Source organism: Ovis aries, chromosome 1 (genome assembly GCF_016772045.2).
Source record: "Ovis aries strain OAR_USU_Benz2616 breed Rambouillet chromosome 1, ARS-UI_Ramb_v3.0, whole genome shotgun sequence".
Classification (NCBI taxonomy): domain Eukaryota; kingdom Metazoa; phylum Chordata; class Mammalia; order Artiodactyla; family Bovidae; genus Ovis; species Ovis aries.
The window spans coordinates 236,919,614-236,991,702 of NC_056054.1; the positions used below are offsets into that span (position 1 = coordinate 236,919,614).

Sequence of the window (72,089 nt, forward strand, 5' to 3'; positions counted from 1 at the left end):
GGTCTGTTAAATAGTCATGATTCCTAGTGCTTGACTCTCCTAACAAGAATCATGGTATAAAACTACATAATATGTTTGGCTACAAAATTCCTTCTCTTTCTTTAACTTCAGTGGTTTTCTATCCTCATTCAGCCTCAACATAGTTAAAGGATATAGGATTCTATTATCAGTAATGATTCACAGTGGGGATTATATTTAACTGAGAAGTTCAAGTTATCTCTTGAGTAGGGCATCAAATTTTAATGGTGAAGGCAAGAGGGTAGGGATGGGAGGACCATAAAGATTTTTTTACTTCAATTTCTTAACTAGTTCTGACACAGTCCCTTCTCTCATGTTAAGAATAACTACTTTATACTGACTTGCCTCTGTGGAAACACCCTTACTTAAATAGGTCTAACTTAGACCTATCAGGAGGCAAAAATCTTGATAAGTGATCAAAAATGAGAAGTGGTATAAAGGTATCAGTCAAATGTTTTTCAGTTCAGTTCAGTTCAGTTGCTCAGTTGTGTCTGACTCTTTGCAACCCCATGAACCGCAGCACACCAGGCCTCCCTGTCCATCACCAATTCCTGGAGTTCACTCAAACTCATGTCCATCGAGTCGGTGATGCCATCCAGCCATCTCATCCTCTGTCGTCCCCTTCTCCTCCTGCCTTCAATCTTTCCCAGCATCAGGGTCTTTTCAAATGAGTCAGCTGTTCACATCAAGTGGCCAAAATATTGGAGTTTCAGCTTCAACATCCTTCCAATGAACACCCAGGACTGATCTCCTTTAGGATGGACTGGTTGGATCTCCTTGCAGTCCAAGGGACTCACAAGACTCCTCCAACACCACAGTTCAAAAGCATCAATTCTTCAGCACTCAGCTTTCTTTGTAGTCCAACTCTCACATCCATACATGACCACTGGAAAACCATAGCCTTGACTAGATGGACCTTTGTTGGCAAAGTAATGTCTCTGCTTTTTAATATGCTGTCTAGGTTGGTCATAACTTTCCTTCTAAGGAGTAAAATGTTTTTAAGAACATGTTATTGCACAAATAAAGTTTTGAAAGTCTTCCCTAAGTTTGTCAAAGGAAGTTTGGACAACAAGAAAAAAAGACATCCTTAAGCTTGGGCAATCTTTTGTTTCCTAACCACATAAAGTAGCATGAGTGTCCCTTAATTTGTTTCTAAGTGTTTTTCTAGAAGATCCTATTGTTAAAAAAAAAAAGAAGAAGAAGAAGAAGAACATAATTTTGGAAGAAACAAATTTAAAATTTCTTAAATATAAAATGCTTAAAAGGGTCTATTCAGATTCTTTGCCCATTTTAAAATCAGATTGCTTGTGTTTTTTTGTTATTGAGTTGTGTGGGTTCTCAATATACTTTGTATATTAATCCCTTATCAAATATTTTATTTCTATCCTCTTATATTCAATGGTTTCCTTCAATATACAGAATTTTAGTTTGATGCAGTTTCATTTGTAGATTTTTGCTTTTGTTTCCCTTGCAGTTATAAAATAAATAAGTTATGGAATGCAGTGAAGCATGGGAAATACTGCCAATAATACTGCATTAACTTTGCAAGGTGACAGACCCAAACTGAAACTAGTGGTGATCATTTCACAATGATCATCAATGATCACCACTGTATACAAGTATTAAATCACAATTTTGTGCAACTGAGACTAATATTAATATGATACTTTAAGTATTATATTATAATTAATATAATATTTTAAGCAAACAAAAACCTCTTTTTGACTTGTTTTGAGTATATTGTGAACAAATTTTAATTTAAAAAATCAGAATAAAACATCTGTAATATTTCACAGTTAACAGAAATTCATAGTTAGCTATAAGTTTAATGCTATTTAATCCTGTTCAGTGAAAAGAGATATATGAAAATTTAATTCTTCATCTGTAAGTTCTATTTTTAATATAATATTCAAATTCGGAAATGAGTGTTTTAATGTAAATCTGTGCAGATGAATTCAGAAGCAATATGATGAAAGAATATTAACATCAGCAACCAGAAAGAATCATTTCCAGAAAGATGAGCTCCTTACAAACATCACCTTGTGACCTGCCCAACTGTGTTAGGAAAATAGGGAACTTGAGTTCTAAGGAAAATCAGGACCCAAGACCTAGAGAACCAAATAAAACCTTCATTACCTGTTATTCCACTAAAGAATGTGTTTGGTGTCTGAAACAAAAGCCTTTCATTATAATTTTATTTTGAGTATTTTACTGATGAGTTATGTAATTACTAGCTATATGACCATAATAAAGATTCTTGACATAATTACTTCATCAAAAGTACAGCTGTGCTAATACTTCTCTTTCATGGTATTGTTTGAGTTAAATTAGGTAATGAACTTAGAAAGCTTAGCATACATCATCAAAAAGTCTACAGATAATAAATGCTACAAGGTGTGTGGAGAAAAAGAAATTCTTCTACACTGTTTGGGTGGGAATGTAAATTGGTGCAACCACTATGGAAAATAGTATGGAGGTTCCTTTGTTGTTGCTGTTGTTTTAATAGCTAAGTAGTAGCTGACTCTCTTGCAACCCCATGAACTGTAGCCTTCCAGGCTTCTCTGCCCATGGGATTTCTCAGGCAGAAATACTGGAGTGGGTTGCCATTACCTTCTCCAGAGTATCTTCCTTACCCAGGCATTGGCAGGCAGATTCTTTACCACTGGGCCATCGGGAAGCCCCATGGAGGTTCCTTAAAAAACTAAAAATAGAGATACCATATGATCCAGAAATCCCACTCCTGGGAATACATCTGGAAAAGAAAAAAACTCTAATTCAAAAAGACAGATGGTCCTAAGATGGCAGAGGAATAGGACGGGGAGATCACTTTCTCCCCCACAAAAGAACATTTGAACACTGAGTAAATTCCATAAAACAATTTCTGAATGCCAGCAGAGGACATCAGGCAACCATAAAAGCAGCCCATTGTCTTCAAAAGGAGGTAGGAAAAAATTTAAAAGACAAAAAGAGAGACAAAAGATGTAGGGACAGAGCTCTATCCCGGGAAGGGAGTCTTAAAAAAGAGAGAAGTTTCCAAACACCAGGAAACACTCTCACTTCCTAGTCTGTGGTGAGCCTTGGAACCACAGAGGGCAATGTAATCAGGAGGAAAAATAAATAATTAAAACCCTCAGATTATGTGCCCAACAGTAACTCCCCCAGTGGAGAAGCAGTGCAGATGCCTGCATCCACCCCTAGCAAGTGGGGGCTGGGCAGGGAGGAGCAGGCTGCGTTGCTTAGAGTAAGGACTGGGCCTGAATGCCCCAAGGGCAATATGAGGGAACTAACTTGGGCTAGCAAACCAGACTGTGGGATAGCTACCACACGAAAAGCCCTAAACTAAGACACCGCCAGGCTGACTCACAGAACAAAGGACTGACTAGAGCTACACAAAAAGCCCTAACCTAAGTAACCATCACTGACTCGATGGACATGAGTCTGAGTGAACTCTGGGACTTGGTGATGGACAGGGAAGCCTGGCGTGCTGCGATTCATGGAGTCGCAAAGAGTCGGACATGACTGAGCGACTGAACTGAACTGAAGTAACCATCAGGCCCACTCACAAAACAAAGGACTGAGCAGAGCTAGCTGGCTGGAGACCATCCCCCTTTGGTGACAGGCAGCCAGAGCTGGAAGGGGACAATCACGGCCCCAGAGAGGCATTATCTACCAAACTGCAAGCAGGCTTCATTGCTAACTAAGACTCCTTGGGATTCTGGACGGTCAACATCCGCCTGAGAAAGTGCGCCAGGTGTACACACAGAAAACCGAGCAGCAGGGATGGGGGAGGCAATAAGTCACAGTGACTGGGCTCGCCAAACACCTGGTCACTGAGCTGCTTGGACCTGGCAAGGGCACAAAACATAGGCCCAACCGAATCTGTGCCTCTGAGGACTACCCAAGGACCTGAACCTGAGCGGCTTAGACCTGGAAAGTGCATACAACCCAGGGCCAGCCTCAGACAGTTCCCAGCAGAGCAACCTACAGCCTAAGCAGTGTAGACAGGGAAAGCCCACACACCGTGAGCAGATGCAAACCCCGTGTGGCCAAGACACTGCGAACAGACGCCAGTGTTATTCGTTTGCAGTGTCCCCTTCCTCCCCACAGCTCAACTGAACAAGTGAGCATAAAAAAGTGTCCACCACCGCCCCCTTGTATCAGGGAGGAAATTAGACCGTGAAGAGACCAGCAAACAGAAGAAGCTACAACAGAGGGAACCTCCTTGGAAGTGACAGGTGCAGTAGATTAAAACCCTGCAGTTAGTACTGAATACATAGGAAGGGGCCTATAGATCTTGAGAAATATAAGCCAGATCAAGGAACTATCCAAAAATGAACTGACCCCACATTGCCTATAATAACACCAGAGAAAGTCCTAGATATATTTTTACTATTTTTACTATCATTCTTTATTTTTTTTAATTAAAAAAATTTAAGTCCTCTATTACTCCTTTAATTTTAATTTTTATAACCTGCTATTAATTTGCAAAAAAAAGAGACCCTATTTTTTAAAGCAAACTTCATATATATATATTTTATAATTTTTGTGACTTTTTTCCTTTAATATTGTATTTTTGAAAATCCAACCTCTACTCTAGATTTTTAATCTTTGCCTTTTGGTATTTGTCATCAATTTTGTACCTTTAAGAACCCAATCTTCAGTATCCATTTTTACTTGGGAGCAAGATTACTGGCTTGACTGCTCTCTCCCCCTTTGGGCTCTTGTTTTTCTCCACCAGGTTGCTTCTATCTCCTCCCTCCCCCTTCTCTTCTCTACCTAACTCTGTGAATCTCTTTGTGTGTTCCAGACGGTGGAGAACACTTAGGGAACTGATTACTGGCTGGATCTGTCTCTCTTCTTTTGATTCCCCCCTTTATCCTCCTGGCCACCTCTGTCTCCTTCCTCCCTCTTCTCTTCTCTGTATAACTCTGTGAACATCTCTGAGCAGTCCAGACTGTGGAGTTGCACATAAGGAAGTGATTACTGGCTAGCTTGCTCCCTCCTCTTTTGATTCCACCTCATCTCAGCTGGGTCACCTTTATCTCCCTCCTCCTTCTTCTCTTCTCCATGTAACTCTGTGAACCTCTCTGGGTGTCCCTCACTGTGGAGAAACTTTTCATCTTTAACCTAGATGTTTTATCAATGGCACTGTATAGATGGAGAAGTCTTGAGGCTACTGTAAAAATAAGACTGAAAACCAGAAGCAGGAGGCTTAAGTCCAAATCCTGAGAACACCAGAGAACTCCTGACTACAGGGAACATTAATTGACAGGAGCTCATCAAACGCCTCCATACCTACACTGAAACCAAGCACCACCCAAGGGCCAACAAGTTCCAGAGAAAGACATACCATGCAAATTCTCCAGCAACACAGGAACACAGGCCTGAGCTTCAATATGCAGGCTGCCCAAAGTCACTCCAAGCCTACTGACATCTCATAACTCATTACTGGACACTTCATTGCACTCCAGAGAGAGGAAATCAGCTCCACCCACCAGAACACCAACACAAGCTTCCCTAACCAGAAAACCTTGACAAGCCACACATACAACCCCACCCACAGTGAGGAAACTCCATAAACTGCCAGAATACAGAAAGGCCACCCCAAACACAGCAATATAAACAAGATGAAGAGACAGAGGAATATCCAGCAGGTAAAGGAACAGGATCAATGCCTACCAAACCAAACAAAAGAGGAAGAGATAGGGAATCTACCTGATAAAGAATTCTGAATAATGATAGTGAAAATGATCCAAAATCTCAAAAACAAAATGGAATCACAGATAAATAACCTAGAGACAAGGATTGAGAAGATGCAATAAAGGTTTAACAAGGACCTAGAAGAAATAAAAAAGAGTCAATCAATAATGAATCATGCAATAAATGAGATCAAAAACACTCTGGAGGAAACAAATAGTAGAATAACGGAGGCAGAAAATAGGATTAGTGAGATAAAAGAGAATGGTAGAAATAGATGAATCAGAGAGGAAACAAGAAAAATGAATTAAAAGAAATGAGGACAATCTCAGAGATCTCTGGGACAATGTTAAATCCCCCAACATTCGAATCATAGGAGTCCCAGAAGAAGTCAAAAAGAGACCATGAGAAAATACTTGAGGAGATAATATTTGAAAACTTCCTTAAAGTGGGGAAGGAAATAATCACCCAAGTCCAAGAAACCCAGAGAGTCCCAAATAAGATAAACCCAAGGCAAAACACCCCAAGACACATACTAATCAAATTAACAAAGATCAAACACAAAGAACAAATATTAAAAGCAGCAAGGGGAAAACAACAAATAACACACAAGGGGATTCCCATAAGGATAACAGCTGATCTTTCAATAGCAACTCTTCAGGCCAAGAGGGAAAGGCAGGACATACTTAAAGTAATGAAAGAAAATAACCTACAGCCCAGATTACTATACCCAGCAAGGATCTCATTCAAATATGAAGAAGAAAACAAAAGCTTTACAGACAAGCAAAAGCTAAGAGAATTCAGCACCACCAAACCAGCTCTCCAACAGATGCTAAAGGATATTCTCTAGACAGGAAACATGAAAAGGGTTGTCGTGTTTTCATTTTCATTTGTTTCTATGCATATTTTTATTTTTTTTATTTCTTCTGTGATTTGTTGGTTATTCAGAAGCATGTTGTTTAGCCTCCATATGTTTGTATTTTTAATAGTTTTTTCCTGTAGTTGACATCTAACCTTACTGCATTTTGATCAGAAAAGATGCTTGAAATGATTTCTATTTTTTTAAATTTACCAAGGCTACATTTATGGCCCAGGATGTGATCTATCCTGGAGAATGTTCCGTGTGAGAGAAAGGTGAAATTCATTGTTTGGGGATAAAATGTCCTATAGATATTAATTGGGTCTAACTGGTCCATTGCATCATTTAAAGTTTGTGTTTCCTTGTTAATTTTCTGTTTATTTGATCTATCCATAGGAGTGAGTTAGGTATTATAATAATCCCACTATTATTGTGTTACTGTTAATTTCCCCTATCATACTTGTCAGCATTTGCCTTACATATTGTGGTGCTCCTATATTGGGTGCATATGTATTTATAATTGTTATATCTTCTTCTTGGATTGATCCTTTGATCATTATGTAGTGTCCTTCTTTGTCTCTTTTCACGACCTTTATTTCAAAATCTATTTTATCTGATATGAGTATTGCTGCTCTTGCTTTCTTCTGGTCTCCATTTGCATGAAATATCTTTTTCCAGCCCTTGACTTTCAGTCTGTATGTGTCCCTTGTTTTTGAGGTGGGTCTCTTGTAGACAGCATATATAGGGGTCCCGTTTTTGTATTCATTCAGCCAGTCTTTGTCTTTTGGTTGGGGCATTCAACCCATTTACATTTAAGGTAATTATTGATAAGTATGATTCTGTTGCCATTTACTTTGTTGTATTGGGTTTGAATTTATAAACCCTTCCTGTGTTTCCTGTCTAGAGAAGATCCTTTAGCATTTGTTGGAGAGCTGGTTTGGTAGTGCTGAATTCTCTCAGCTTTTGCTTGTCTGTAAAGCTTTTGATTTCTCCTTCATATTCAAATGAGATCCTTGCTGGGTATAGTAATTAGGGTTGTAGGTTTTTCTGTTTCATTGCCTTAAGTATGTCCTGCCATTTCCTTCTGGCCTGAAGAGTTTCTATTGAAAGATCAGCTGTTATCTTTATGGGAATCCCCTTATGTGTTATTTGTTGCTTTTCTCTTGCTGCTTTTAATGTTTGCTGTTTGTGCTTGAGCTTTGTTAGCTTGATTAATATGTGTTTTAGGGTGTTTTGCCTTGGGTTTATCCTGTTTGGGACCTTCTGGGTTTCTTGGACTTGGGTGATTATTTCCTTCCCCATTTTAGGGAAGTTTTCAACTATTATTTCCTCAAGAATTTTCTCATGGCCTTTCTTTCTGTCTTCTTCTTCTGGGACTCCTATGATTCAAATGTTGGCGCATTTAACATTGTCCCAGAGATCTCTGAGATTGTCCTCATTTCTTTTAATTTTTTTTTCTTTTTCCTCTCTGCTTTATTTATTTCCACCATTCTATCTTCCACCTCACTTATCCTGTCTTCTGCCTCTGTTATTCTACTGTTGATTCCTTCCAGTGCTTTTGATCTCAGTTATTGCATTATTCATTATTGATTGACTCTTTTTTATTTCTTCTAGGTCCTTGTTAAACATTTCTTGCATCTTCTCAATCCTTGTCTCTAGGCTATTTATCTGTGATTCCATTTTGTTTTCCAGATTTTGGATCATCTTTACTAACATTATTTTGAATTCTTTTTCAGGTAGACTCCCTATCTCCTCCTCTTTGGTTTGGTTTGGTGGGCATTTATCATGTTCCTTTACCTGCTGAATATTTCTTTGCCTTTTCATTTTGTTTCTATTGCTCTGTTTGGGGTGGCCTTTCTGTGTGCTAGAAGTTTGTGGTTCCTCTTTATTGTGGAGGTTGCTCCATGTCGGTGGAGTTGGACTAGTGGCTTGTCAGGGTTTCTTGGTTAGGGAAGCTTGTGTCAGTGTTCTGGTGAGTGGGTCTGGATCTCTTTTCTCTGGAGTGCAATGAAGTGTCCAGTGGTGAGTTCTGAGGTGTCTGTGGGTTTGGTTTCACTTTGGATAGCCTGTACTTTGATGCTCAGGGCTATGTTCTTGCATTGCTAGAGAATTAGCATGGTATGTCTTGCTCTGGAACTTGTTGACTCTTGGGTGGAGCTTGGTTTCAGGGTAGGTATGGAGGCTTTGGATGAACTCTTGTCAATTAATGTCGCTTAGAGTCAGGAGTTCTCTGGTGTTCTCAAGTTTTGGATTTAAGCCTCCTGCCTCTGGCTTTCAGTCTTATTCTTACAGTAGCCTCAAGACATCTCCATACATACAGCATCAATGATAAAACATCTAGGTTAATGGTGAAAAGATTCTCCACAGTGAGGAACACCCAGAGGTTCACAGAGTTACATGGAGAAGAGAAGAGGAGGGAGACAGAGGTGACTAGGAGGAGAAGGGGGTCAGTCAAAGGGGAGAGACCGATCTAGCCAGTAATTACTTCCCTAACTGTTCTCCACAGCCTGGAACACCCAGAGAGATTCACAAAGTTAAGCAGAGAAGATAAGGGGGGAGGGAGGAGATAGAGGTGACCTAGGAGAGAAAAGGGAGAGTCAAAAGGGGAGACAGCAATCAAGCCAGTAATCACACCCCTATGTAAAAATGGGCACTGAAGATTAGATTCTCAAAGGTGCAAAATTGATAACAAATACAAAAAAGCAAAGATTAAAAATCTACAGTAGAGGTTAGACTGTAAAAAATACAATATTAAAAATACAAAACAAAATCAATCACAAAAATTATAAGAAATATATATGTGAAATTTGCTTTAAAAAGTGGCTTTTTTTGCAAGGTAATAGTAGGTTATAAAAATGAAAATTTGAGGAGTAATAAAGAACTTAAAAAATTAAAAAATGATAATAGTCAAAATGTATCTAGGAATTTCTCTGGAGCTGTTGAGGGCACTGTGGAGTTAGTTCAGTTTCAGATAGTTCCTTGTTCCAGCTTATACTTTTTCTCAAGGTCTATCGGCCCCTTCCAATGCTTAGTTAACGGTAACTACAGGGTTTTAATCTGTTGCACCTGTCACTTTCAGCGTGGTTCCCTCTTCTTTATTTTGGCTTCTTCTGCTTGCAAGTCTCTTCAGTGTCTAATTTCCACCCTGACACAAGGGGACAGAGGAACACTGCAAACAAATATCACTGGTGTGTGTAGGGAGTGCTCACAGTATATAGCACACTGGGTTTGCCCCAGCTCAGGGCGTGTGTGCTTTCCCAGTCTACACTGCTCAGGCTCCAGGTTGCTCTGAAGGGGAAGTGTCCAAAGTGGGCCCTGGGTTGCATGCACTTTCCATGTCTAAGATGCTCAGGTTCAGGGTCTTGGGTACTCCACAAAGGCACAGACACGGTTGGGCCTGCATTTTGTGCCCTTCCCAGGTCTGAGGAGCTCAGGCAACCAGGTGCTTGGCGAGCTCACTGTCCCAGGTGGGCAGTGAGTCTTAATCACCTACCCGGTCCCAGCCACTCGGTTTCCTGGGTGCACCACAAGAGTGCTGTCTCAGGTGTGCCGTGTGTCTCCTCTGGGGAGCTGATCTCAGGCTGCCACCCTCCTGGCAGATGTCAACCGTCCAGGATCCCAGGAAGACTTGGTTAGCAGCTGGAGCCTGCTCACGGTTTGGTGGAGGATTCCGTCTCTGGGGCCGAGACTGCCTCTTGCCTTCCAGCTCCCGGTGTGGCCCTTCTGCCTCTCAGCCTCCGGTGGGGGGAGGGGCCGGTCAACAGCCAGCTAGCTCTCCTTTGGTGTTCACTCAATCCTTTGCTCGGTGAGCCGGCCAAGCAATGTCTTAGGATAGAGCTTTTCAGGAGAAAGTTCTCTCTCTCATTTTTTCCCCCTCTCTCTCTCTGGCTATCCCATGGTTTGGGTTGCTATTTCATCTTAGCCCCTTCAGATTGTCCTCAGGGCATTCAGGCCCAGTCCTTACCCTAAGCATGCAACCTGTGCCTCCCCCACTCACTGGTAATTGTAGCAAGTGTCTGGGCTATTTCTCTCCAGGGAGTTGTGGTTAAGGCACATATACTGTGGGGTTTCTTTCTTTTTACTTTTCCCCTCCTGGTTTTGTTGCCCTCTGAGATTCCAAAACTCCCCATAAACCTGCTGGTGAAAGGGTTTCCTGATGTTTGGAAACTTCTCCTCCTTCACGACTCCCTCCACAGGATGGGTCCCCATCCCTAACTCTTTTGTCTCTCTTTTTGTCTTTTATATTTTGGCTGCCTTTCTGGGTGCCTGGTGTCCTCTGCCAGCATTCAGAAGTTGTGTGGAAGTTGCTCAGCATTCAAATGATTTTTTGATGAATTTTTGTGGGATAGAGTGGTTCCCCATCCTATTCCTCCACCATCTTAGGACCACCTGTCTCTGCTTTTTAATATGCTGTCTAGTTTGGTCACCGATTTTTGCCCAAGGAGCAAGCATATTTTAATTTCATGGCTGCAGTCAGTCACATCTGCAGTGATTTTGGAGCCCCCTCAAAATAAAGTCTGTCACTGTTTCCGCTGTTTCCCATCTACTTGCCATGAAGTAATGGGACCGGATGCCACAATCTTAGGCTACAGTCCATGGGGCTACGAAGAGTTGGACACGACTGAGCGACTAGGCACACACATCCTGGATCTAAATACTGATTATTTATCAGACCAAGGACACATTCCAGGAGCTTGGAACACAGGGTATAGCTTTAGGCTAATGGAGTGAGATGTTTATTGAGAACAAGACGGTGGTCTCAGAGTTCTACACTGACTGCCTAGTAATTTATACCTCTAGTCCATAACACTGGAAACTACAAAACACTGTCAAGAGAAATTGGAAAATATTTAAATCAATTGAGAGATATACGTTTATGGATTGGAAAATGCACTATTTTCTACTTATTAATTCTCCTAAAATTAATGCATAGACTCAATGAAATCTGATTTTTAAAATCTCAAAAAATTTGGGAGAGGGTTGGCAAATAGATTTTAATTTCTTTTTAATTACAAAGAACATAGAATAGCCAAGACAATTTAAAGAGGGACAAAGTTAGAGTATTTATCAAATCAGATTTCAAACAGTATAAAGATAAGTGAACTTGAATAGCAATAGAAGTATTCAAAATGAAGTACACAGGGGGCAGAGGAATGGACAAATGAAATCTCAGTGACCTCTGGGAAACTATAAAGCAACTTAATTTGTGTAATTGGAGTTCTAGAAAGAGGTAGCAGATAAATTATTGGAGGGGGAAGATAATTTATTTGAAGTTAAAAAAGTCAAAAATTTTCCAAATCTGAAGAAAGCTATAAACTCAAGGACCCAATAAGCTCAACAAATCCTCCCAGATTAATAAAAATATAAACCACAACAAGTCATGTCACAGTGACATTACTGAAAAACAATGATGAAAAAGGAAGTTTTTCAAATGAACCAGACATTAAAAGAAAGAAAATTACATACAAAAGGCTATAGATAAGAATGAAAATTTCCAAAAATAATCATTAGGGTCAATAGAAAAGATGTATCTTCTTCATTTTAAAAATGCTTGAAAAGGTAAAATATTTAAAACAAAAATATTAATACAACGTTGGGTTGATAACACATGTAGAATGAAATATATGGTAACAGTAGCCAAAAAATAGGATGAAAGAAAAGGGAGTATACTGTTGTAAATTTTTGACATTTACATGTAGTAAGTATATTATTTGAACTTATACATGATAACATAAAGATGCACATTGCTACTATGAAATAATAAAACCAAGACATGTATTTTAAAACCCAATAATTAGAAATGATTAAATTATAAATAATTAATCCAAAAAGCAACAAAAATGATGAAAAATGAGCAAATATGACAAAGAGGAAACAAGTCCCGAGATGATTTAATACCATCCATATACTTCTCCAGACATATCCTAAATAAATAATTTCCATATTATCCAAGAGCTCTGCTGTGATGTCCTATATTTATTAGGATATCTCTCTGACATTACCTATGACACAAACGGTATTTTAGCTTCTACAATTATCTATTGGACTTCTGGGTATAAAGAACTCATCTGTCAATGCAGGAGAGATAAGAGAGGTGGCTTCGATCCCTGGGTGGGAAGATTCCTGGAGAAGGAAACGGCACCTCATTCCAGTATTCTTGACTGGAGAATCCCATGGACTGAGAAGTCTGGTGGGCTACAGCCCATGGGGTTGCAAAGAGTCGGACACGACTGAAAGTGTCTTAGCACAGCACACAGCACACTGGACATCTGTAATGGAAGCTGTTTGCACCTGAGCTCAATAACAGATCAACAGTTGTCATTCAAAAACAGCAATGCTTTGCTACTGCATCAAGTTGATTTTGAATCTTGAATTCCAAAGTCACCCTTGGGTGGCAGTTTTGATTTTATCTGCAAGTGTCTGAACTATTTTAATATATAGTAGCTAGCAGGGTTTCTGTATTGGTATCTACATCTACCAGTATCTATCCAGTCGGCAGTGAATGTGCTTCTTTCTTACTGTTCATCAAACAGAGACACTCTTTTGTCCATACATTCATAGAATGTATCTCAATAGTCTGTATCAAGTTATTCTTGGGAAATACAGGCTGCTTCCTGAATTTTAGGTAGTTTGATTAACTATCCTCAGCCAATCAACTGCACTTTGGTTTTGTCCTCAGAGAGAAATTATCTTCATATTACTGAAACAATGAATTACATTCCTCTTAACACTCCTCAGATCAAAATTGCCCCTAACATGCTGCTGCTGCTGCTGCTAAGTCGCTTCAGTCATGTCCGACTCTGTGCGACCCCATAGACGGCAGCCACCCAGGCTCCCCTGTCCCTGGCATTCTCCAGGCAAGAACACTGGAGTGGGTTGCCATTTCCTTCTCCAGTGCATGAGAGTGAAAAGTGAAAGTAAAGTCGCTCAGTCGTGTCAGACCCTCAGCGACCCCATGGACTGTAGCCCACCAGGCTCCTCCATCCATGAGATTTTCCAGGCAAGAGTAGTGGAGTGGGGTGCCATTGCCTTCTCCAGCCCCTAACATAGTGGTGGCAATATTTGAGAAGGCTCAGATATCGTGGGGATAGACAATAAACATATACCGAAGTCCTGTTCAAATGAAGACATATTGTGTTTCAATTTTTTCTGAAGTTGGGGTAAAAAAGAAAGCACTGACTAAATCTGTAAGAGCATATTGCACGCGTGTGTGCTAAGCTGCTTCAGTAGTGTCCAACTCATTGTGACCCTGTGAGCTGCAGCCCACCAGGCTCCTTTGTCCCTGGAATTCTCCAGGCAAGAATACTAGAATGGGTTCCTCTATGCTTCTCCAGGGGATCTTCCTGACCCAGGGATCAAACTTGCATCTCCTGCATTGCAGGCAGATTCTTTACTACTGAGCTACCAGGGAAGCCCATAAAAACATAATAGACACTTTTATTTTGATGTTCTTCTCAAAGACTTTTATCATGTTTGACTGAGCAGAGGTTATTGGTAGGACTACTTTATTAGTCCATAGCACATACTTAATCTTCATTTTTCATACAGATCACTTAATTGATGGGATTGCTACCCCTACTTTTTTTTTTCTTTACCCCTATTTTATCATCTCTTTTTATCTCCTGTTGTCCTCCTGGTATATGGAATTACTTAACATTCACCACAGAGAGAGAGTTTGGACAATTCTAGGTTCTCACAGTAATTCTCTTGGGTTCCAGATTGTTTTGGGGTTATAAATCTGTTCTGTGCCTCACTGTAGAGAAATTTACAGGATGGTATGCATTTGTCAAAACACATTGGATCAAACACCAAATCTAGTGAATTTTATAGTATTATCAATGTAAAATGTGAATGCTAAAAAGAGATAATGAACTAGATTAAAATTATATTTGAAAGCCAATAAATAACGAACACAGGGAAAGAACATTCAATAATAGATATGATGATATAAAGAAAAACCAAAGCAGGAGAATGGAACAATAACTAGAAGCTATAATTCAAGATACCCCTAAAATTAAATATATATATATATATATATATATATACACATATATTTATAAAAGTAGATATTGATAAGGCAAATGACATACCTGGGAAATATCAAACCAGAATAACAACTATTCAGATATAGTTTAGCAAAAATTTTAGACTTAAAAGACAAAAAGAAAAATCTCTTGTACAATGAGCAAAAACGACCAAATAACTAACTTATAAGGGGAAGAAAAAGAAAAATTGTGTGTATATATATAAGTGATTTTCTATCCAGTATAAATTAATATTTTTTAAAAAAAGGTGTGAAAAGACAGCCTTCTGAATGGGAGAAAATAATAGCAAATGAAGCAACTGACAAACAACTAATCTCAAAAATATACAAGCGACTTATGCAGCTCAATTCCAGAAAAATAAATGGCCCAATCAAAAAATGGGCCAAAGAACTAAATAGACATTTCTCCAAAGAAGACATACGGATGGCTAACAAACACATGAAAAGATGCTCAACATCACTCATTATTAGAAATGCAAATCAAAACCACAATGAGGTACCACTTCACACCAGTCAGAATGGCTGCGATCCAAAAATCTGCAAGCAATAAATGCTGGAGGGTGTGGAGAAAAGGGAACCCTCCTACACTGTTGGTGGGAATGCAAACTAGTACAGCCACTATGGAGAACAGTGTGGAAATTCCTTAAAAATTGCAAATAGAACTGCCTGATGACCCAGCAATCCCACTTCTGGGCATACACACCAAGGAAACCAGAATGGAAAGAGACACATGTACCCCAATGTTCATCGCAGCACTGTTTATAATAGCCAGGACATGGAAACAACCTAGATGTCCATCAGCAGATGACTGGATAAGAAAGCTGTGGTACATATACACAATGGAGTATTACTCAGCCGTTAAAAAGAATTCATTTGAATCAGTTCTGATGAGATGGATGAAACTGGAGCCGATTATACAGAGTGAAGTAAGCCAGAAAGAAAAACACCAATACAGTATACTAACACATATATATGGAATTTAGGAAGATGGCAATGACGACCCTGTATGCAAGACAGGAAAGAGACACAGATGTGTATAACGGACTTTTGGACTCAGAGGGAGAGGGAGAGGGTGGGATGATTTGGGAGAATGGCATTCTAACATGTATGCTGTCATGTAAGAATTGAATCGCCAGTCTATGTCTGACACAGGATGCAGCATGCTTGGGGCTGGTGCATGGGGATGACCCAGAGAGATGTTATGGGGAGGGAGGTGGCAGGGGGGTTCATGTTTGGGAACGCATGTAAGAATTAAAGATTTTAAAATTTAAAAAATAAAAAACTAAAATAAAATAAAATAAAATAAATAAAAGCAGAGACATTACTTTGCCAACAAAGATCCGTCTAGTCAAGACTATAGTTTTTCCACTGGTCATGTATGGATGTGAGAGTTGGACTGTGAAGAACGCTGAATGCCAACGAATTGATGCTTTTGAACTGTGGTGTTGGAGAAGACTCTTGAGAGTCCCTTGGACTGCAAAGAGATCCAATCAGTCCATTCTGAAGAAGATCAGCCCTGGGATTTCTTTGGAGGGAATGATGCTGAAGCTGAAACTCCAGTACTTTGGCCACCTCATGCGAAGAGTTGACTCACTGGAAAAGACTCTGATTCTGGGAGGGATTGGGGGCAGGAGGAGAAGGGGACGACCGAGGATGAGATGGCTGGATGGCATCACTGACTTGATGGACGTGAGTCTGAGTGAACTCCGGGAGTTGGTGATGGACAGGGAGGCCTGGCGTGCTGCGATTCATGGGGTTGTGACACACACACGACTGAGTGACTGAACTTAACTGAACTGAAGGGGAAGAAAAAGAAAAATTGTGTTTATATATATAAATGATTTTCTATCCAGTAGAAATTAATATGAAATATTAATGGCTAACAAGAAACTACCATCAGTATAAAAGAATTCAAGAAATATCTCTGTGAGTTATTCCTTTGGAGTGTTAATGTGAAGGCATCAGACAACACTGAGAAAGGATCAAACAGCCAAATTACTGGAGTGACACAAAAATGAACACTGGTGGTGAGCATTAAGTATATATTATGTGCAACTATAAACAAATTAAGGCATGAGAAAGCATAGCCTACAATGTCTACATGCTCTGAAAATGTAGCTAGAGTACAACTGCTTGTTTTTAAAAAGTACCAGTTAACATACCCAGATGTTTGTTTCTAAATATATTATCTAATAAAATAAACCAAGACTCCTTAAATAAATGGCTTATTTTTGGACTGGAGTAGGATAAATATAAGCTTGGAACTTCTTAAAGTGCCAGAAATAAGGAAGTGCTCAAAAATCAGAAGTGGGGGATATATTAAAGGCATTCATTCATGAGTCAACCTGAAGGAGGAACTGCCAATGACCAAAGCTGGAACAATTCGAGTGTCCAAAAAATAACATAGTACTATGCTATAACCCCCAATACAAAACAAATACTTATGAGCCCCTACTGTCACAAGTAAATGATTAAATAAACAAATGTGAAAGAAGATATTAACTTTCCCCACAGAAGAATTTCAAATAAATGATACCCTGCAGGAGGCAGAGTTTAATTCTTCCTACTTCTTGAGTGTGGCTGAAATTAATGATTTGCTTATTAAGAATAGAGTATGGAAAAATGGAGGAAAACATAACTTTACCATGGAGACACTTAACAAAAACTACTTTGGCCAAACGAATAAGATTAACATCACCAGTTATGAGTTATGTGGATAGTACTGTATCCCCTGATATGATGACACATGAAGGACATTTCACCTGTAGCATTTCTTCCCCAAGCCCTTCACGCAGACTAATTATGAGAAAACAAAAGGTAAATTCAAATTGAAGGACATTCTATAAAATACTTAACTAGGATTTCTCAAAACTGCCAAGGTCATGAAAAACAAAGACTAAAAAACTGTCTTTTGGAGGAGGTTATCAAGATGTAACAAATGGTTTCACCTGCAAGCTGGGTCCTGACTATTGACCAGGAGGCTTCTCACCCTGTCACTGTCCTTGGAATATTCTTTCCAGTTGCCTTCTGTGTTCCCAGAAGCTTCCACAAGGATATAGTCTTAAAGCCTTTTAAGATTCTGGCTGGCAGATGCAGAAATCTACTTGTCTTGAAGCCAAAAACAAGGCTCAAAAATTAAGTTTCCTTGTTTATTAAACCTGCTACCTACCAATATGGAGTGGTGAGCCTATTTCTTTGATCTCTCCCTGTCCTCCAGTTAAGGGGCAGGTTCCAGATTACAAGACGTTCCTGAGGTTTTGAACACTACGAAAGACCAGAGGAGACCAAGGAACCATGGCAATTAAACACAATATGATATCCTGGATTAGATCTTGGAATGGAAAAAGGACATTATTGGAAAAAACAGTGAAAGCTGAATAAAATCTGGTTTACTTAATAGTAATATAATAATGTTGGTTTCTTAGTTTTTAAAAATGTATCATGGTTCTATAAAATCAACAACAAGAGAAAATGGGGGAGAGATATATAGGATTTCTCTGTACTATCTTCACAAATTTTCTGAAAATCTAAAATTATTTCATAATAAAAAGTTTACTTTAAAAAATGGGGAGCGAAAAAGAAGAATACATGCAAAAAGATTTAAATATTTTCGGTAACCATACTTTGGTGACAGTATATTATTCTGGAAATGATTTCTAAGGAATGTGGGATAAAGCAGATGAACAATTATACTATATTATAACTATGCCATTTCCAGTGTACACAAGAACTAGGAATCTCAGTGTGAAGAAAAGGAGATAGAGATGTAAAGGAAAACATTGATAAATGTCCCAAAGTCCAGGCTTTGAATTGAAAATTTCAGTATGAACTCAGGAGTTATTTTATCAAAGATTTAAACTTATTAGTGATAATAGGCATCACTTCCTATTTACAATTTCAATTGAAAGTGTTTCAGTGATTCATTAATTGTGATAATCATTTCTGCTACAGTTGGTAATTAAGCCTTTATTTTCTTAACAAATTTTCATTTATTATTTTCCTTAAATTTATATAAATTAAGGACAAGTTATTAACTTTTATGATGCCTTCTTAAAATCTGATTTTCTTATTTGGTTCCTCTCTTAATTTTTTTATAGAATAAGCTGTGTTGATATATATGCTAGTACTGAGTCATTACGGAATGTTTGAAAGAAAATCTACTTGGTCAAATGATATCATTCTTTTGATGTATCATTCTCTTGCTTCTTAAAAAGAACTAGGAGATTTTTATTGTCTTTATATCACTTGGAATAATTTCAAAACTACTGAAATTAACTAACTAGATAAAATCCATGCTACTTGGAATGCATCTAGTCATTGTATCTTCTCTAACTCTGTATTATTAACTTCCTATATTTCTTCATCTTTAGAAATTGAGGGAGGGTCCATTTTCTTTTGTACCTATTTTGCCCACACCTTCTATGTTGTAAATATTTTGCCCATTTAGGCATATAGTAGTCACTTATAATTAATATTTCCCATGTTCTTTTTCATTACTAAAATTGTTAGAAAGTTGTTATTTTTTTTATCCTATGTACCAAGGTGGCAGTTATTTGTTGTGTGTGTGTAAGGGGGTGTTATGTGTTAGTCATTCAGTCTTGTCTGACTCTTCGTGGCTTCATGGACTGTGGCCTGCCAGGCTCCTCTGCCCATGGAAATCTCTAGGCAAAAATACTGGTGTCGGTAGCCATTCCCTTCTCCAGGGGCTCTTCCCAACCCAGGGATCAAACCCAGGTCTCCTGAATTGCAGGCAGATTCTGTACCATCTGAGCCACCAGAGAAGTCCCATTATTTGTCATATTGGCCATCAAAAACTACTAGTTTATTTTTTTTTAATAGTAGGGTATCTATTTTAAATGTTTCTGTTTGGTTGGTTATATGTTTTAAATGTTTGGATCCAAAAAGTTCATTTGTATAATTTTTTTAAACATTCCTCATATAAGCAATATCATATGACATTTGTCTTTTTCTAACTTACTTCATTTAGTATGATAATCTCCAAATCCATCCCTGTTGCTTTAAGTGGTATTATTTCATCCTTTTTAAAGGCTAAGTAATATTTCATTATAAACATGTACCACTTCTTTACCCATTCCTTTGTCAATGGCCACCTAGGTTACTTCCATGTCTTGGCTATTGTAAATAGTACTGTAATGATATTGGCACATGTATCCTATTGAACCATGGTTTTCTCCATATATATGCCCAAGAGTGGGATTGTGGGATCATACAGTAGCTCTATTTTTAGCTTTTTAAGGAACCAAAATGTTATACACACACACATCCAAATATATATAAATTCACATAATTACTATGACACCAGCACTTTTGTTAAACATTCCTCTTGGCCTCTATGGAAATATTTTGCAAACATATTTTATGAAAGAAATAATGTCCAAGAATTCCCATTAATGCTTCCCAAGTGGCTCAGTAGTAGCTTGTCAATGCAGGAGACCCCGATTCTATCTCTGGGTCAGGAAGAGCCCCTGGAGATGGAAACGGCAACCCACTCCAGTATTCTTGCCTGGAGAATTCTATGGACAGAGGATTCTGGAGGGATACAGTCCATGGGGCTCACAAAGAGTTGGACATGACTGAGCACTCGTTCACATTAATGGAAAAGGGTGTAATGATAAACAGCCCAAAGGTGGTGGAATATAAAATCATGTAAGTTTGACCCTGTCCCACATGCCGTACCTTGTGATAACAGGAAGGACAACATACATCCACCAATACGTTTTTGAAGTGAGGCAATATCTCAGGACTTGAGTCGGAAGACTGCTTTATGAACTACCAGTTGCAGGAAGATTAGTGAACAGGATGATTCCCCAAGAGGCAAACAAAGCAAAAAGAATTGTCATACAATCAAAAGCAAATTTCCTCATTTTTGTTGTTATTTAGTTTCTAAGTTGTGTCCGACTCTTTTGTGACCCCATGAAGTGCAGCCCGTCAGGCTCCTCTGTCCATGGGATTTCATCATTGAGTTCACATAAAAGCTGAAGATATATCACACTGACAGCAGTTGATTTGAATGCTTCTCATTCATAAATGGGCTTCCCAGGTGGCATTAGCGGCGAGGGTTGGGGTGTGGGGGTAGGGGTGGGGGTCAATACCTGTGTCCGGGAAGAGTCCCTGGAGGAGGAGATGGCAACCCACAACCCATTCCGGTATTATTGCCTGGAGAAACCCCGTGGATAGAGGAGCCTGGCAGGCTGCAGTCGGGAGTCGCACAGATTCGGTCACGTTTAAAGCATCTTAACACACACGCATTCGTAAACAGTCTGGAATGTAGCAAAATGCCCTGGCCTTATAATTACCATAATAGGCTGAAAAAATGACGCCTCACCAGGCTCCCCAGCAGTGGCTCAGGCCAGAGGAACCATGATGACCTCATCACGTGGAAATCGTGGCACGCATGCTGAATGGTGCCACACTGTTCAAAGAGACTCACAAAGGTCCTGTGCAGGCAGTGCGGTGCTATGGAGGTGGGGCTAAGACCGGGCCCATCCACATGGGCCTCCAGAGTCCAGAGCCCACCATGGGGGATTGTCAAGTTAAAATGAGTTTATTAGGGTGGGCCCCCATCGTATATGATTTGTATTCTTGTGAAAAGGAGAAAATTTGAATAGACACATGTATACAGGGAGACTAGCATGTGATGACTGGATTTGGGCTGCCTCAAAGTAAGGAACTACCAGAGGCTAGGACAGAGGCTTGGGAAAATATAGCTAGAGAAAAGAATAAAAAGCTTGGAAATTTTAGATATTGTGGTATGGGATCCAGTCAGGTCTTCCCTTATACTGCCAATAAAGCAATTACAAAAGATTACTTTTGCTTAGATGTTTCCAAACTTAAGAGGAAGCCAGATGCCCACTGTTAAGAGACTGCAGTGGAAGTCTGCTACTGCTGCTAAGTCACCTCAGTCGTGTCCGACTCTGTGCAACCCCAGAGACGGCAGCCCACCAGGCTCCCCCGTCCCTGGGATTCTCCAGGCAAGAACACTGGAGTGGGTTGCCATTTCCTTCTCCAGTGCATGAAAGTGAAAAGTGAAAGTGAAGTCGCTCAGTTGTGTCCGACTCCTAGCAACCCCATGAACTGCAGCCTACCAGGCTCCTCCGTCCATGGGATTTTCCAGGCAAGAGTACTGGAGTGGGGTGCTGTTGCCTTCTCCGTGTGGAAGTCTAGCCAGGCTCTTTTCAAAGGTCACTTCCAGAAATGTTCTGAGACCAAATTCACCAAGTAAATAAATGAGGATTGACTGGGCTACCTTAGCATACATCTATCCACAGTTTTAAGTAGGGAAAAAAAAGGGAGGAAAGGAATAAAACAAGTGATTTCCTGCTCAGTGGAGTATAAGGTTTTTCAGGAATCAAAACGTAAACTCCATGAGCTTTTCTCTAGCTGTGGGCCACCCTTCCTGTCCAAGGATGTAAAGCTATATGCTTGTGAGACTCACACTAACACTCATAAGATTGAAAGAATCTTTTGTCAAGAATTACTGTAAAATATATTCAGACTGTGGAACAACCAACAAAGTATTTTTTCTGGCAAGCTGCAGTTTTTATGGTTTGCTTACTCATCAGTTATTGTTGAGGAATATGCTTTCATAATGAAGAGATTTCCAAAAGGGTTTTTTCTTTTCCTGATAAGAACTAGTAGCCAATATTCTACATGATGACAACTGGAAGGAGATTCATTATTATTAAAAAAGAAATACTTTTACAACAACTTTTAAAATATATATTAAAAGAGTTTAAAGGAAATTAAATCAAAACTGTGAAAACATAAGTTGTTACATTGTCAAATTTCTATGAAGAGTGTATAAACGACAATGCAGAAAAATAACTGATTCCAATGACTTTTGTTTTCATTTGTGACAGTCATGGAGTTATTTTTCATCCTTCAAGTGCTTAAATCGAGCTGAAGAAAAACAGTTCTTTGCTCATAGTTAATTTATTTCTACATTTGAAAAATGTGTGTGGTTTGTGGATTGTCATTTTTAATTTGCCATCTGAAACATGTAGGTTTGCCACAATGTCTGTTCTCAACTGAAGAAGTTAGATATCTCAGTTCCCTCTTGGGTCAGCTGGGTTTAGATTTTCTTGCCACTCCCCAACAACACACACAGAATTTCTTACTACATTTTCAACTTCTTGATTCAACTGATTAAGCATAATACCCAAGATTCATATTTCATACCATTGTACTATAGATTTGTTTTTACGATAAAAAGTATTCTGTTTTATGATTCCACTCAACAAAATGCTTGCAGATATGATTTATTATTTGGGTATTTTGAGATGATATATTTGATGGGTTTTTGGGTTTTTTTGAAAAACCTTTTTCACTTCACTTTCAGATGGGCTATATTGGTGAGTACATATTGAGATTTGATTCAGTTATAATAAATTATAATGTTGATCTGTTGCCATTTAAAAACTACAAATTGGCTGAAAATGTGAGGAAAAAAAGCTTCCTACAAAATATGCAAATCCTAACCCCATGAATGTTACCAGGTATGGGAGAAAAAAAAAAAAAAACCAACAGAGTGTTTGTAAATGTAATTAAGGATCTTCAGCTAGGAAGATTATCCTGAGTTATTGGGGTGGACCCAAGATGCAAAAACATGTATTTTTCTGAGAGGATGGCTGAGGAGAAGGCCATATAAAGATGGAGAAGAGAGAAGTTTGAAGATGCTGACCTTCGAGATTAAAGTGACTTGTCTACAGCAAGGAACACTGGCAGCCATAGATGAAAGAGTCAAGGAGGCCTGACTAGAGCCTCAAAGGTAGCATGGCTCTTGTCAGAACCTGAATTTTGGTCCAATGATACTAATTTTGGACTTTAGCTGTCTAGAACCTTGAGAGAGTAAATTTCGATTGTTTTAAGCCGCCAAACTTACAATAATTTAGTACAATAGCCACAGGAAACTGATACAATTACCTTGCAGTTTTTTTTTCCTCTTCCCACTTGCTACTGCAATTTTTGTGCCTGTCTGGAAACTATCTTCTCTAACTCGCTAGTAACCACTTTATTTCTCAAATTTAATAAGCGCTTGTTCCTTTAGAACCAACATACTTACAATAAGGTTCTTATACCTTGTACTCACAGCCCATTGGACAGAACCAGACACATGACCCCACCCAGCAGCAAAGGGGCTGGCAGAGGTGGGAAGCAGCAGGCAGTGGGGTAAACAGCCTGCTTCTGCCCCGAATTCCTCTCTCCTTCGCTTGCTTGCCTGACTCATTGCCGGGAGCCAGTGTGAGGAATTCCACCCGTGACAAGGTCATGTGTCAGAGCTCTGATGGCAAGGCTAATCAGACCTCAGGTGAAGGGTTAATGCGGCCACAATAGGGAAAGTGGAGATGTGCTGCTTACAAACAAGATGTTCTGCCAAGGAGACGGACACAGCCTTGAGACTAATGGTCCCTTGCAAACGAGGGAGCATTTCCTTCTTGTGATAAGGGCTCTGGACGCACTCTGCAGTAGGCCGGAATTTCACTCCCTCTTGCTGTACGATAACATGTATGCACCTGCACTGTACTGAAAAGGCTTACTCATGCAGTCTGGAATTCTGCCTATAAAAGCGCAAATAGTTTGTGCAGTTCTGTCCCTCCAGCTGGAGTGTGTGTATCGTCTGTCTCTTGTGTGTGTGTGTCTTGTTTTGTGTCATTTCACTTGTAATCTCCAACATCTGGCGCCCAACGTCGGGCTCGAGTGAAATCGAAAGAGTGAGTAACCCTGGGGGGATTTTAAATCCATAGCAGGGGAACTTTCAGGAAAATCATGGGGAATTCCTCACCCTAGCAGGGGAACTTTCAGAAAATCATGGGGAATTCATCATCATCATTACGGGCACAATACATGGAGTTAGTCAAAGGACTTCTCCACTCCATAGGCGTTAAAGCCTCGACTCTTTGATTGAGTGAGCTTTTTCACTTGGTGGAGCAATATTGTCATTGGTTTCAATATCAAACTAAGTTACAGTTAGACTTGAAGGAATGGAAAATAATTCAAAAGGAATTGAGAAAGCAACATCAGAAGGGTAATGTGATCCCTTTGAAGTTATGGACTTTGTGTAGTGCTATAACACAGGCTTTGACCTTGCTCTCTACTGATAATGAAACTAAATCTAATGCTTCAAGGAGGGGAAAAATAATTTATGGGAATGTGTCAGACATTGGTGATGCTTCTGCATCGCCTGAAGGCAAGGATATAAATAAGCCTCCTCCTGTAAATGGTGAAACATCTGATAGTTCAGAATCAGAATCGGAGGCTTCTTTGGTTTCGTCAGAGGAGGGCAAAGAGATTAAAGAAATGACCCATCCATTCCAGGAATGGTGGAAATCCTGTAAGGAGGAAAAAAAATCTACCCCTTCTGCTCCTCCTTGTGCTTCTCTTTTCCCCACTGAGGTTAATCGGCCCAATGTGGGCAGGGAACATTGTCGGTTCTCCTTTCCTTTGTCTGTGCTTCATGATGATGACTTGCTGCTCCCCCTGGTGGGTTTATCGATCCTCCACAATTATTTCCCATCCAGAGACAGCAGGATGGCAATGTGATAAATGTTCAATATGCTTCTTTGGAATATAAATTTTTTAAAGATCTTAAAGCTGCAGTAGCGCAATACTATCCTCAATCTCCCTTTATTTTGGCTATGCTGGATTCATTGGGGAAAGGCAAATTAGGGGAAAGAAAAATTCAGAGATATTATTACAAACTTTAGCATTTGAAAATGCAAATACTGAATGCAAACGTATACTGGGGCCATTAAAAGGACAGGGTACATCTATAGCTGAATATATCAGAGCCTGCTCGGGAGTAAGAGGAACTGAGCATCAAGCTAATGTCTCTGCTATAGCCTTGGCCAAAACTATGAGACCACCAAAGGGAGGTAACTGCTTCCATTGTGGAAAACCTGGTCATATGAAAAGAGAGTGTTGGAAATTAAAAGCTGATCAAGGTTCAATTCCTAAAGACAGATCTTTTGCTGGGAGGGATAAGACTCCTCCTGGACCTTGCTGTCGATGCGGGAAGGGGCTTCATTGGACTAATGAGTGCAAATCTAAAACAGACAAAATGGGCAACCCAATACCGGGAAACTATCCTGCGGGCCTAAGTTCTTGGGGCCCAGGAACAATACCAGGGACTTCTCCTCCTTGCCCTCCTGCCATCCCACCTGCCCCAACCCTGTTCCCTCCCAGCAACCATTACAAGTCAATGCCCCATTAAAAGGACCTCAGATGATGATTTCGGACTTATGGTCTGCTACTTCAGGGAGTGCTACTGCTGATTTGCCACTAGCTGACAATGTTCTTTTGTCACCAGGGAGAGGCATTTATAACTTAAAAACAAATGTATTTGGACCACTGCCTAAAGGCACTTTTGGCTTGATATTAGGCCATAGCAATGCGGCTTTGAGAGGTTTAACCATAATTCCTGGGTTAATAGACTCTGACTATGTTGGGGAAATTTTAATCATGGTCTCTACTTCTACCACACTTTCATTGTTAGCTGGGGAACATATTGCTCAAATACTTCTCCTACCTTATCACCCCTTTTTGGCTCTTCCTAATGAACAAACAGGAGGATTTAGAAGTACTGGGCAATATATATTTTGGGAAATGCTTATCAAAGATTCTCACCCTGTTCTCTCCTTGATTATACAAGGAAACAACTTTGAGGGACTAATAGACACAGGGGCAGATGTTTCAGTCATTTCTTCTCAACAATGGCCCCAAGATTGGGAAAAAGAAAAAAAGCCCTTTAATGCTGATGGGATTGGGCTCCATTGCAGACGTCTGGAAGAGTACCCATCCCTTGCAATGTCAATTCCATAATGGAAGATCAGTGTTTGTTACCTTTTATATTGTAAATATACCTATTAATATATGGGGGAGAGATCTCCTCTCTCCTTTGGGGGCTTCTGTAACCATTCCATCGGAAAACTAGTGGCCACTGCTCAAATTCCTCGAGCACTCCCATTAAAATGGTTAACTAATACTCCAAAATGGGTTGAGCAGTGGCCATTACCACAAATGTAGCTCGAGGCGTTAGAACAGTTGGTACAAGAATAACTCCAACTTGGTCATATAGAGCCCTCTACCTCACCCTGGAATTCTCCTGTTTTTGTTATAAATAAGAAATCTGTAAAATGGAGAATGTTAACTGATTTACGAGAAGTTAATAAACGTATTGAACCTATGGGAGCATTGCAATTGGGACTCCCCTCTCCAGCTCTTATTCCTCAGCATTGGTCCTTAATGGTGCTAGATCTTAAAGACTGGTTTTTTACCATTCCCCTACAATTGCAAGATAGAGATAAATTTGCTTTTACAGTTCCTGTTCTTAATCATGCTCAGCCTGTTAAGCATTATCAATGGACAGTCTTACCACAAAGAATGATAAATAGTCCTACCTTATGCCAAGAATTCGTAGCTCGCTCTTTACAATCCCTCCGTCGAGAATACCCCAATTATATTCTATATCATCATATGGATGATCTCCTATTAGCAGCTCCTAGTATTGCTGAACGTGATGAATTCTTTTTAAAAGTACAGGAGGCTTTGAGACTATACAATTTGCAAATAGCCCAGGAAAAAATTCAAAAGGACTTTCCTATTTCATATTTAGGGACAATATTGGAACAACATAGAATTAGGCCCCAAAAGTTGCAAATTAGAAGAGATCATCTCAAAATCTTAAATGATTTTCAAAAGTTATTGGAAGATATTAATTGGCTACGCCCAGTACTTGGGATTCCTACTTATCAATTACGACATTTGTTTTCTACTTTAGAAGGAGATACAGCTCTGGATAGCCCCCAGACCTTAACCCCATTGGCTTTACAGGAACTTCAATTTGTTGAGCAACGACTAAATGACGGCTTTTTGACTTACTGACATGCGTCTCAACCTATTTCTTTTATAATATTTCATACCCCTTATTCTCCATCTGGTGTAGTTGCTCAAGAAAAAGGACTAATAGAATGGGTTTTCTTACCTAACAGTTTTTCCAAAAAATTGACTATATATATGGATAAATTAGCCTTCCTTATACAGAAGGGTCGCCATTGTATTTTACAATTGTCAGAATGTGAACCACACCAGATTGTTACTCAGTTAACAACTGCTCAAATATCTCGATGTTTACAATTTAATGAAAACTGGCAAATTTCTCTTGCCTCATATCCTGGTTCATTTTCTAATCATAATCCATCATCTAAATTGATTGATTTTCTCTGGACTAACAATATGATATCTCATTCCCCAATTTCAGATGTTCCAGTTAAGGGACCCACTATTTTTACAGATGCAAATAGAAATACTGCTGGATATTGGACCCTGGAAAGTCCCAAGGTTCTCCCCCACTCATTTTCTTCTATACAGCCTGCTGAATTATGGGCTATCTATTTAGTTTTGCAAGATTTCCCCCAATTTCCTATTAACATCGTTTCAAATTCTCAATATGCTGTTCTTTCTTGCCTACAGCTTCCCCATGTCTCCCTTCCACTGACCCTTAAAAGAGCTATTGATAAATTGTTTTACCAAGTACAACAATTGCTCTTGCAGCGTTCAGAGTTAATTTTCTTTACTCACATCTGTGCACATTCTGCCCTTGCTGGACCCTTATCATTTGGAAATGCTACAATTGATGCCTTACTTTATCCTATAGAAGCAACAAAACAAGAACATCTCTTACAACATACCAACTCCAAAGGGTTACAAAAATCTCATGCTATTACTCAAAAACAAGCTCAAAATATTGTTCGTTCTTGTTCCATAGGTGCACCCTTTGCTTTGCCATTTACCCCACCAGGTGTCAACATGAGAGGACAACAAGCAAATCAGATATGGCAAAAGGATGTAATTTTCATTTCTTCCTTCGGACAACAAAAATGTGTGCATCATACTATAGATACTTGCACACATTTTCAATGGGCCACTGCATTACATTCTGAAAAGGCTGATGCTATTATTACTCATTTGTTATCTTGTTTTGCAGTTATGGGATTACCAATTGAATTGAAAACTGATAATGCACCTGCCTACCAATCCGCAAAATTAGCTCACTTTTTATCTCAATACCATATAACTCATACTTTTGGTATTCCTTATAATAGTCAAGGGCAAGCTATCATTGAAAGAGCTAATCGTACCTTGTCTGATTATCTTGAAAAAATAAAAAAGGGGGAACAAGAGAGATTTATGAAACCTAAAGATTTATGAAACCTAAAGACATTCTGAATAAGACCTTACTTACCCTAAATTTTTTGAATGTTTGGAGCAAGGGAAATCTATCAGCAGCAGAGTTGCATTTTCAAGGGAAAGAAGAGGATAAGAAGATCTTGAATATGCCTATTTGGTATAAAGATAAAGAGAAAGGTTGGATCCCAGCATCATTAATATATTTGGGATGAGGGTATGCTTTCATTTCTGTTGATAATTACAGGTTTTGGACCCCAGCAAAATTGATCAAAATCAGCAATGGCTGATCCCCTTGTTCAAAAAATTCGAAGAGCTTACTATGCAGAGAAGCCTTACTTCCCATACAAGGGATGCAACACCTCCTACATGGGGTCAATTGAAGAGGTTGACCCAGGAAGCAAAGAAAATGTTAATGAAGGTGGGGCAACCTCTGAATCCTGCCAATCTTTTGCTTGCCATGATGGCGGTGGTGACATGTCAGATAATCGGTGTATCGGCAAGTAATCATACATACTGGGCATATATACCTAATCCCCCATTAGTAAGAGCAGTTTCCTGGGGGGAGGCAGAAGTGCAGGTATGCACTAATGAGACTGCCTTCTTTCCCCCGCCAGCTTGCAGGGGAATAGAACAACTATCTCATCATAAACAGCAATATAATATTAGTAATTTGACCATTGCAGTGGAAGATATTCCTTTGTGTATAGGAGGACACCCCTTTTGTCTGTCCACCAAGGAACATTCTCATCATTCTTATAATACATGGGGGGTAAAGTATAATAATTACCATTTTGCTACTTTTACTGTGCTTGTTTCCACCAGGGGATTTAACACCTTGACAGAACCGATAGACATTCATAATGGAAAACACATGTCACTATGTCCTGTTAACTTTTTTGTTCCTTCTCTAGAATTTTTGGAGTGGGAACATTGCCGAGGTCATCGACCCTTTAAAGTCATGAATTATTCTGGGGCCATCATTGTAGTCCAGATCATGGGCAATTCTTAGAAAAATGGTCAAATAAATCTTTTAGGTGGCATCATGCAAATATCACTTTGATGGGCAATGGTAATGAAACAGTTAAATGGCAGCAATTTGCACTTGTCCCTCCTCAATTACAATCACACGGATATCCGCACATTCAAGGAGATATTTGGAAACTATGGGCGGTTTCTGGTAATCTCACTATCTGGTCAGGAAACTATACTTTGGACAGCAGTGACTCTTCAAGTCCATTCCATGTTAACTTACATGTTAATAAATCTTATTCCACAATGGCATGTGTAAAATATCCTTTTGCATTGTTATATGGGAATTGGACCTGGAATGATACTGTGGGGTCTGTGTCATGTGACTATTGTAATCTAACTCAATGTGTAAATCAGTCTTGGTGGGAAGAATTTGAAAGATGAACCTATAACTCCAATTTCTCGTTAGTAATTATTAAGGCTCGGACAGAAGTATGGTTACCTATAAATCTAACTCGGCTGTGGTCAGATTCTTTTGCTGTTTCTCATCTAGTAACTGCTGTACAGACTTTGCTACACTGATCTTGACGTATGCTTGGTGTGGTCATTGCTTCGATTCTAGCAGTCACGTCAGTAACTGCAACAGCAGCTGTAGCAGGTCTTGTGTTACACCAAGAAATTCAAACAGCTGATTTTATTCGGGACTGGCATAAAGACTCTCATTTGTTATGGCAACAACAGTGAGATTTGGATGCCCAACTTGCTACCGACGTGCTCAATCTTCAATACACTGTTTCCTGGCTTGGAGATCAACTGGCTGTTTTATCTACACGAAGTGTGTTGAAATGTGATTGGAATGCTTCTCAGTTTTGTATAACATCTGTACCATTTAACATGAGCCCTTCAAGAGATTAACCAAGATATATAAATAAAGAGTTCTAGATGCCCAACATCTAGAAAGATTCCACCTAGCCCCCAAGAGTTGGCTGGATAGCCAATGACGGGTAAGACCCTCAGAGGAGGTCAACCTAAGACAGGCACAGCCACGAGAGGGGCTGGCGAGGCTGGACGTTGGCCCCCTACAGCTTTACGCCTTGCTCTACAGAACATCAATACAAATGTCTCGAGGGCTTAAATAAAATAAAAAAGGGGGAGATGAAGGGTTAATGTGGCCACAATAGGGAAAGTGGAGATATGCTGCTTACAAACAAGATATTCTGCCAAGGAGATGGACACAGCCTTGAGACTAATGGTCCCTTGCAAACGAGGGAACATTTCCTTCTTGTGAGGGCTCTGGACAGACTCTGCAGGAGGCCGGAATTTCATTCCCTCTTGCTGTACGATAACATGTATGCACCTGCGCTGTACTGAAAAGGCTTATTCATGCAGTCTGGAATTCTGCCTAGGGGGGCTTTATAATAATAAAGCGCAAATAGTTTGTGCAGTTCTGTTCCTCTGGCCGGAGTGTGTGTATCGTCTGTCTGGTGTGTGTGTGTGTCTTGTTTTGTGTCATTTCACTCGTAATCTCCAACACTCAGGTTTTCCCCCTGGAATTTCCTGAGCATCCACCCCCCAAAAAATGAGAATCTGCCTGCTTTCCCACTCTTCTAATATTCTCTGGAAAAAGTCAAATCAGGGCTTTAGTCTTCTGCATTTGAAAGGGATGTTTCAGTTAAACCCCCTCAATAACTCTCTAGCTTGCCTAACATGTTGCCCTGGACCTCTTACAGCTTGTGAATTGCTTACAGCCCCCCAACTGCGAGAGGCACAAAGCTTAAAAGCATCTTAAAGATACAAAGCCTTTTCTAAAAAGTTAAAAATTATATTGGTAGAGGGTTTTCACTGTTGACTCAATGACTGCTGCCAGGCCTCTATATTCTTTATCTTTTAGGCACCTGGGAGGATGTTAATCAATGTAAATGGGATATGGAAAAAGATATATAGTAGTTTTGATATTAGCAACACTAGAGTTTTGAGTTAATTACTTTTCTCTTTGTTATATATCACTGCATTCCTCTTGTGTCCCTGCTATGTAAGAATGTAACTTTATTTAGTGCTTGCTGAGAGTGGCACTAGACTTTGGGAAGATCAACACAAATAAGTCTTCTGGTTAACAAACCCTTATCAGAAAAAAGGCTATAAAATGTTAATTGGCCTTTTTGGCCAGAAGATGATGTAAATTACCTAAGACTTGTGTATACAATTAGGTATGCAGAGAGAAAAGCCTGGTTTTTGATAAGAGTCTGGGCTGCTAACGCTGCATAACTTTGTGTTACCCATTGATCTCCATGTTTTATCAAAAGTATAAAAGGCCTTCTGAACAATAGAGGACGGAGCCAGTCCCTGGACTGGTTTCCCCCGTGTCTCCTCTTTAATCTAATTTCAGGCTGAATTCCCATCTGGAGAGGGGTGGCTCACCATGTCTACTTACTTGTCCCGGCTTTTAAGATCCATGCGAGGGGGAGCCCAAGGCGGGGCACCCCCGATATTCAAGTGGGTGCTGGTGGCCCAACGTAAATGGTGCAAGCTCCTTGTCTGGAACTTTATTGGCCTTCCCTGTAAGCCAAGTTATTCAGCCTTCTTTATCCACTTAACTTTCCTACTACACTATTTCTTCCTAATCTAATCTTATATTAATAAATAAATAAGTTTTTTCCTCGCCGACATCGTCCCTGCTTTGAATTCCCTGGATCCACTGGGGCTGGACCCTGGCAACTCATCTTCATGGACAAGCACTTTACACCAGCCTTTTAGAGAAAGAGAGAATTGCATCAGAGAAGGCAATGGCACCCCACGCCAGTACTCTTTCCTGGAAAATCCCATGGATGGAGGAGCCTGGTAGGCTGCAGTTCATGGGGTCACTGAGGGTCTGACACGACTGAGTGACTTCACTTTCACTTTTCACTTTCATGTATTGGAGAAGGAAATGGCAACCCACTCAAGTGTTCTTGCCTAGAGAATCCCAGGGATGGGGGAGCCTGGTGGGCTGCTATCTATGGGGTCGCACAGAGTCGGACACGACTGAAGTGACTTAGCAGCAACAGCAAAGAGAAAATTGGAGAAGTGAATGGCAACCCACTCCAATTCTTGCCTGCAGAAGTACATGGACAGAGGAGCTTGGTAGGCTGTCCAGGGATGTAAAACAGTCCACTGGCTTGCAAAGAGTTGAACAATACTGAGTGACTAACACTCACACACTACTGAGTGGCATACACACACACACACACACACACACACACAAAGTGAAAATAGTTGTGATTATATACTTTTTTTGTATGCAAGTTCTGTGAGTCAGAAAAATTGATAACCTATTCAAGGACATACAAGTAATGTTGTAACATTCAAATCTAGATATAGACAACACAAATGATATTATTCTTGGCACTACAATTACAAAATATCAAAAATTATAACCCATTAAGTGATGATCATACATATTTTATATAAATGTATTTATAAATTCTTATCCAGCCAACTAACATACATTATCCCTTATTCTGAGACCTAGATTTAAATACAGTGATGTCATAAATGATAAAGCTCCATGGATTGCATCCTCAATATGGTCATGAGCAACTTGAACTCCAACATTTTGAAGTCTTGAAACATACATAAGTCCATCATCTCTCAGGACATCATATTCATAGGTAAGAATATAGGTTGATGGCAAATTCTGTAACTGGGAATCATCGGCCAACAAGGGTGATAATCTGATATACATAAGTACTGGTGATGAAAATTAGATCTTCCAAAAATTGTTTTAGTATAAATATGGCCCTCCCTATACTTCTTGGGTAAGAGAGTACTCCAGTTAACAAACTTGAACAAATGTCTTGATTCCAGAGGCATATGTTGGATTCTTCTCATTGCCTGGGGAAATGCTTCATCCTTGGTTAAATACACACTCAGAAGTTTTATGGATATGTCTCTTGTCAAACTATACCATGTTCATTTTCTCAGTGAGATGGTGAATAAGAATCAATTAACTGTAAGAAAGGGTAAAGCAAACTTGTATCTTGATTTTATGTTTTATTTCAAGATCATTTTGACCTGAAAAAAAATGATAGTATCCTGTAATGCAAAGACTTCTGAAACTCCAAGAGGAGGAAATATAATTTTAATAATTTATGCAACCTTGAGATAAAAAGTCTATATAAATTGATGGATGTTAAAATTATTTTCACAATACTTATGTCTTTCAGTGATAAAAAAAGTGTCAAACTTATTTCAACAGTAAAGTTTTAAAAATTTTCATGGTGTGGGTGAGACTGATAGAGATACAAACTTCCAGTTATAAAATAAATGTCTCATATGTAATGTATAACATGGTGACTATAGCTAATAATACTATGTTGTATATTTAAACATTGATAAGATAGTAAGTCTTGAAAGGTCTCATCACAAGAAGAAAGTTCTAAATACATGTGGTGATGGATATTAACTAGATTTATTGTGGTGGTCTTTTTGTTTTATATATATATGTATATAATTTTTATACTGTACACCTGTAACTGATATACTGTTATATGTCAATTACATCTCAATACAAATGTTTCTAAAGTTATATGGCAGAAGGTGAGGCACTATTGGTGTATACCCAAGAGAAATTGGGGAAACTGGAGCTGCAGCCTCTGTGAGCTTCTCAGTCTGAGATGGTGACAAAAGTATCAGCAACTTGGCTCCATTACCACAATAACAGCACAAACTATTGCTTAGATTTGTGTTAGCAAATTGGTGTCTTATAATCAGTTGAGGTAGTACATAGAATGAGTTCAGCACAGTGGGCAAGGGGGACAATAAAGAATAAGAGGGAGAGATAGAGAGGAGAAAGGAAGGTACATACATTTATGGTGTTTTTGTCAAAAATCACCGATAGAAATTACCTAAATAAGACATTCCTATGGAAAATTGACAGTATATATAAATTTGTAAAAATTCTTGGCTGAAAGTAACCAAAGTGAATAGAAGAAATCAAAGTAACTATTAAAATAATTTTATTTCATTTTAAAATTAAAGATAAATGTTTCTATATTTAAAATAAATGTTAAAAATTAAAATATTCTAAAATATTCTTAACACTTAACATACTGTTATTTGGCTAATAAGAAAAGTTCCCAACATCATGCCATACATTTTTAAGAAATATCCAAATGTAGAAATACCAAGACAATGAATAAACAGATAAGCCAATCAATAGGTAACTTAGCTTGTGAAAAAATAGTAATGTGTTTGCAAAACAGAGGAATAAAATTATGAAAAACATCTTGATGATAGTCACACAGTTTTACATGCAAGGAAAAGATGTGGAATAATTGACAAGGATTTTCCTTTCCAGAGGTAGTGGGGATCCTGAGGTCTCATCTGTGACCCTGCAGACTACCATAGAGAACCTCAGGATAACGTCCAAGTAACAACTGTCTCAGCCAAAGTGTGGTATCTGAGACAGTGGCATCTGGACAAATGAAAAATCCTGCTACTGCTACAGGTAAAAGCTCAGGGCTGAAGGATGTATCTCTTGGTCAACCTCTCACCACAGTGGCTAGCTGAACCTAATGGAGGGAATACAGTGAAATTCAAGAGGACCATCAGAAAGGGAAATGCACCTCCATAATGCATGCTCAGGGTGCTAGACATCTCACAAGTATATAATAAAAATGAGCCAAGATAAAGCCCCCTTATGGAAACTTCCCTAGATCCAAAGCTCTCCCAAGTACCCTCAGGTAGATGATCTAATGAGCAAAGGTCCACTATCTACAACTCACTCTCAGTGTCCCACACTTAAGAGACAGGGACCATATGCCCGGGGATGAGGCAAAAAGGAATCTACCAACTCTCTTATCTAGCTCTAACTTTCTTTTCTGTACTATTGCATGAAATAAATCATTTTCCTATGCATGTGTCACTGTTTGCCACCCCTACATCCCTATTGTGCCTCCTCTTGCCATTTAACCCTTTTTCCTGTCTCTCTCCTGTCCTCCAAAGCTGCTTTCAAAGTCAACCATTTTCAAGATATTGGGAGAGCAGCTTCTAATTAGATCCTTCACATTTGGCAATTCTGCCATAGTCTCAATATCTGTGTTATCGGTCTGCTGTAAACTTTTCAGATATTTTCTACACATTTTCTAAATACTTATAACCATAAATATGTGATAGACGGGGAAACAGTGGAAACAGTTGCTGACTTTAGTTTTTGGGGGCTCCAAAATCACTGCAGATGGTGACTGCAGCCATGAAATTAAAAGATGCTTACTCCTTGGAGGGAAAGTTATGACCAACCTAGATAGCATATTCAAAAGCAGAGACGTTACTTTGTCCACAAAGATTCATCTAGTCAAGGCTATGGTTTTTCCAGTAGTCATGTATGGATTTGAGAGTTGGACTATAAAGAAAGCTGAGTGCCGAAGAATTGATGCTTTTGAAGTGTGATGTTGGAGAAGACTCTTGAGTCCTTTGGACTGCAAGGAGATCCAACCAGTCCATCCTAAAGGAGATCAGTCTGGGATGTTCACTGGAAGGACTGATGTTGAAGCTGAAACTCCAAAACTTCGGCCAGCCGATGCAAAGTGTTGACTCATTGGAAAAGACCCTGATGCTGGGAAAGATTGAGGGCAGGAGGAGAAGGGGACGACAGAGGATGAGATGGTTGGATGGCATCACCGACTCAGTGGACATGGTTTGGGTAGACCACAGCAGTTGGTGATGGACAGGGAGGCCTGGCATGCTGCGGTTCATGGGATCGCAAAGAGTTGGACACTACTGAGCAACTGAACTGAACTGAACTAGGTTGGTCATAACTTTCCTTCCAAGGAGTAAGCGTCTTTTAATTCCATGGCTGCAATCACCATCTACATTGATTTTGGAGCCCCAAAATAAAGTCAGCCACTGTTTCTACTGTTTCCCCATCTATTTGTCATGAAGATATGGGACTGGATGCCATGATCTTAGTTTTCTGAATGTTGAGCTTTAAGCTAACTTTTCACTCTCCTCTTTCACTTTCATCAAGAGGTTCTTTAGTTCTTCTTCACTTTCTGCCATAAAGGCGGTGTCATCTGCATATCTGAGGTTATTGCTATTTCTCCTGGCAAACTTGATTCCAGCTTGTGCTTCCTCCGCCCAGCATTTCTCATGATGTACTCTGCGTAGAAGTTAAATAAGCAGGGTGACAATATACAGCCTTGATGTACTGATTCAATACTTGTTATTATTTTATTTCCCATTGGGTCTGAGATAGTAAAATGCTCAATACAGTTTGAAAAAATAATAGAAAATGAATGAATAAATGTTGCTCTTCATTTTATAATTTTGTTAAGAGGACACTATTCTTGGGACCAGAAGTCACAGGATATAAAAAGAAGTAACAGGCATATAACAAGTAGGTCCCCAAAATAACACTGAAATGTAGCTTAGTTATTTCCTTCTAAAGCCACCTGGACTCAAAGACAACCAGTTAATCAGAATGCAAAGGTCCAAATAAACACTAATCTTGAACCATAAATATTAATGCTGAAAAAACTCTGAATGGAACACTAAAAAATGGACATGAATATCATATAAATGGATATGTATTCCTCATGTTGTGGTCAACTCATATGTACATGAATGCAAAAAAAATATAAGTAAGACATTCATCTCAGGATGTCATTATTTTGGAGAAACAAGAATGAAAGTACAAAGCCAAGAAAGTTGAAAAACATACCCAGCTCATAGAAACATTCTTGAGGATTAAACATCAGTAACGGTATTTAAATTGTCCATTTCACTTTGTATTAATTTTTCAAAAAATGAAGACCTTTGGGTAGCTCAGTAGTTAAATGATTAAGGAAGATGTTCAACAAAGCACATTCTTTATCTTTTTCAATAAGAATACAAGGGATATGATGCTATTTAAACACCATCAATCCTAAATTATTTTTTGGGGGGTGGGGTGTTAGTTCTAAAAGGTCTTGTAGGGCTTCATAGAACCATTCAAGTTCAGCTTCTTCAGAGTTACTGGTTGGGACATAGACTTGGATTACTGTGATATTGAATGGTTTGCCTTGGAAACGAACAGAGATCATCCTGTCATTTTTGAGATTGCATCCAAGTACTGCATTTTGGACTCTTTTGTTGACCATGATGGCTACTCCATTTCTTCTAAGGGATTCCTGCCCACCGTAGTAGATATAATGGTCATCTGGGTTAAAATTCACCCATTCCAGTCCATTTTAGTTCATTGATTCCTAGAATGTCGATGTTCACTCTTGCCATCTCCTGTTTGACCACTTCCAATTTGCCTTGATTCATGGATCTGACATTCCAGGTTCCTATGCAATATTGCTCTTTACAGCATCAGACCTTGCTTCTATCACCAGTCACATCCACAGCCGAGTATTGTTTTTGCTTTGGCTCCATCCCTTCATTCTTTTGGGAGTTATTTCTCCACTGATCTCCAGTAGCATATTGGGCACCTACCGACCTGGGGAGTTCCTCTTTCAGTATCCTATCTTTTTGCCTTTTCATACTGTTCACTGGGTTCTCAAGGCAAGAATGCTGAAGTGGTTTGCCATTCCCTCCTCCAGTGGACCACATTCTGTCAGACATCTCCACCATGACCTGCCAGTCTTGGGTGGTTCAACAGGGCATGGCTTAGTTTCATTGAGTTAGACAAGGCTGTGGTCCTAGTGTGATTAGACTGACTAATTTTCTGTAATTATGGTTTCAGTGTGTCTGCCCTTTGATGCCCTCTTGCAATACCTACCACCTTACTTGGGTTTCTCTTACCTTGGACGTGGGGTATCTTTTCACGGCTGCTCCAGGAAAGTGCAGCTGCTGTTCCTGACCTTGGACGAGGGGTATCTCAACACCACCGTCCCTCCTGACCTTGAACGTGGAGTAGCACTTCTAGGCCCTCCTGCACCTGCCCAAAAAAGATGTACTTTTCACTATAGGGGACTGGAATGCAAATGTAGGAAGTCAAGAAACACCTGGAGTAACAGGCAAATTTGGCCTTGGAATACAGAATGAAGCAGGGCAAAGGCTAATAGAGTTTTGCCAAGAGAACGCATTGGTCATAGCAAACACCCTCTTCCAACAACACAAGAGAAGACTCTATACATGGACATCACCAGATGGTCAACACCAAAATGAGATTAATTATACTCTTTGCAGCCAAAGATGGAGAAGCTCTACACAGTCAGCAAAAACAAGACTGGGAGCCGACTGTGGCTCAGATCATGAGCTCCTTATTGCCAAATTCAGACTTAAATTGAAGAAAGTAGGGAAAACCACTACACCATTCAGGTATGACCTAAATCAAATCCCTTATGATTATACAGTGAAAGTGAGAAATAGATTTAAGGGCCTAGATCTGATAGATAGAGTGCCTGATGAACTATGGACTGAGGTTCATGACATTGTACAGGAGACAGGGATCAAGACCATCCCCATGGGAAAAAAAATGCAAAAAAGAAAAATGGCTGTCTGAGGAGGGCTTACAAATAGCTGTTAAAAGATGAGAAGAGAAAAGCAAAGGAGAAAAGGAAAGATATAAGCATCAGAATGAAGAGTTCCAAAGAATAGCAAGAAGAAATAAGAAAGCCTTCCTCAGCGATCAATGCAAAGAAATAGAGGAAAACAACAGAATGGGAAAGACTAGAGATCTCTTCAAGAAAATTAGAGATGCCAAGGGAATATTTTATGCAAAGATGGGCTTGAAAAAGGACAGAAATGGTATGGACCTAACAGAAGCAGAAGATATTAAGAAGAGGTGGCAAGAATACACAGATCTTCTGTACCAAAAAGATCTTCACGACCATGATAATCACGATGGTATGATCACTTACCTAGAGCCAGGCATCCTGGAATGTGAAGTAAGTGGGCCTTAGAAAGCATCACTATGAACAAAGCTAGTGGAGGTGATGGGATTCCAGTTGAGCTATTTCAAATCCTGAAAGATGATGCTGTGAAAGTGCTACACTCAATATGCCAGCAAATGTGGAAAACTCAGCAGTGGCCACAGGACTAGAAAAGGTCAGTTTTCATTCCTATCCCAAAGAAAGGCAATACCAAAGAATGATCACGCTACCGCACAATTGCAGTCATCTCACACACTAATAAAGTAATGCTCAAAATTCTCCAAGCCAGGCTTCAGCAATATGTGAACCGTGAACTTCCAGATGTTCAAGCTGGTTTTAGAAAAGGCAGAGGAACCAGAGATCAAATTGCCAACATCCACTGGATCTTGGAAAAAGCAAGAGTTCCAAAAAAAAGTCTATTTCTGCTTTACTGACTATGCCAAAGCCTTTGACTGTGTGGATCACAATAAACCGTGGAAAATTCTGAAAGAGATGGGAATACCAGACTGCCTGACCTGCCTCTTGAGAAACTCATATGCAGGTCATGAGGCAACAGTTAGAACAACAGATTGGTTCCTCATGGAACAACAGACTAGTTCCAAATAGGAAAAGGAGTACATCAAGGCTGTATCCTGTCCCCCTGCTTATTTAACTTATATGCAGAGTACATCATGAGAAAAGCTGGGCTGGAAGAAACACAAGCTGGAATCAAGATTGCCAGGAGAAATATCAACCTCAGATATGCAGATGACACCACCCTTATTTTAGAAAGTGAAGAGGAACTAAAAAGCCTCTTGATGAAAGTGAAAAAGGAGAGCAAAAAAGTTGGCTTAAAGCTCAACATTCAGAAAACGAAGTTCATGGCATCTGGTCACATCACTTCATGGGAAATAGATGGGGGAACAGTGGAAACAGTGTCTGACTTTATTTTGGGGGGCTCCAAAATCACTTTAGATGGTGACTGCAGCATGAAATGAAAAGACGCTTACTCCTTGGAAGGAAAGTTATGACCAACCTAGATAGCATATTCAAAAGCAGAGACATTACTGTGCCAACAAAGGTCCGTCTAGTCAAGGCTATGGTTTTTCCAGTGGTCATGTATGGATGTGAGAGTTGAACTGTGAAGAAGGCTGAGCACTGAAGAATTGATGCTTTTGAACTGTGGTGTTGGAGAAGACTCCTGAGAGTCCCTTGGACTGCAAGGAGATCCAACCAGTCCATTCTAAAGGAGATCAGTCCTGGGTGTTCTTTGGAAGGACTGATGCTAAAGCTGAAACTCCAGTGCTTTTGCCACCTCATGCGAAGAGTTGACTCATTGGAAAAGACTCTGATGCTGGGAGGGATTGGGTGCAGGAAGAGAAGGGGACGACAGAGGATGAGATGGCTGGATGGCATCACTGACTCAATGGATGTGAGTTTGAGTGAACTCTGGGAGTTGGTGATGGACGGGGAGGCCTGGTGTGCTGCGATTCATGGGTCGGAAAGAGTCGGACACCACTGAGTGACTGAACTGAACTGAACTGAACTAATCCTAAATTCAGGCTTGAGGTGAGGTGAGGTGAGGTGAGGTGTAGGTGAGGTGAGGTGAAGTCGCTCAGTCGTGTCCGACTCTTTACGACCCCGTGAACTGTAACCTACTAGGCTTCTCCATCCATGGGATTCTCCAGGCAAGAATACTGGAGTGGATTGCCATTTCCTTCTCCAAGGGATCTTCCCGACCCAGGGATCGAACCCGGGTCTCCCGCATTGGAGGCAGACGCTTTAACCTCTGAGCCACCAGGGAAGCCCTACGTAAAGAAAATTTCTCCTATATAAATTATTCACTCTTTACCTTATTTATTAAATTACCTAATTTGAATCTCTAATTTTTCACATTATAGGCCTTGCCACTAATATTATTGTCATTGTGAGAGTAATTTATTAACATCATGGTAAAAATTGATCTCCTTGATCTCCATATTTGAGAGCAAAATTTGGGACCAGTTCATGAAAGACATCTATATTATGGTTAAAAGCTTGGAGTTACATGTACACTCCTACATCAATTTCTTTGTTCACAACCAATCCCCAGGAGCTGTGAGTCATGGCTGAGGACTGTTTGGTCACAGAGTCAGTGAAGAGATGATGCTCCATGACTTACTACCGTGCCCAGAGAGGCCTGTATCAGTCCACAAACTCAGCTATTTTGAAGCCCACTCATAGCAGTTTTCTGTGTCATGAACGCCTATGCCTGGTATAAAGTCTGTTCCAGGCTGCCTGAAGCATTATTAAGTCCTCTTCTACCTGCCAAATGTCCTGAGATCGACTATCTAGAGCATGGTACCTTCCTGGAGAGTGGTAGATTCCTCCTGCCAGTGGACTATACTTCAGTTTGCACTGAATCCCTCATTATCCACTGCCTCTCTCTATTGACTGGTTCACAAGGGTCCCTTCCAAACTTAGACTCCTGGTTTGGGAGTGTGTTATCTATCCAAAGCCTTACGCATCTGCAGCAGCTTACCCACTGCCTGTCATTCATAGAAAAATCAGTTCAGTTCAGTCGCTCAGTGGTGTCCGACTCTTTGCAGCCCCATGGACCCCAGCATGCCAGGCTTCCCTGCCCATCACCAGCTTCCAGAGCTTGCTCAAACTCATGTCCTTGAGTTGGTAATGCCATTCAGCCATCTCATCCTCACAGAGAATGGATGTGTGCAAAATGTTAACTTATTTATGGTGTTCCTACATTGCTAGCAATGTCTTTGTACTCAAACAGCTCAGCAAATCTGTTATTTTTCAACCTTGAACACCTAGCTTTATAATAATGTGATCTCCCTCCTCTCCCCACCCCACCAACTAATTTCCTCTCCACTGACCTAACTCCACCCCCCACACCACACCCAATTTTACCAAAACACAGATAGTCAGTGAGTATCTGGATGTACTATGGATGACCATGAAGGAATTCCAATATGAGAGGTCTTTTGGTCTCATTCTAGGACACATGTTACAACCACACTGGAAGCTGGAGAAATCCCACACCAGGCCTGCTATAGTCTAAATGTTATCTAAATGTGCCCCCATTGTTCATATATTAAAAATCTAATAACCAAGGTGATGGTCTTAGTAAGAAGGCATTTGAGAACTGATTTGGTCATGAGGTGAAACCCTGGTGAATGGGATTAATACCCTTATAAAAGAGGCCTCAAATAGCTAGCTCTCCCCTTCCATCATGTGAGGATGCAATGAAAAGCCCGTGAGCTGGGAGAGGGCCCCAGTTCAACTTCCAGAACTGTGAGAAATAAGTTTCTGTTATTTATAAGCAACCTAGACACTGGTATTATATACAGCAGCTCAAACAGACTAAGACAGGGCCTTTTAAAGAACCCAACTTACTCTCCTCTTTATGGATTCATCCCATCCTTTCCTGTTTCTTATTACCCCCTAAAAATCCCACCTCCCATTATGTTGTAAAAGTAGGACATTGCAGCACAGCATATGACATAAACGGGCCAGATTCACAGTGACCCATGCCCAAGTGCAATACCCAGTCAGTTGGGAAAGAGGAGCTTGAAATCAGTGCTACTCCATGGTTAAGATTTTCATATCTGAGTTTGAATCCTGGACAAGTTACTTAACCTTGTAAACCCTCAGTTTCTTGATCTTTGAAATTGATGTAATAATAGTAAGTGTGGCAAATGGTTTTTGCCAGGGCAAGATAAAGTTTATAGTACAGTTTCTGACATACAGAAAACACTCAATAAATACTGACTATTTCCTATTGTCATTGAAATAAATGATGAAGGAACCCAACAGCTTATCTTTGGAATGCTTCAGAAAATGTTTGTTAATCTTCCAGCAGGCAAACCATAGGAAATGATGGCTTAGCTCCATTTTTGATTGAAGATACAGAGGTACTGTCTGAACTGGACAAACATCTTAATAGTTCCTACATAAACCATGGCTCAAACCACAAAAGGCTTCTGAAAAACATATGCTTCCCCAAACCCATGTAAGTATTATTATATGATGGAGCAGTGACATCATACATTACTTCCTTTTACCATTTCAATCACTTGCTTAATCTGGTCTGTTACCCAGTTCTCTCCTATTGTTATTTCCCTTATTTCTCTAGAATACACATTTTTGGCCAGCCCCACCTCCACTTTTAAATACACACCTAGCTCCCAGAAGTTCACTTTGGATTAAAGCTATCTACTCTTTGAGAAGTCATGATTACTAGTATTCAATGTGTATTTCTTCCAAGCAAGACATTCTGGTTACTGTTTTATATTGAATTGCCTCTTGTATAAATCATAAAACTCTCAAATCTACTTCCTTGCCTCATCTTTATTCATTATTCCCCAAATCAAATACTATAGTTTCCCAGATCTGTCAATTCCACTTCTTTTTATTTCACTAATTCATCCACTTTTCTCCATTCTCACTGCCACTATCTTAATCCACAGCACTCTATTTGTTGCTCAAAGTACTGAAATTCTTTCTCTATTCCCTCTTTTCTCACTTTCCAATTTACTCTCCATTTTTTAACAAAAGTTTTTTTTAATTTTTATTATTTTTTGATGTGGACCATTTTTAAAGTCTTTATTGAATTTATTGCAATATTGCTTCTGTTTTATGTTTTGGGTTTTTGGAACTTGCATTAGAAGGTGAAGTGTTAATCACTGGACTGCCTGGGATGTCCCAACAACAGTCATTTTTAAATAAGAATGTGATTGAATCTTTTCAATAACTTCATTGTCCCCTCGGAATCAAGGAAACATATCTCACAAGGTCCTTTCATGATTTGCCCCACCAGTCTTTCAAACCTCATCACTCACTATGAAAGTGAAAGTGGAGTCACTCAGTCGTGTCCGACTCTTTGCGACCCTGTGGACTGTAGCCTACCAAGCTCCTCTGTCCATGGGGTTCTCCAAGCAAGAATACTGGAGTGGGTTGCCATTTATCACTCACTATACTTTCCTCATTTCCTCTGATATAACATGTATGGACTTCTTTCATTTGTTTGGATCAAAAACCAAGGAAAGAAACAAACAATGACAACCTGCACAGGGAGAGATAAAGAGAATCCACCCACATTCTCTTGGGCAAGTAAGAGACAGTAAGGTGAACTGAGAGATTAGCATTGAAACATATGCATTACCTTATGTAAAACAGATAGCTTGTGGGAAGTTACAGTATGACACAGCGAGCTCTACCAGGTACTCTGTGACAAGAGCTCTAATTTTTTTCTACAAAGACATTAAGGATTACCTGTGAGATTGTTTTCTATTCCACAATGGGACAGCTTAAATACTAGCTAATCAGGTACAACAAGTTAAAGAGAGGAGGAGTTCAAACCCTAAGATATTCTGAAGAGTGGAGAGAGAAGACAGGTATGCTGTCAGGTTTTGAAAATATAAAGATTTTTTTAAAAATTATTATCCCAGTTTTCAAAACACTTAGAGTCTAACTGGGGATATACACAGGCAACAAATCATAAGACAATCCCTATACTGTAAGTGTGGAGATGCAGGTTTGATCTCTGGGCCTGAAGATCCCCTGAGAAGGAAATGACAATCCACTCCAGTATTCTTGCCTGGAGAATTCTATGGACAAAGGAGCCTGTCAAGCTACAGTTCATGGGGTTGCAAGAGAGTCAGACATGACTTAGCAACTGAACAATAGCAACAACATACTGTAACTTTATATAAACTGCTTCAGAAAATATAGAGGTAACATAGAGAAGGTGTGGCTGGAGGACTTTCTGGAACTTATGGCACATCCAGGTGGAGAAATCTATTTGTATATGTGGGTTCTGAGTTCATAACAGGGTCTCAGTGGAAGGCATAGATGAAGCCAGGATACCAGGCAAAGAAGGGGATAAAAGAAAGACTGAGTGTTGAGACCTGGAAATACCAGATTTAAAGAAGAGTTTGTTTCATGTAAAACTGAATAGAAGAGAAGTAAGAGGAGAAAAAGAGAGAGTGCTATCATAGACCTCACTGGAAAAGTTTTCTATAAAGCTGGCAAGGGTTTTAAATGATGAGAAGAAGTTATATAAAAAGAACAACAACAAAAATGCCCTTAGATTTAGAAAACAAAAATGATTGACAAACTTAGCCACAGCAAGTTAAAAGGAATGGCCAGGAAAAAGCACAAAGTGATAATCTGAGGATATTATATGAATATGTAGGAAAAGAGTAGAATTAGATTTCAAGTGAAGTTGGATATAAAATAAAGGCTACAGATAGGATGGAATGTTGGATAAGTGGTTACAAAAAGCTCATTAGCTTTGTCTTTTTGTTTTCAGGTTTAAGATGAGAAAGCTTAGATATGATTGATTATATATTAAAGTAAAAGAACAAAGTTAGAGATTTTGAAGATACTGGAAAGAAAGAAAACAATTTTTAGAAAAAAATCCCTGAAGACATGGGAGGTGGGAAGGAAACAATCCAGCAGACATGGTAAAAGTAATGAAAAACATGTAAACATAACACAGAGGAAATGTGTCTGATGGCTGGTTGGTTGATTTCTCTCTAGGTCTCAGGGGTAAGACAAGATTTAAAAGAAGTAGGTATCTGGTGGCCACTTCCCATTATTTATTTAAGAAAATATATTTTAATTGATAGGCAATAAACAAAAATAAACATGTGAGTCAAAAACAAATTTAAAGCAGGAGGTGTCTTGGATGAGAGAGAGAGAAACCAAGGAAAGAGAGACAGAGAGATAGAAATTCTTTATATATTATTCTTTTATTCTTTATCTGGATAATAAAAATCTCTTACCCTTAAATTTCCATATTTTAAAAAAAACCTGGCTATTTAAGGAAAATAATATGTAAACCATGAAATTAAAGATGTTCAAGCTGGTTTTTAAAAAGGCAGAGGAACCAGAGATCAAATTGCCAAAATCTGCTGGATCATTGAAAAAACAAGAGAGTTCCAGAAAAATATCTATTTCTGCTTTATTGACTATGCCAAAGCATTTGACTGTGTGGATCACAAGAAACTGTGGAAAATTCTGAAAGAGATGGGAATACCAGACCACCTCACCTACCTCTTGAGAAACATGTATGCAGGTCAAGAAGCAACAGTTAGAACTGGACATGGAACAATAGACTGGTTCCAAATAGGAAAAGGAGTACGTCAAGGCTGTATATTGTCACCCTGCTTATTTAACTTATATGCAGAGTACTTCCTGAGAAATGCTGGGCTGGAGGAAGCACAAGCTGGAATCAAGATTGCCAGGAGAAATATCAATAACCTCAGATATGCAGATGACACCACCCTTATGGCAGAAAGTGAAGAAGAACTAAAGAGCCTCTTGCTCAAAGTGAAAGAGGAGAGTGAAAAAGTTGGCTTAAAGCTCAACTTTCGGAAAATGAAGATCATGGCATCTGGTCCCATCACTCTTGGCAAATAGATGAGGAAACAGTGGAAACAGTAGCTGACTTTATTTTGGGAGGCTCTAAAATCACTGCAAATGGTGATTGCAGCCATGAAATTAAAAGATGCTTACTCCTTGGAAGGAAAGTTATGACCAACCTAGACAGCATATTCAAAAGAAGAGACATCACTTTGTCGACAAAGGTCCATCTAGTCAAGACTATGGTTTTCCAGTAGTCATGTATGGATGTGAGAGTTGGACTATAAAGAAAGCTGAGCACCGAAGAATTGATGCTTTTGAACTGTGCTGTTGGAGAAGACTCTTTAGAGTCCCTTGGACTGCAAGGAAATCCAACCAGTTCATCCTACAGGAGATCAGTCCTGCATGTTCATTGGAAGGACTGATGCGGAAGCTGAAATTCCAATACTTTGGCCACCTGATGCGAAGAGCTGACTCATTTGGAAAGACACTGATGCTGGGAAAGATTGAGGGCAGGAAAAAGGTACGACAGAGGATGAGATGATTGGATGGCATCACCGACTCAATGGACATGGGTTTGGGTAGAATCCAGCAGTTGGTGATGGACAGGGAGGCCTGGCAATGCTGCAGTTCATGGGATCACAAAGAGTCGGACATGACTAACTGACTGAACTGAACTGAATCCTAATTAAAATCACCCTCAACATAATCATACAAGAATGGGAATCTAAAATTCTGTTGCCTTGAAACAGCTATAGTTGATTCAACTCTTACAAGGCAAATACATGTTAGTGACAAATTAATTATATCATAGTTGTGAATATTGTTTCCACAGATAAGGAAGAAAACAATCCAAATTTGAGACAAAAATTATGATAGTTAAATATCTGATGTCAGGATGGAGCAAAACAATTTTCTTACCTGCCAAGCTGACCCTATAGACTGTTGCTCACCAGGCTCCTCTGTCCATGGGATTCTCCAGGCAAGAATACTGGAGTGGGTTGCCATGCCCTTCTCCAGGGGATCTTCCCAATGCAGGGTTCAAACCCACGTCTCCTGCAATGGCAGGTGGGTTCTGTACCACTAGTGCCTCCTGGGAAGTCCCATCTGTTACTTTTAGCTCAGTTCAGTTCAGTTGCTCAGTCATGTCCGACTCTTTGTGAACCCATGAATCACAGCATGCCAGGCCTGCCTGTCCATCACCAACTCCCAGAGTTTACTCAGACTCACGTTCATCGAGTCAGTGATGCCATCCAGCCATCTCATCCTTGGTCGTCCCCTTCTCCTCCTGCCCCCAATCCCTCCCAGCATCAGAGTCTTTTCCAATGAGTCAACTCTTTGCATGAGATGGCCAAAGTACTGGAGTTTTAGCTTCAGCATCATTCCCTCCAAAGAAATCCCAGGGCTGATCTCCTTCAGAATGGACTGGTTGGATCTCCTTGCAGTCCAAGGGACGCTCAAGAGTCTTCTCCAACACCACAGTTCAAAAGCATCAATTCTTCGGTGCTCAGCTTTCTTCACAGCCCAACTCTCACATCCATACATGACCACAGGAGAAACCATAGTCTTGACTAGATGGACCTTTGTTGGCAAAGTAATGTCTCTGCTTTTCAATATGCTATCTAGGTTGGTCATAACTTTTCTTCCAAGGAGTAAGCGTCTTTTAATTTCATGGCTGCAGTCACCATCTGCAGTGATTTTGGAGCCCAAAAAACACTGTTTCCCCATCTATTTCCGAGTAAGGCAATTTTGCCATCACAGTTAAACAGCTTTCAAATGTTAAAAGATAATAATTTCTAAGCCTTTTAAATGTCAAGCTTAACTTGCTGTATTGACATAGTTGTTTTGGTTTTATAGACCTGAGGAAGTTAGCCAATCTTTTCTTTAATCTGGCACTCTTATTAAGATAAAGTTTTTCTTTAGACCAGGATGGATATCCCAAGAAAAGTTGCTTTCCCTGGACATATGTTCCACTTGATGAATTTAGGGAGAGAAGGAGATTCTGCTAATTCACCCAAAAGAGAAGAATTGAGGAATCTCTCTGTCTTAGTAGAGAATTACTCAGTTCACGGTTAACAATCAATGACAGACACCATCCTGTGGCTTATGCAATTCATCTGGATTTGATTAGCAAAGATGAATAGTAGCTCCCAGAACAATGGTGATACAGTATTCATGGAAGAGGACAAATGTTTCTGCTTTCAATGGATTTCAGGTAGTCTGTGCAATACTGAGATGTTCGGACTACATGGAAATAAGCAAACAAAAATTGGAGTAACAAGGTTGTTACAAGTCAGTCAATAGAGTGTCCTCATTAATTACAGTTTCTGATTAATATTTACTATTAAGACTTTTTTGTAAAGAAAATCTTATAATATTTTTAAAGATGTGTCAAATATATAAGATCATATGTTGCCATAAAAATATTATTATAAGTCAGATCATAAGGCTGCATTGCCACCTTATGACAAATGATCCAAGTTAGTAGGAATTTTATATTTAGAAAAGACAAACTATAAACTTTAGTAAATATGGATATCTTATATTACAGTTTCCTTTTAAAATTACCTATATTGAAATACATAGTTTTAAAAAGTTGATCAGAGGGAACTTAATGATTATCTCAAAATATCAAATTAATTTATATTATTTTCTAAAATTAAAAAAGATATTTATGATCCTAAATAAACATGTATACTATCATGTAAGAAACGAATATCCAGTCTACGTTCAATACAGGATGCTTGGGGCTGGTGCACAGGGATGATCCAGAGAGATGATATGGGGTGGGAGGCGGGAGAGGGGTTCAGGATTGGGAACTCATGTACACCCATGGTGGATTCATGTCAACGTATGGCAAAACCAATACAGTATTGTAACGTAAAATAAAGTAAAAATAAAAGTTAAAAACAAACAAACTATATATATATATATATATATATATATAATAAATGTTATCAAATTCAAAATCTTAAAAAGTACAAAATCAAGAATGAATATTATTGTACTATATTAAATATATTACTTATATACAAGTCAAATATAATGTACTATATTTAAATATCTTACAGAAGTTATCAAATTTAGAAATAAAAGAATCATTTTAAAAGGAAAAAAAAATAAAGGTAACAAGAGGATTCTAAATGCAGCAAGAGAAAAACAAAATCAATTAAAATATAATTTCTATAAAGCTATCAGCTGATTTCTCTGAAGAAACTTTGCAGGCCAGAAGCAGTGGCATAATATATTTGAAGTCCAGGAAGGGAAAACTTTCAACCATGGATCCTATACTCAGCAAAATGATCATTTATTATAGATGGAGAGAGGAAACGTTTCTCAGCCAAGTAAAAACTAAAAGAACTCAACAAGATTAAACCTACCCCCAAAAGAAATATTAAAGGGTCTTCTCTAAAGAAAAAAGAAACAAGAATCTATAGAAAAGGAACATCACAGTTGGAAAGGTATACATAAAAGGACTGAAGATCACTTAAATAAGCCAGTAGACATTTTAAAAATAATGAAAAAAATTGTCAAAGCAATTATAAATACAAATAGCAGTAAGAAGATAAGCATGAAGATGTAAAATAGGATGTAGTCACAAAATGTGGGGAAGGGAATTATAAAAATGTAGATCTTTTAGAATGCGTTTGCACTAGTATGACTTCCAGTTTAAAGCAAGTAGATATAAATTATGAGTCAACATACTTGAAAACAAGGGTCAGTGCTTGTTAATGCATATATACGGAATCTAGAAAAATGGTACTGAGGAACCTACTTTCAGGGCAGGAATAGAGATGCAAACGTAAAGAAAGGACTTGTGGACACAGTGGGAGAAGGACAGGGTGGGACAAATTGAGAAAGTAGTATTGACATATATATACTACTATATGGAAGACGCTAGTGGGAAGCTGCTATACAACACAGGGAGCCCATCTTGGTAATCTGGGACAACCCAGATGGATAGGATGAGCGGGGTGGGAGGGAGGTTCAAGAGGGAGAGTATACAGGTACAGTTATAGCTGACTCACGTTGCTGCATGACAGAAACTAACACAACATTGTAAAGCAAGTATTGTCTAATTAAAATAAATTTTAAAAATAAAATTTAAAAAATGAATTAAATGGCTATTTAATTGGATTTAAGCATTGTGATTACATTTAAAAATAGTTGTTCTTCTTAAAGAATAAGTGACTATGTTCAGAAGAGTTTCCTTGACTATATTGACCATCCAGATCATTGTGACAGGCAAGCAACATTAATGATTTTAGAACACATTATGTAAAAAAAAAAAATCTTGAAATTATAGTAGTAGTCATTGTCTTTTAATTATGGTAATATAATTGAAAAATGGAAAAGTTCCACAAAATAAAGTTATGTCAGACTCTGTTTGTCCTCCTAACCCAGGCGAACACCTTTTTATATTGTAATTTTATATGAAACAATGAGTCATCTTTTTGAACACCTGTAGGAAAAAGAATCTAATATTCCTTCTTGAGGTCTTCTTGGGCTATACAACAATATTGATCTCTCAGTGGTGTATTCTTATTGAAACTGAGTTTTTCAGGCCATAAATATGTAACATACTATTAAACACAGGATCACGACACTTTGAAAAAAAAATGATTTTTAATATATTACAAAGTAGGAGTTCATTTTGATGACCCAGATCAAGAATAATCCTAGAACGAGTAAAACTTTTTGATTAAAATATCTCTTATAGAAAGCATAGCAAACCAATAAGATCAGGAACTTGAAGTATAGTAATAAAAATAAACAGGAAAGGGTAAAGGAAATGATCTTATGTTATTTAACCATACTGAGTTCTGATGCAGTATTTTCAGCTGTAGCAATCTCTTCGGATAGATAGAAAGTTAAAGAGATACTATCTTCTTGAATAATTAATTAATAAGACTAGAATAATTTCAAATTTTAATTCACTGCACTACAAACTTTACTGAGAATTGCATTATTGAGCATTGCCTCTAAAGTGGCTATGTTAAAGCAACCTTGAGAAAGAAGAATGGAACTGGAGGAACCAACCTGCCTGACTTCAGGCTCTACTACAAAGCCACAGTCATCAAAGACAGTATGGTACTGGCACACAGACAGAAATATAGATCAATGGAACAAAATAGAAAGCCCAGAGATCAATCCACACACATATGGACACCTTATCTTTGACAAAGGAGGCAAGAACATACAATGGAGGAAAGACAATCTCTGTAACAAGTGGTGCTGGGAAAACTGGTCAACCACTTGTAACAATGAAACTAGAACACTTGCTAACACCATACACAAAAATAAACTCAAAATGGATTAAAGATCTAAATGTAAGACCAGAAACTATAAAACTCCTAGAGGAGAACATAGGCAAAACACTCTCCGACATACATTACAGCAGGATCCTCTATGACCCACCTCCCAGAATACTGGAAATAAAAGCAAAAATAAACAAATGGGATCTAATTAAACTTAAAAGCTCTGCACAACAAAGGAAACTATAAGCAAGGTGAAAAGACAGCCTTCTGAAAGGGAGAAAATAATAGCAAATGATGAAACTGACAAACAACTAACTCAAAAATATACAAGCAACACCTGCAGCTCAATTCCAGAAAAATAAACGACCCAATCAAAAATGGGCCAAAGAACTAAATAGACATTTCTCCAAAGAAGACATACAGATGGCTAACAAACACATGAAAAGATGCTCAACATCATTCATTATCAGAGAAATGCAAATCAAAACCACAGTGAGGTACCATTTCATGCCAGTCAGAATGGCTACGATCCAAAAGTCTACAAGCAATAAATGCTGGAGAGGGTGTAGAGAAAAGGGAACCCTCTTACACTGTTGGTGGGAATGAAAACTAGTACAGCCACTATGGAGAACAGTGTGGAGATTCCTTAAAAACTGGAAATAGAACTGCCTTATGACGCAGCAATCCCACTGCTGGGCATACACACCGAGGAAACCAGAAGTAAAAGAGACATGTGTACCCCAATGTTCATCGCAGCACTGTTTATAATAGCCAGGACATGGAAACAACCTAGATGTCCATCAGCAGACTAATGGATAAGAAAGCTGTGGTACATATACACAATGGAATATTACTCAGCCATTAAAAGAATACATTTGAATCAGTTCTAATGAGGTGGATGAAGATGGAGCCTATTATACAGAGTGAAGTAAGCCAGAAAGAAAAACAGCAATACAGTATACTAATGCATATATATGGAATTTAGAAAGATGGTAACGATAACCCTGTATGCGAGACAGCAAAAGAGACACAGATGTATAGAACAGTCTTTTGGACTCTGTGGAGAGGGAGAGAGTGAGATGATTTGGGAGAATGGTATTGAAACTTGTATAATATCATAAATGAAACGAGTCGCCAGTCCAGGTTCGATGCATGATACTGGATGCTTGGGGCTGGTGCACTGAGACGACCCAGAGGGATGGTACAGGGAGGGAGGTGGGAGGGGGGTTCATCTAATTGTCATTTCAAAAGCTCTCTTCACTTACAAAACCAAGCAAATATTACAATGTAGAAGCAGAAACTATAAGTGTGGGAAGATGTTGCCTGATCATTATTGGGTAATTGCAGGACAGTTTTGAAAATCTCTACAGCCATAAGACTAGTTTTAAGTAAGGTTCAAGATCAGATTGCTATATGACTTGGTGTAGCAATTGGGATGATAATCTCAAAGAGGATACAGTTCTCAACTTTCATTCTCTACCACACTTCACACTCCACCTCAGCAAGATCCTTCTTTCTTTTTTTTTTTTTTCCAAAATTGATTCTTTAATTTATTGCAATTCACAAAAATCCAACCAGATTAAAAGCTGTAAAAAGTTTTGGGTTAGCAGATGTAAACTAATATATATAAAATGATAAATAACAAGGTCCAACTGTACAACACAGAGAAGTATTTCAATATCTTGTCAGAAACCATAATGGAAAAGAATATAAAAAAGAACATATATATGTATGTATTCCAGAATCTCTTGATGTATAGCAGAAATTAACAGAACATTTTAAATCATCTAACTTCAATTTTATAAAGGTAAAAACGCTTAAAATTTTTAACTGTCATAAAAACTTTTTATTATTGAAAAATTTAAGGACTGTTTTTCAGTCACTAAGTTGTGTCCAGCTCTTTGCATCTCCATTGATTGCCACACACTCAGCTCACCTGTCTTTCACTATCTCCTGGAGTTTGCTCAGATTCATGCCCATTGTGTTGGCAATGCCATCTAACCGTTTCATCCTTCTCCTTTTGTTTTCAATCTTTCCCAGCATCCAAGTCTCTTCCAATGAGTTGGCTCTTCACATCAAATGGTCAAAGTATTGAAGCTTCAGCTTCAGCATTAGGTCCTTCAATGAATATTCAGGGTTGATTTCCTTTAGGTTTGACTAGTTTGATCTTAATGTCCAAGGGCCTCTCAGGAGTCTTTTCTAGCACCACAATTTGAAACCATCAGTTTTTCAGTGTTCAAGTCTTCTTCTTCTTCCTCTTTTTTTTTTTTTTTGACAGTACAATTTTTGTTTTATTTTAATTGGAGGCTAATTACTTTACCGTATTGTATTGGTTTTGTCATACATCAACATGAATCCGCCACAGGTGTGCACGTGTTCCCATCCTGAACCTCCCAATTTTTTCAAAGCAATTATATAAAAATTATACAGACTGGCAATGCACATACCTCATTATGAATAGTGCCCAGGAATTGATTCTAGATAAAATTTTTTGAAATATAAATAATATTTAGATATGCTAGAGAGCTTGTTTGTTTCTGGTATTGATAAATTCATTTGTAAGGTAAACTATCTTACCATTCCTTTAATGGATACAAATGGATTTTTCCCCCACATGTGTGAACCAGTAAAAACAAGAGAGTACTGCTGTTAACCTGTTCTCAGGGCTAACTTTTTCTTTTCATTCTTCAGAATGCTAAAATTAGTAAGTATTTGTACTTAACATTAAATATTGGTGAGATAATTCTTAAATGTTTATTATAATTTGTATTTAGAAAATCCTAAACAAAGTATAATTTAAACATAGGTATGTACCAAAAAGATGTGGGTTTCTAGTTTAAATACAGTACATTTAAGCTTTTAGAGCAAAAAACAACAAAAATCATTAGGATCTGATAGACAATATAAACAAAGCACAAAAATATCACTGTATTAAAACAGATTTAAAATCAGTGATTTAGATTACTCCAAAAGCTATGGAGGTAGAAAGAATATCCTAATATTATAAGTTAGAAGTATCCCTGAAAATAGAAGTTCTTCCTTGTTCTTTATGTAACCATAACAACAATGACAGAAATCACTGCTTAGATGATGCATTTTTTATCTCAGTTTTCTCTCTAAACTTTCATAGCTTCCAACTAAAAAACCACCACTACCAACTACAAATGTCACAATGATACCACTATGTCATCTAAGAACAGTTGCATTGGAATCTCTAAGGATGATTTTGTTACTATTAAAAGGGGAAAAGGGAAGAGGGGGAAGAATTCCTCCTGAGAATGTTGGCTTCAGATATCCAGACTATGATATCTGCATATCCAGATATCCAGACTATTTACAGCATGAGTAAGAAAATACAGGCCTGTCCTAAGATTCTGGTATGCCCTTGCAAAATACCGAATGCAAAAATCACTTTTCCAAAGAGTGGCTTAAAATTCTCAGCTATTCCCAAATTTTACCTCCTCTATTACTTCCAAACAAGAATTACTGTAAGTTCACACATTTTATTATTACTCTTAATACAGCATACTGTCCCCAGTGTGTAATAGTTTATTAATTTCTTCCTATCTAGCTGGATTACTTGGGGCATAATTAAAACCTTATATAACCTAAATTTTATGTGTCTAGAGCAAGTCTTTTCTAAAAATGCCCCCCTGGGATGTCACTCAGAAATTCTCACAATCACAGAAAAGTAATGAGATACTACATTCTCTTGAGGAATGATCTATGTTGCAATGGGGATGAATAAAACATATTAATTTTTTAAAAAAATTCTATTTGAGGCATAACTGACTTGATTTGGATATCACATCTCTACTGGGTAAAGGCAAAAGTCACAGTGACAAAAAAAATCATTCTCTTAGTCTACTCACACAATCAAGCTTGTTTGCCATCCATCTGTTCAGGAAGTCAAAAGTCTTATGCTCTGAAATAAAGAAATAAGTGTCAAAGTACTCCCAGTAATTAAAAAGCAAGAGAAATGATGCTAGTAAAGTAATGCTCAAAATTCTCCAAGCCAGGCTTCAGCAATAAGTGAACCGTAAACTCCTGATGTTCAAGCTGGTTTTAGAAAAGGCAGAGACCAAATGCCAACATCTGCTGGATCATGGAAAAGGCAAGAGAGTTCCAGAAAAACATAGATTTCTGGTTTATTGACTATGTCAAAGCCTTTGACTGTGTGGATCACAATAAACTGTGGAAAATTCTGAAAGAGACAGGGATACCAGACCACCTAACCTGCCTCTTGAGAAATCTGTATACAGGTCAGGAAGCAACAGTTCGAACTGGACATGGAACAACAGACTGGTTCCAAATAGGAAAAGGAGTCCATCAAGGCTGTATATTGTCACCCTGCTTATTTAACTTCTATGCAGAGTACATCATGAGAAACGCTGGACTGAAAGAAACACAAGCTGGAATTAAGATTGCTTGGAGAAATATCAATAACCTCAGATATGCAGATGACACCACCCTTATGGCAGAAAGTGAAGAGGAGCTAAAAGCCTCTTGATGAAAGTGAAAGAGGAGAGCGAAAAGTTGGCTTAAAGCTCAACATTCAGAAAACGAAGTTCATGGCATCCGGTCCCATCACTTCATGGGAAATAGATGGGGAAACAGTGGAAACAGTGTCAGACTTTATTTTGTGGGCTCCAAAATCACTTCAGATGGTGATTGCAGCCATGAAATGAAAAGACGCTTACTCCTTGGAAGAAAAGTTATGACCAACCTAGATAGTATATTCAAGAGCAGAGACATTACTTTGCTGACTAAGGTTGATCTAGTCAAGGCTATGGTTTTTCAGTGGTCATGTATGGATGTGAGAGTTGGACTGTGAAGAAGGCTGAGCGCCAAGGAATTGATGCTTTTGAACTGTGATGTTGGAGAAGACTCTTGAGAGTCCTTTGGACTGCAAGGAGATCCAACCACTCCATTCTGAAGGAGATCAACCCTGAGATTTCTTTGGAAGGAATGATGCTAAAGCTGAAGCTCCAGTACTCTGGCCACCTCATGCGAAGTGTTGACTTATTGGGAAAGACTCTGATGCTGGGAGGATTGGGGCAGGAGAAGAAGGAATGACCGAGGATGAGATGGCTAGATGGCATCACGGACTCAATGGACGTGAGTCTGAGTGAACTCCCGGAGATGGTGATGGACAGGGAGGCCTGGAGTGCTGCGATTCATGGGGTCGCAAAGAGTCGGACACGACTGAGCGACTGAACTGAACTGAACTGATGACCTCGGAAAGAAATGTGACTTGTCAGTGTCACATAACAACATTTATTTCCTTCTCCTGTTTCTATGCAAAGGGACCTGAATCACCATGACACACTCTGCAGTAATGTCTTCCAGGAGTCAAAAGATGATTTTGTTAATTGGTGTTTTGTGAAAGAGAAGCTAGGTTCAACTTCAACCTCTAATTTTCTCATGCCATCTGCTGTCTGTACACAATGATCCTCCCAAAACCTTCCATGGCCTGTTGTGTTTTCTTCTGCTCTGCTCATCAAGGCAGCAAGTTTCATATGGGTTAGTCTTAACTTGAGTGACATGTATAGCTCAATGCACATTCTCCAAAGCTTTCTTTAGAAATAATGGTTTGTATTAACTTCAAATTATTTGAATTTTGTGTTAATATTTCAACTGGTTCATATTTAAGGGCTAAAGAAACGGATACATGTATTGACTCTCTAAAACCACAACACTGAATGATATGGTTCCTCCAAATCTCCATATTCTTTGAATATCCTACATTATTTAATGGTCCAATAACATTGACATTTAAGACAGAATATAATGAAGAGCAACTACATTATGAGAGAGGGTTCTGGCAAGTCAGTGTATGGATTTAGATGGACATGTTCATTTTGTCATGCTTGGCACACAAACCATCAGCTCTCCCTCCAGGCGAACACACACACACACACACACACACACACACACACCTGTCTTCCCAGTTAACCTCAACTACAGTTTGTCAGCACATGGTCACAACACTTTGGCAAAACTGTGACATTTGCTAATTACCACAAATCCTAGAAATTCACAGAATTCTCAAATCATAATCAAATTTCAAACTTTTCTAAGACAGTTGGACTGTGAAGAAGGCTGAGCACCGAAGAACTGATGCTTTTGAACTGTGGTGTTGGAGAAGACTCTTGAGAGTCCCTTGGACTGCAAGGAAATCCAATCAGTCCATTCTAAAGATCAGTCCTGGGTGTTCTTTGGAAGGACTGATGCTAAAGCTGAAACTCCAGTACTAGGCCACCTCATGGGAAGAGTTGACTGATTGGAAAAGACGCTGATGCTGGGAGGGATTGGGGGCAGGAGGAGAAGGGGATGACAGAGGATGAGCTGTCTGGATAGCATCACTGACTCGATGGACGTGAATCTGAGTGAACTCCGGGAGTTGGTGATGGACAGGGAGGCCTGGTGTGCTGCGATTCATGGGGTCGCAAAGAGTTGGACATGACTGAGTGACTGAACTGAACTGAAGGTGTTTCCAGTATATGAACAAAACTTCAAAGTAAAAGCAAGAATACATAGAAGAACTATACAAAAAAGATCTTCACAACCCAGATAATCATGATGGTATGATCACTCACCTAGAGTCAGACATCCTGGAATGCAAAGTCAAGTGGGCCTTAGGAAGGAAGCATCACTACGAACAAAGCAAAGAGAAGTGATGGAAAACTAGTTAAGCTATTTCAAATCCTGAAATGATACTGTCAAAGTGCTGTACTCAATATGTCAGCAAATTTGGAAAATTCAACAGTGGCCACAAGACTGGAAAAGGTCAATTTTCATTCCAAACCCAAAGAAAGGCAATGCCAGAGAATGTTCAAACTACCACACAATTACACTCATCTCAGTTCAGTTCAGTTCAGTTCAGTCGCTCAGTCGTGTCCGACTTTGCAACCCCATGAATTGCAGCACGCCAGGCCTCCCTGTCCATCATCAACTCCCAGAGTTCACCCAAACTCATGTGCATTGATTCGGTGATGCCATCCAGCTATTTCATCCTCTGTCATCCCCTTCTCCTCCTGCCCCCAATTCCTCCCAGCATCAGGGTCTTTCCAATGAGTCAACTCATCTCACATGCTAGCAAAATAATGCTTAAAATTCTCCAAGCCAGGCTTCAACAGAACGTGACCATGAACTTCCAGATGTTCAAGCTGGATTTAGAAAAGACAAAGGAACCAGAGATCAAATTGCCAACATCTGCTGGATCATCAAAATAGCAAGAGAGTTCCAGAAAAACTTCTACTTTATTGACTATGTCAAAGCCTTTGACTGTGTGGATCACAATTAACTGTGGAAAATTCTGAAAGAGATGGGAAGAGGTGGCTCAGATGGTAAAGCATCTGTCTACAATGGGAGACCTGCATTCAATCCCTGGGTTGGGAAGATCCCCTGAGAAGGAAATGGCAATCCATTCCAGTACTACTGCCTGGAAAATCCCATGGACAGAGGAGCCTGATAGGCTACAGTCCGTGGGGGTTGCAAAGAGTTGGACATGACTGAGCAACTTCACTCACTCTGACCTGCTTGAGAAATCTGTATGCAGGTCAGGAAGCAACAGTTAGAACTGGACATGGAACAACAGACTGGTTCCAAATAGGAAAAGGAGTACATCAAGGCTATATATTGTCACCCTGCTTATTTAACTTCTATGCAGAGTAAATCATGAGAAATGCTGGGCTGGAGAAAGCACAAGATGGAATCAAAATTGCTGGGAGAAATATCAATAACCTCAGATATGCAGATGACACCACACTTAAGGTAGAAAGTGAAGAATAATTAAAGAGCCTCTTGATGAAAGTGAAAGAGGAGAGTGAGAAAGTTGGCTTAAAGCTCAACATTCAGAAAACTAAGATCATAGCATCCAGTCTCATCACTTCATGGCACATAGATGGGGAAACAGTAGAACAGTGGCAGACTCTTTTTCTGGGCTCCAAAATCACTGCAAATGGTGACTGCAGCCATAAAATAAGAAGATGCTTACTCCTTGGAAGAAAAGCTATGACCAACCTAAACAGCATATTAAAAAGCAGAGACATTACTTTGACAACAAAGGTCCATCTAGTCAAGGCTATGGTTTTTCCAGTAGTCATGTATGGATGTAAGAGTAAGAATATAAAGAAATTGAGTGCCAAAGAATTGATGCTTTTGAACTGTGCTATTTGAGAAGACTCTTGAGAGTCTCTTGGACTGCAAGGAGATCCAACCATTTCCTTTAGGATCCAACCATCCTAAAGGAAATCAGTCCTGAATGTTCACTGGAAGGTCTGATGCTGAAGCTGAAACTCCAATACTTTGGCCACCTGATGCAAAGAGCTGACTCATTGGAAAAGACCCTGATGCTGGAAAGATTGAAGGCAAGAGGAGAAGGGATGACAGAGGATGAGATGGTTGGATGGCATCACTGACTCAATGGACATGAGTGAGTAAACTCCAGGAGATTGTGATGGACAAGGAGGTCTGTGGTGCTGCAGTCCTTGGGGTCACAAAGAGTTATACATGAATGAGCAACTGAACTGAACTGAACTGAACTGAAGCCTGTTATCTTAAAATGTAAATTTGGGAATGGGTCTGGTAAAATTTTTACAATACTGAGCCATTCTTTTGATTTATTGTAATAACTAAATTTAAAACTGTATAGCTCCCTTGCTAAAGACTAGTGAATGGGAGTTGTCTGCCCCTTCTGATGTCTGTGTCAGAAGCTTTTCCATCCCTTCTCACTGTGATAAAGCTTCTGCCGCATGAGAGCCCTGAGTGTTCAAGACTGGTCTCTAGTCCTGAAGCTAAATCTTCTTTTTCAGAGATCGCAAATCCAACATCGTTCACCATAGCTATCAATAATATTCCTTTTCCAGTCCCTTCACAGTGCCAAGATTAAATTTTTTCCATGAATACTGAATCATAAGTAGCAGAACAAATGTAGACTGAGAATGCTTTTAGGTAATATGATCATCTTAAGAACAAGAGGCTAATTTTCATTTAAATATTATAGCACCAGTGGAAACCTGTTTTGCAATAGACAGACACTGACACAGATATCTAATTCATTACTTATTTGCATGCAGTTGAAAACTCTCACAGTGTTTCCTCACCCTGTGGTTGCATCATCAGCCCAATGTATTTAAGATGCAAATCAGAGTCTAAATGATATTTATGAGACAATCATGAAGTATAATTCTGTGATTGGCTGGTTGCAACATTTTGTAAGAGGAGGTTTAAAACAAAGTTGCCTGGTAGTTCATCAGAATCCAGTCTCATATTATTAGGATGGACTACTAATCCTGTTAACAAATCCTGCTTGTTGTAATGGACCAAACTTTGGGACCAAAGATAAAAGTGCAGGGTCTCATTCAAGTTTCATTATCCACCAAGCTGAAAGTTTTATTAGACTGAAGTACCACCAGGTTCAGTACAGGTATCAAAGAAAACATCCTGTTTTTAAAGGATTACATTGTGACTTTGTCCATAAGGTTAAGTGGTAAGTATTTAAAATTATACTGAGAAATCAGCCTAGGATGGCAGGAAACATCAAGTGTAAATGTTGCATTCATGCTTCCTGCCACCTGAGATCCTAAGAAAGACTTGTCTGTAAAGAAGATCACCTGGAGTGATCTTTAGCTCTTTAGTGATGCAAGAAACAAGATTTTTCTGTCCAATACGTCAGGACAAACTAAATAGATGAACAGTCACAGATCAATAAACACACAAGAACTCATAGACAAGAATCGGTACTTAAGGGAAATATTTTTATGATAAAATTCAGTTTAGTCAGGGGTCTGATATAAGGATATATCAGCTTAATTCCAAAACTTATCATAAGCTTAATTATTAAAATGCTTGTTTATATTCACCTATGTTCTAATCTTCCCTAAATCTGCCGGCACAGCTTTTGGTTTGTGAGGGTACACATTTCAGGGTAAAATGTGCTTATTTCAGTTTCCCCACCATTTTTCACCACACAGTATCTTTATCAGTCGACTAATATCTGTGGAGTTTTGGTTACCCTTCCCACATCTCATTTCCATTCAAGTTAGACAATCACAAATACCTTTCAATTGATAACATTTTCTCATTTCCTCCAACATAAAATCCAAGTTCCTCAGTAGGGCACTGTATGTTTCCAAGCCTCTCCACAATGTCTTTCCTTATACCCTAGAATCCAGGTCAACCTCAAATTCTGGAAGCTGCCCTGTATCAGCAGATCATACAAGTCTTCTGGAGATTTTGTCACATGTCTCTTCCTCAAAAGAGCTCCCTCAACTGCTTTCTGATCCCACCCCCTTGTGCTTTTAATTTTCAGCTCATTCCCTTCAGTATTGCTTTTTGTGATCCCTAACACATGGAGTTGATCAATTTCCCTTTCTTTACACCATCCAATCCCAAAGAAAGGCGATGCCAAAGGATGCTCAAACTACCGTACAATTGCACTCATTTCACATGCTAGTAAAGTAATGCTCAAAATTCTTCAGGCCAGGCTATAGCAATACGTGAACGTGAACTTCCAGATGTTCAAGCTGGTTTTAGAAAAGGCAGAGGAACCAAAGATCAAATTGCCAACATCCGCTGGATCATGGAAAAAGCAAGAGAGTTCCAGAAAAAACATCAATTTTTGCTTTATTGACTATGCCAAAGCCTTTGACTGCGTGGATAATAATTAACTGTGGAAAATTCTGAAAGAGATGGGAATACCAGACCACCTAACCTGCCTCTTGAGAAACCCATATGCAGGTCAGAAAGCAACAGTTAGAACTGGACATGGAACAACAGACTGGTTCCAAATAGGAAAAGGAGTACACCAAGGCTGTATATTGTCACCCTGTTTATTTAACATCTATGCAGATTACATCATGAGAAACCCTGGGCTGGAAGAAGCCCAAGCTGGAAACAAGATTGCCAGGAGAAACATCAGTAACCTCAGATATGCAGATGACTTCACCCTTAAGGCAGAAAGTGAAGAGGAACTAAAAAGTCTCTTGATGAAAGTGAAAGAGGAGAGTGAAAATGTTGGCTTAAAGCTCAACATTCAGAAAACGAAGTTCATGGCATCTGGTCCCATCACTTCATGGGAAATAGATGGGGAAACAGTGGAAGCAATGTCAGACTTTATTTTTTGGGCTCCAAAATCACTGCAGATGTTGATTGCAGCCATGAAATTAAAAGGCCCTTACTCCTTGAAAGGAAAGTTATGACCAACCTAGATAGCATATTAAAAAGCAGAGACATTACTTTGCCAACTAAGGTTGATCTAGTCAAGGCTATGGTTTTCCAGTGGTCATGTATGGATCTGATACTTGGACTGTGAAGAAGGCTGAGCACCAAAGAATTGGTGCTTTTGAGCTGTGGTGTTGGAGAAGACTCTTGACAGTCTCTTGGACTGCATGGAGATGCAACCAGTCCATTCTAAAGGAGATCAGTCCTGGGTTTTCATTGGAAGGACTGATGCTAAGGCTGAAACTCCAGTACTTTGGCTACCTGATATGAAGAGTTGACTCATTGGAAAAGACTCTGATGCTGGGAGGGATTGGGGGCAGGACAACAGAGTTGAGATGGCTGGATGGCATCACCAACTTGATGGGCATGAGTCTGAGTGAACTCCGGGAGTTGGTGATGGACAGGGAGGCCTGGAGTGCTGCAATTCATGGGGTCGCAAAGAGTCGGACACGACTGAGCAACTGAACTGAACTGAAAGTAGCTTAAACTTTTCCTTCTTCCCAATAATACCAAATAGAATTTACATAGTGGGCATGTATCTCAACCTCTTACTAATATGCACAAACAAATATTTCTACAAACACTGCTACCCAATGAATGTTTGTGTTATCCCAAAATTCACATGTTGAACACCCAATGACCAAGGTATTTCTGTTAGAAAGATAATTAGGTCATGAGGGCAGAGCTCTCATCAGTGGGATAGTACCCTTATCAAGTAGACATCAGTCAACTCCTTCTCTTCTGCCTTTAAGGGACACATCAGGAAGATGACTGACTGTCTATAAACCAAGAAGCAGGCCTTCTCCAGACAGAAAATCTGTTTATGCCTTGATCTTCCCTGCCTCCACATATGTGAGAAATAAGTATTTGTTGTTTAAGCTACTTGGTTTATGGTATTCTGTTACAGCAACCACGATGGTAAGATAAACCCAAAATGACATTAAAGCATTGTGAAAATTAAGCATTATAAATAAAACATAACTATTGTTTACATGCACAATAAAATTGCATTTTATAGTATTGCTTATATACAATATAAATATATTTTTACAAATATATTTATATTTACAGTGTAAATATATTTGTATTTATATACAATATAAATATATTTCTCTGTCTATATCTCTGTGCTTTCACCTGTGACTGCCTAGAGAACATATCCTTTAATATCTTATTCTTGTTAGTGTTGCTAGTGAAAACTTCCCTTTATTTTTATTTCATAAAATTATTTTTATTTCATCATCATTCTTAAGGCATTTATTGTGGAGCGTGTAGAATTCTGTATTGACAGTTTTTTTGTTGTTGTTTTTCCCCAGCACTTCATTATTTGTGACTAAAAGTGGAGAGTGAAAAGCTGGCTTAAAGCTCAACATTCAGAAAACGAAGTTCATGGCATCCGGTCCCATCACTTCATGGCAAATAGATGGGGAAACAGGAAACAGTATCAGACTTTATTTTTGGGGCTCCAAAATCACTGGAGATGGTGATTGCAGCCATGAAATTAAAAGACTCTTACTCCTTGGAAGAAAAGTTATGACCAACCTAGATAGCATATTTAAAAGAATCAGACATGACAGGGAGTGAACTGAAATGAACTGAACTGTTTCTCTAGACATATGTCTAGGAGTGGGATTGCTGGGTCATATAGTAGTTCTATTTTTAGTTTTAAAGGAACTTCCATACTGTTTTCCATCATGGCTACACCAATTTACATTCCCAGCAACAGAGTAAGAAGATTCTCTTTTATCTACACCTTCTCTAGCATTTGTTGTTTGCAAATTTCTTGGTGATGGTAATTCTGACTGGTGTGAAGTGATACTTCATTGCAGTGTGATTTGCCAACTCATTGGAAAACATGCTGATGCTGGGAAAGACTGAAGGTAGGAGGAGAACGGGAAATTAGGATGAGATGGTTGGATATCATCACCAACTCAGTGAACATGAGTTTGAGCATACTCAAGGAGATGGTGAAGGACAGGGAAGTCTGGTGTGCTGCAGTCCATGGGGTCACAAAGAGTTGGACACAATGTTCATTTGTTAGTGACCTAATGAACAACAATAATTGGTGATGCTGAGCATACATTTATGTGCTTTTTTGCCATCTGTATGTCTTATTTGGAAAACGTCTATTTAGATCTTTGCCCCTTTAGATTGGGTTGTTTGGTTTTTTCATATTGAGCTACATGAGCTGTTCATATTTTGGAAATTAATCCTTGGTCGGTGGCTTCATTTGCAAATATTTTCTCCCATTCTGAAGGTTGTCTTTTCATTGTGTTTATGGTTTCTTTTATTGTCAAAAAGCTTTTAAGTTTAAAATTTAGAATCCATTTGCTTATTTTTGCTTTTATATTCATTACTCTGGGAGATGAGTAATAAATTACCTTGCTGTAATTTATGTCAAAGAGCATTCTGCCTATGTTTCCCCCTAAGAGTTTTATAGTGTCTGGCTATACATTTAGGTCTTTAATGTGTTTTGAGTTTATTCTCACTTGTGGTATTATGGAGTGTTGCAATCTCAGTCTTTTGCTTGTGTCTGTCCAGTCTTCCCAGCATCGCTTATTGAAGAGGCTGTTTTTCTCAATTGTACACTGTTGTTTTCTTTTGTCATAGATTAGGTGACTGTAGGTGTGTGGGTTTATTTCTGGACTTTCCGTTTTGTTCCACTGATCTATATTTCTGGTTTTGTGCCAGTTTCATCCTTTTTTGATGACTGTAGCTTTGTATCATAATCTGAAGTCAAGAAGCCTGATTCCTGTGGCTCTGTTTTTCTTTCTCAAGACTGATTTGGCTATTCAGGGTGTTTTATATTTTCAAACAAAGTGTAATATATTTTGTTCTAATTCTGTGAAAAATGCCATTGGTAATTTGATTGGGATTGCATTGAATCTGTAGATTGCTTTGTGCAGTACTGCCATTTCACGATATCGATTCTTCCAATTCAAGAACATGGTATATTTCTCTGTTTGTGTCATCTTTTATTTCTCTCATCCATATTTTAGTTTCTGAGTACATGTATTTTGCCCAACTAGGTAGGTTCATTACTAGATATTTTATTTTGTCATTGTTGTTGCAATGATAAATGGGATTGTTTTCTTAACTTCTTCTGATCTTTCATTGTCAGTTGTTTATAAGAATGCAAGAGATTTCTATGTTAATTTTGTATCCTAAAAGTTTACCAGATTCATTAATGAGCTCTAGGAGTTTTCTGGTAGCACTTTTAGGATTTTCTATGTATAGAATCATGTCAGCTTCATACAGTGACAATTTCACTTCTTTGACAACTTGGATTTCTTCTATTTTTCTTCTTCTCTAATCACTGTGGCTAGGCCTTCCAAAACTATGTTGAAAAATAGCAGTGAAATTAGCATCTTTGTTATATTTTTGATGTTAGAAGAAATGCTTTTAGTTTTTCATGATTGAGAATGATTACTGTAGGGTTGTCATAACCTTTATGATATTGAGATAGGTTCCTCTGTGCCCATTTTCTGGAGAGTTTTCACCATAAATTGGTGTTGAATTTTATAAAAAGTTTTTCTGCATCTCTCAAGATGATCATGTGATTTTTATTCTTCAGTATTTTAATATGTTGTATCATAGTAATTTCCATATTTGAAGAATTCTTGCATCTCTGGGATAAATTCCACTTAATCATGGAGTGTGATCCATTTAATGTGTTGTTGGATTCAGTTTGCTTGTATTTTATTGAGGATTTTTGCATCTATGTTCATCAGTGATGAAAGTGAAAGTCGCTCAGTCATGTCCAACTCTTTGAGACCCTGTGGACTATACAGCCCATGGAATTCTCGAGGCCAGAATACTGGAGTGGGTAGCCTTTCCCTTCTCCAGAGAATCTGCCCAACCCAGGGATCAAACCCAGGTCTCCCACATTACAGGAGGATTCTTCACCAGCTGAGCCACAAGGGAAGCCCTCATCAGTGATAGTGGCCTGTAATTGTGTGTGTGTGTGTGTGTGTGTGTGTGTGTGTGTGTGTTATATCTTTGTCTGGGTTTGGTATTAGAGTGATGGTGACCTTGTAGAATGAGCTTGTGGGTATTCCTTCCTCTGCAAACTTTGGAAGAAATTGAGAAGGATGACTGTTAGCTCTTCTCTAAATGTTTAATAGAATTTGCCTATGAAGCCATCTAGTCATGGACATTTGTTTGTTGGATGATTTTTAATCACAGTTTCAATTTCATTACTTGTTATTGGTCTATTCATATTTTCTATTTCTTCCTATTTCAGTCTTGAGAAGTTGTACCTTTCTAAGAATTTTTCTGTTTCTTCCAGGCTGTCCGTTGTTTTGGTATTGTAGTAGTCCTTTATGATCATTTGTATTTCTGTGATGTCTATTGTAACTCCTCCTTTTTTATTTCTAATTTTTTGATCTGAGCCCTCTCTTTTTTTTCTTGATGGGCCTGGCTAAAGATTTATTTATCTTCTCAAAGAACCAGCTTTCCATTCCACTGATTCTTGCTATTATTTTCTCTGTCTCCATTTCATTTGTTTCTGCTCTGATCTTTGTGATTTATTTCTTTCCACTAACTTTGGGTCTTGTTTGTTTGTCTCTCTAATGCTTTAGATGTAAGATTATGTTATTTGGGATTTTTTTTGCTCCCTGAGGTAAGATTGATTGCTATAAACTTATCAGAACTGCTTTTACTGCATCACATAGATATTGGACCATCATACTTTTGTTGGTATTTATCTCTAGATATGTTTTTAATGTCCTCTTAGACTTGTTCAGTGATTCATTGGTTACTTATAAACATATTGTTTAGCCTCCAAGTGTTGGTGTTTTTTATATGTATATTCCCCTGTAATTGATTTCTAATCTCCTAGGATTGCAGTCAGAAAAGATGCTTGAAATGATTTCAGTTTTCTTAAATTTACTAAGGCTTGATTTTTGACCAAGATGTGATCTAGGAACATTCTAGAGAATGCTCTGCCTGTACTTGAGAAGAAAGTGTATTCTGCTGATTTCGAATGGAATGGTCTACAAATATGAATTAAGTATATGGTCAATGTGTCATTTAAGTTTTGGGATTTCTTTATTTATTTTCTGTTTGGATGATATGTTCATTTATATAAGTGAGGTGTTCCAGCCTCCAATATTATTGTGTTATTGATTTTACTTTTATGACTGTTAGCATTTTCCCTACATATTGAGATGTTCCTATGTTAGATGTATATATATTTACAATTGTTACGTCTTCTGCTTGGATTGATCCCTTGATCATTATGTAGCATACTTGCTTGTCTCTTGTAATAGTTTTTACCTAAAAGCCTATTTTATCTGAAATGAGTATTGCTACTCCATCTTTCTTTTCATTTCCAATGGCATGAAATATGTTTTACCACGTCCCCTCACTGTCAGTCTATGTGTCCCTCAGTGTGAAGTGGGTCGCCTATATGTATACATATCTTCTTTTATTTCCATTCAGCCAGTCTATCCATCTGCTTGGAGCATTTAATCCTCTTACATTTGACATAATTATTGATATGTATGTTCCTCAGTTCAATTCAGTTCAGTCACTCAGTCGTGTCTGACTCTTTACGACCCCAGGGACTGCAGCATGCCAGGCCTCCATATCTATCAACAACTCCCAGAGTTTACTCAAACTCATGTCCATTGAGTCAATGAGAACATCCAACCATCTCATCCTCTGTTGTCCCCTTCTCCTCCTGCCTTCAATCTTTCCCAGCATCAGGATCTTTTCAAATGAGTCAGCTCTTCTCATCAGGTGGCCAAAGCATCAGTTTTCCAATGAATATTCAAGACTGATCTCCTTTAGGATGGACTGGTTTGATTTCCTTGCAGTCAAGAGTCTTCTCCAACAGCACAGTTCAAACACATCAATACTTTGGCACTCAGCTTTCTTTACAGTCCAAATCTCGCATCCATACATGACTACTAGGAAAACCATAGCTTTGACTAGATGGATCTTTCTTGGTAAAGTAATGTTTCTGCTTTTCAATATGCTGTCTAGGTTGGTCATAGCTTCCTTCCAAGGAGTGTCTTTTAATTTAATGGCTGCAATCACCATCTGCAGTGATTTTGGAGCCCCAAAATTAGTCTGCCACTTTTCCTTTGTTTCCCATCTATTTACCATGAAGTGATGGGACCGGATGCCATGATCTTAGTTTTCTGAATGTTGAGCTTTAAGCTAATTTTTCACTCTTCTCTTTTACTTTCACCAAGAGGCTCTTAGTTCTTCACTTTCTGCCGTAAGAATGGTGTCATCTACCTATCAGGAGAAGGCAATGGCACCCCACTCCAGTACTCTTGCCTGGAAAATCCCATGGACAGAGGAGCCTGGTAGGATGCAGTCCATGGGTTGCTAGGAGTTGGACATGATGGAGCAACTTCACTTTCCCTTTTCACTTTCATGCATTGAGAAGGAAATGGCAACCCACTCCAGTGTTCTTGCCTGGAGAATCCCAGGGACAGGGAGCCTGGAGGACTGCCTTCTATGGGGTCGCACAGAGTCAGACACGACTGAAGCAATTTAGCAGCAGCATCTGCATATCTGAGGTTATCAATAGTTCTCCCAGCAACCTTGATTCCAGCTTGTGCTTCTTCCAGCCCAGTGTTTCTCATGATGTACTCTGCATAGAAGTTAAATAAGCAGGGTGACAATATACAGCCTTGATGTACTCCTTTTCCTATTCGGAACCAGTCTGTTGTTCCATGTCCAATTCTAACTCTTGTTTCTGATCTGCATATAGATTTCTCAAAAGGCAGGTCAGGTGGTCTGGTATTCCCATCTCTTTCAGAATTTTCCACAGTTAATTGTGATCCACACAGTCAAAGGCTTTGACATAGTCAATAAAGCAGAAGTGAGTGTTTTTCTGGAACTCTATTGCTTTTTGATGATCCAGCGGATGTTGGCAAATTGATCTCTGGCTCCTCTGCCTTTTCTAAAACAAGCTTGAACACCTGGAAGTTCACGGTTCACATATTGTTGAAGCCTGTGTTGGAGAATTTTGAGCATTACTTTACTAGCATGTGAGATAAGTGCAATCATGTGGTAGTTTGAAAATTCTTTGGGATTGCCTCTCTTAGGGATTGACATGAAAACTGACTTTTTCCAGCCCTGTGGCCACTGCTGAGTTTTCCAAATTTGCTGGCATATTGAGTACAACACTATCACAGCATCATCTTTTAGATTTGAAATAGCTCAACTGGAATCCCATCACCTCCACTAGCTTTGTTTGTAGTGGTGCTTCCTAAGGCCCACTTGATTTCACATTCCAAAATGTCTGGCTCCTGGTGAGTGATCACACCATTGTGATTATCTGGGTCGTGAAGATGTTTTTTGCTTAGTTTTTCTGTGTATTCTTGCCACCTCTTCTTAATATGGTCTGCTTCTGTTGGGTCCATACCATTTCTGTCCTTTATCGAGCCCATCTTTGCTGAAATATTCCCTTGGTATCTCTAATGTTCTTGAATAGATCTCTAGTCTTTCCCATTCTGATCTTTTCCTCTATTTCTTTACAATGATCGCTGAAGAAGTCTTTATTATCTCTCCTTGCTATTCTTTGGAACTCTGCATTCAGATGCTTATATCTTTCCTTTTCTCCTTTGCTTTTCATTTTTCTTCTCACAGCTATTCGTAAGGCCTCCTCAGATAGCCATTTTCCTTTTTGCATTTTTTTTTCTTGGGGATGGTCTTGATCCCTGTCTCCTGTACAATGTCACCAACCTCTGTCCTAGTTCATCAGGCGGTCTATCAGATCTAGTCCCTTAAATCTATTTCTCACTTCCACTGTATAATCATAAGGGGTTTGAATTACGTCATACTTGAACGGTCTAGTGGTTTTCCTTACTTTCTTCAATTTAAGTCTGAATTTGGCAATAAGGAGTTCATGATCTGAGCCACAGTCAATTCCCAGTCTTATTTTTGCTGACTGTATAGAGCTTCTCCATCTTTGGCTGCAAAGAGTATAATCAATCTGATTTTGGTGTTGGCCATTTGGTGACGTCCATGTGTAGAGTCTTCTCTTATGTTGTTGGAAGAGGGTGTTTGCTATGACCAGTGCATTCTTTTGCAAAACCCTATTAGCCTTTGCCCTGCTTCATTCTGTACTCCAAGGCTAAATTTGCTTGTTACTCCAGGTGTTTCTTGACTTCCTACTTTTGTATTCCAGTCCCCTATAATGAAAAAGCCATCTTTTGGGGGTGTTAATTCTAGAAGATCTTGTAGGTCTTCATAGAATCGTTCAGCTTCTTCAGCATTATTGGTTGGGGCATAGACTTGGGTTACTGTGATATTGAATGGTTTATCTTGGAAATGAACAGAAATCATTCTGTCATTTTTGAGATTGTATCCAAGTACTGAATTTTGGACTCTTTTGTTGACTATAATGGCTACTCCATTTCTTCTAAAGGATTCTTGCTCACAGTAGTAGGTATAATAGTCATCTGAGTTAAATTCACCCATTCCAGTCCATTTTAATTCACTTATTCCTGAAATGTCGATGTTCACTCTTGCCTTGTCCTGTTTGATCACTTCTAATTTGCCTTGTTTCATGGACCTAACATTCCAGGTTCCTATGCAATATTGCTCTTATAGCATTGGACCTTGCTTCTATTACCAGTCATACCCAGAACTGGGTGTTGTTTTGCTTTGGCTCC

At 39.0% G+C, this 72,089-nt stretch overlaps 1 pseudogene; it reads right to left on the reverse strand.

Annotated features, from left to right (window-relative positions):
- Positions 1–33,245: 33,245 nt before the first annotated feature.
- On the reverse strand, positions 33,246–35,911 carry LOC101117059 (arylacetamide deacetylase-like 2; annotated as a pseudogene).
- Positions 35,912–72,089: the final 36,178 nt, after the last annotated feature.